This window comes from Boleophthalmus pectinirostris, unplaced genomic scaffold, assembly GCF_026225935.1.
Source record: "Boleophthalmus pectinirostris isolate CB_2022bp ecotype Guang Dong unplaced genomic scaffold, ASM2622593v1 HiC_scaffold_2, whole genome shotgun sequence".
In the NCBI taxonomy this organism is placed as follows: Eukaryota; Metazoa; Chordata; class Actinopteri; order Gobiiformes; family Gobiidae; genus Boleophthalmus; species Boleophthalmus pectinirostris.
The window spans coordinates 22,695,176-22,765,012 of NW_026571152.1; the positions used below are offsets into that span (position 1 = coordinate 22,695,176).

The 69,837-nt window shown below is 39.1% G+C and overlaps 9 protein-coding genes across 16 annotated transcripts in view; 5 read left to right on the top strand and 4 right to left on the bottom strand.

Moving 5' to 3' along the window:
* Positions 1-782: 782 nt before the first annotated feature.
* tmpob (thymopoietin b) lies at positions 783-4,621 on the bottom strand. The gene is made up of 6 exons (XM_020934900.2): positions 4,013-4,621; positions 3,757-3,874; positions 3,316-3,471; positions 2,864-2,973; positions 2,679-2,785; positions 783-2,493 (listed from the first exon to the last, which is right to left on the bottom strand). The coding sequence occupies exons 1-6, from the start codon at positions 4,244-4,246 to the stop codon at positions 2,115-2,117; spliced, it is 1,104 nt and encodes a 367-aa protein (XP_020790559.2). The 5' UTR covers positions 4,247-4,621; the 3' UTR covers positions 783-2,114.
* Positions 4,622-16,607: 11,986 nt separating this feature from the next.
* On the top strand, positions 16,608-21,897 carry LOC110169447 (parathyroid hormone-related protein-like). Its single transcript, XM_020934988.1, has 3 exons — positions 16,608-16,771; positions 21,110-21,214; positions 21,513-21,897. The coding sequence occupies exons 1-3, from the start codon at positions 16,608-16,610 to the stop codon at positions 21,895-21,897; spliced, it is 654 nt and encodes a 217-aa protein (XP_020790647.1).
* Positions 21,898-23,805: 1,908 nt separating this feature from the next.
* Positions 23,806-24,726, top strand: LOC110169448 (galanin receptor 2a). The gene has a single exon (XM_020934989.1). The coding sequence runs from the start codon at positions 23,806-23,808 to the stop codon at positions 24,724-24,726; it is 921 nt and encodes a 306-aa protein (XP_020790648.1).
* Positions 24,727-34,495: 9,769 nt separating this feature from the next.
* LOC110169639 (shaker-related potassium channel tsha2-like) lies at positions 34,496-36,126 on the top strand. Its single transcript, XM_020935201.2, has one exon. The coding sequence runs from the start codon at positions 34,496-34,498 to the stop codon at positions 35,927-35,929; it is 1,434 nt and encodes a 477-aa protein (XP_020790860.1). The 3' UTR covers positions 35,930-36,126.
* A 2,969-nt stretch (positions 36,127-39,095) lies between these two features.
* Positions 39,096-40,571, top strand: LOC110169642 (potassium voltage-gated channel subfamily A member 1-like). The gene has a single exon (XM_020935203.1). It carries the CDS (start codon positions 39,096-39,098, stop codon positions 40,569-40,571), a length of 1,476 nt encoding a protein of 491 aa, XP_020790862.1.
* A 10,783-nt stretch (positions 40,572-51,354) lies between these two features.
* On the bottom strand, positions 51,355-58,122 carry cnot4a (CCR4-NOT transcription complex, subunit 4a). Its single transcript, XM_055155666.1, has 13 exons — positions 57,885-58,122; positions 56,528-56,748; positions 56,149-56,346; positions 55,929-56,015; positions 55,737-55,838; positions 55,482-55,607; positions 55,257-55,378; positions 54,969-55,178; positions 54,787-54,844; positions 54,452-54,707; positions 53,733-54,227; positions 53,370-53,603; positions 51,355-53,187 (listed from the first exon to the last, which is right to left on the bottom strand). Exons 2-13 carry the CDS (start codon positions 56,699-56,701, stop codon positions 52,865-52,867), a joined length of 2,385 nt encoding a protein of 794 aa, XP_055011641.1. The 5' UTR covers positions 56,702-56,748; positions 57,885-58,122; the 3' UTR covers positions 51,355-52,864.
* Positions 58,123-58,386: 264 nt separating this feature from the next.
* On the bottom strand, positions 58,387-62,931 carry zgc:136858 (uncharacterized protein LOC678543 homolog). 4 transcript variants are annotated; one of them, XM_055155555.1, is made up of 18 exons: positions 62,800-62,931; positions 62,134-62,226; positions 61,944-62,058; positions 61,444-61,618; positions 61,263-61,374; positions 61,059-61,165; positions 60,846-60,972; positions 60,661-60,781; positions 60,488-60,573; positions 60,138-60,394; positions 60,004-60,067; positions 59,843-59,937; positions 59,644-59,772; positions 59,454-59,568; positions 59,243-59,380; positions 58,952-59,118; positions 58,799-58,881; positions 58,387-58,695 (listed from the first exon to the last, which is right to left on the bottom strand). In XM_055155555.1, the coding sequence occupies exons 2-18, from the start codon at positions 62,204-62,206 to the stop codon at positions 58,506-58,508; spliced, it is 2,154 nt and encodes a 717-aa protein (XP_055011530.1). In that variant the 5' UTR covers positions 62,207-62,226; positions 62,800-62,931; the 3' UTR covers positions 58,387-58,505. The 4 variants fall into 4 exon arrangements, with proteins under 4 accessions (XP_055011530.1, XP_055011531.1, XP_055011532.1 ...); XM_055155556.1 differs by having other exon boundaries at positions 62,134-62,207; positions 62,800-62,927; XM_055155557.1 differs by lacking the exon at positions 62,800-62,931 and having other exon boundaries at positions 60,138-60,197; positions 60,267-60,394; positions 62,134-62,272.
* On the bottom strand, positions 62,799-66,300 carry LOC110169449 (interleukin-17 receptor A). 5 transcript variants are annotated; one of them, XM_055155560.1, is made up of 12 exons: positions 66,138-66,254; positions 66,054-66,075; positions 65,452-65,566; positions 65,260-65,386; positions 65,061-65,179; positions 64,857-64,977; positions 64,730-64,777; positions 64,493-64,659; positions 64,357-64,422; positions 64,215-64,281; positions 64,029-64,145; positions 63,110-63,959 (listed from the first exon to the last, which is right to left on the bottom strand). In XM_055155560.1, the coding sequence occupies exons 4-12, from the start codon at positions 65,327-65,329 to the stop codon at positions 63,124-63,126; spliced, it is 1,611 nt and encodes a 536-aa protein (XP_055011535.1). In that variant the 5' UTR covers positions 65,330-65,386; positions 65,452-65,566; positions 66,054-66,075; positions 66,138-66,254; the 3' UTR covers positions 63,110-63,123. The 5 variants fall into 5 exon arrangements, with proteins under 5 accessions (XP_055011536.1, XP_055011535.1, XP_055011533.1 ...); XM_055155558.1 differs by lacking the exon at positions 65,452-65,566 and having other exon boundaries at positions 65,260-65,400; positions 66,138-66,300; XM_055155561.1 differs by lacking the exons at positions 63,110-63,959; positions 64,029-64,145; positions 65,452-65,566 and adding an exon at positions 62,799-62,931 and having other exon boundaries at positions 65,260-65,400; positions 66,138-66,300.
* Positions 66,301-69,183: 2,883 nt separating this feature from the next.
* The window catches only part of LOC110169284 (troponin I, cardiac muscle-like), a gene marked incomplete at its 5' end in the record, with an annotated part of 1,975 nt that continues 1,321 nt past the window's right edge, over positions 69,184-69,837 (top strand). The window contains 3 exons of the mRNA XM_020934803.2: positions 69,184-69,225; positions 69,317-69,448; positions 69,516-69,605. Coding sequence (XP_020790462.2) covers positions 69,184-69,225; positions 69,317-69,448; positions 69,516-69,605 — 264 coding nt within the window. The remainder of the gene's footprint in view (positions 69,226-69,316; positions 69,449-69,515; positions 69,606-69,837) is intronic.

A 69,837-nucleotide genomic window follows, 5' to 3' on the forward strand; every position in this document is an offset into this window, starting at 1 on the left:
AGAAGTAGTAGTACAAATAAACACCACTGTTTATATAGTGATGTTTGAGCACAGGTATATAATAATAGAGAATCTTCCACCCAAATGACAGAGTACTGAATGAAAGCTCACTCACCTGTTTTGTGTGAGAGTCTAGTAAAAGTGTGGTTTTGTGGTCCAATCCAAGTGCAGATTTGAGCTTGGTGCTGGTCTGGGTCTGGTCTTGTCCCTGCTGCTTGTCCCTAGAACAGAGTCTGGTGGATTTAATTGAATAAGCCTCTCCATCCTCTACAACGCCTCCTTGTAACACTACTTAGTACAATTCTAACCTAAAAAATATGTGGCAGAGAAGATTTTAAAAAGAGAGAAAAAATAAAACTACTACTGCACAACTGTATCCATGTTTAGGTCTCATGTCCGTGAAATGCTTGGGGTGAATTATGTCAAGAGAAGCATTTGATTCTACATACAAATTTTGACACAAAGGATAATATCAATTGCATTTTATCAATAATTTCAAACTGTTCCGACTGTTTTCTTTCCATCTTTCTGAAACCACTATAAAAGAAAAAAAAAAATCACATTTTTGTCGAGCATCTCTAATAAAGCGGAAAGAGTAAAAAATCTGCTGCAGGGGAAAAGACTAGACAATGATATTGGTCCATTCCTTTCAAAACCAGTGACAATTTAAGTTAGAAAATACCTGAGGAAGCAGCAGAAATCACAAAAAACTAATTTTAAGAAAATGACATTTAATTCAGAATTTCATATACATGATGCAAGACAAAAATAATACAGGTCCATGTGGGGACAATTGAGTTTATTTCATGATACACAGCCTACATTATCATAAATAAACAGACCACAAATCCTTACCCACATAACCCATGTTGTCTGTCCATTTTGCTGAGAGCTGCCTGTTGTGAAATTTTGTTAAATCTGGCTTCTGCGTGTATTGCATATTGCCTTCACATGTTTTCCTAAGATGTGCTATAAAAACCTTTACATTTACTTTCAAAAAATATCAAAATGAATTAGTCCCACCCCCACCTTTCACATTCAGTGATTATTTTCTCTGTTTACTAAAAACATTTAACTTGGCAGATCTGCCATATATGGACAAATGCAGTCAGTTTAATGGGCTACGTGGGTGCACTGCATTGGCCAGTCCTGCACTAAGACATGGAGGACCGAAGGATCAGAAACATAATTATAAAAACACAAATATAATGATGAAAAAGCACAACCAAGCACAAAAACCCAAAGCATGTAAACTCAAATGGTTACTATGGCAGAACTGAAAGAAATCTGTGATCGGACACTGAAGCTTCCGAATAAGAAATTGTCAAATTCACCTCAGCAAATCACCTGGAAAGCATTTTGTTAAAAACTTGCTCAGTCCTGCTTTTAAAATTGATACAATAAAAGTACAGTATATTATCTATCTTAAATCATCATTTGAAAAAGTGATTAAATACAATAAGAGTGACCAGATTACAAATTATAAAAAAAAAGCCCATGATTCAAGCAGTGAGTGAAAATGAATGTATAACTTTCTTCATGTGGCAATGTGACCTGGCTCCACCTCTCCTTCCAGCACAGAGCACATCAAGAGATTTAACCTGAGCACCATAGAAATCGGTTACTACCAACAGAGCAAATGGTTAAATTTGCACAAAAACATTTACGGCGGAGTTAGTAGAAGCAAAGTATGTGCTTGAAATGGGAGGGCATCTTAAGTGCTTGCATTTATCCAGGCACTTCACCATCCAAAAACACGCAAGTATGAAAAACTACAGTATGACTTTCAAAAATACAATCATGCATGGATAAAGTGGCCTTCCCAAATCAGCTCACATTTCTACATACACGGTTAATGCTCACAAAGACAAACAATTTCACAGGTTAAAAAACGCCATAAAATGAGTCACTTCGGATGGGGTCACCCAGAAGCTACTGCTGAATCCCTCCAATTGTCAGGAGGAGAGACTGAATTGAGGAGAGGAGATAAGAGTTTTTAAATCTGTGTCTTTTGTCCAACCATGATGGTGAAATTAAGAAAGAAGTATGCCGAGTTTGTTGTTTGGGTTGTGATGCGCTGTTGCTAACAATGGACATGAGGGCGCTGCTGGTTTTCACTCTGCAGGCTGCTCCACTGCGGCTGGGGCCTCTCCTCCACCAATGCCCAGGTAAGTGGCAGTGCTTTCCATCGCCCCTTGGAGAGGGACCAGGACGCTGTCCACAAGACCTTTGAGGGCCTCAATGTGACTGGCATCCACCTTCTGGTAAGCATAGTAGAGACCAATGACGATGGCAATGAGCAAGAGGAGCTTGAGGAGTGTAGACAGGAAGCCTCGTGAAGCAGGTGGTGCGGCCGAAGAGCTGCCCGCTTTCAGACACTCTGTACGGCTCTCGGAGAGGATTGTGGTCTGAACACGGGACTCGTCCAGCCAATACTCACTGGGCTTCAGAGGCCGGCCTGCTGCACCACGAATCGGACGCCGGCAGGTTGCACTATAAAAATACAAAAAACACCTATCAACTTTTCATTGGACACATTTAAAAAACTACTGTTCTACACCGCATAAAGTGAAACATAAAAATCATCTCTAAACGATGATCTAAATGGTAAAAATCTCAAATGGGCTGTTGTTTGACAAACACACAATAATGAATAAGGTATAAACTACAATGTTTACCTCATTCCAGTTGGTGAACTTATTTCATTTGCAAGAATATCTTCAACCGCACTCTCTGCAGACTTTTTCTTCGGTGTTTCCTCTGTAACTGTAATTTCCTCCACTATCTGCCAGGACACAAAAAGTATGAGTTGAGAATTGACGTTTTTTTTTTTTTACCGTTTATTGTGACTTATGGGACTTACTTTAGCTTGTCGTCTGCTGCTGGTGCGGACAGTGGTGGGGGTCTTTCCTCTGCTGCGCACAGGTTTCTCCACAACAGGAACCGGTTCTGGCTCAGGGGCAGCAAGCACCTCTGAGTATAAACAAAAAGCAATTATTTAATTCATTAATTACAAACAACATGCAGCATGCCATTTTTGGTCAAAATACATTATATTATTCAGTGTTTGTTTTTTGCTTTGCAATAACTGAAATTCTTGTGTTTGGATCTGACATACAATATATTTTTGTGAAATGCTATACGTGCTAATACTTTTCATCAACACACATTGCATTTAGTGTGGTATGTCTGGACTTGGTTATTCTCCAATTATCTTGAAACCCCATTATTACATTAAGACTAACTGCCATGTGTCCACAAAGGCTCTAACTCCTGGGTGTAGTGCTGGTGTGGCAGTACATAGCATAAGCTCACCGTCCTCCTTGTCACTGTACTGGTCAGAGTTGGTGTTGCCATTCTGGTTACTATCAACCTTTGGGAGGGTTGTGACCTCTGCAGTGGCCTCGGGCTCAGGTGGCGGCTGGTCCAAAATCTTCTGCAACTTCTTCTCATACACTTTACGGGTGGAAGCTACAGTAAAGTAGATAAAGGATCAAGTTTACTGACTTTAAATATAAACAATGACATTAGTCTAGTAAACAGAGAATAAATAATATATCAACATAACAATTTACAATTTATCATATAATGTATTATCTACACATTCACTAGATATGCTGTCATGTATAATTGACCAAAGTTTGTAATCATTTTTGTTGCATTTTTTTCAGTACATAACATGTGTTCACATCGAAACATAACGTGACCATTGACTTCTAGGAGTGAAAGTCTGTCTTAATCCCTGCAGAAACTTACCCACAATGGGTCCGGATTCCACCCCGTGCTTGGCCAGCTGTTGTTTTAAATCTTCGTCTGTGAGTTCTGTCACTTCCACTTCTTCTGTACGAGGCTTGTCAGTCTTCTTTGTGGCTTTCTGAAGAACAACAATGTCACATAGTTGAGAAGTAAAGCTGATTAAGTCGTTAAGTGATTTAAAGCAATAGAGATTTTTGCGTAGTCACGAGATATGCATCACAAGTAAAACTAACTTAAGTGAATAAAATACACTTACTCTTCCTGAGCGACTTTTATTAGTGACCACGGGTGCAGGTAACTCTTCGTCGCTGGAGAAAGTGTCTGTAGGAGGACTTTTCTTATTGTTGAGGATGGTTAAGTTCTTCAGATACAGCTGAACATACACTTCTTTCTTGTGCTCGCCGCTCGGAAGTGGCACATTGTTCGCCGTAAGCTCGGTTTTGAGCTTTTCTTTAGTTAAAGTCGACGGATCTTCCAGAAACTCTGCCATGCTGAACTTCCTCTATTTGCACTGAGCTATTTTCTTTTTGCCGCCCAAAGCTAACGTGAATTGAATGGCTCACCCTGCAGCTACAAACAACAACACGACTAACGTGACCGAATAGCGCTGTTGTCAAACAAGGCTGGCGCCCACCACCGCCGTTTTAGCTAGCAACACAAAAAGCGATTTAGCAAAGTCAATTTAGATTGTTAGCCGAACAATTCTACAAGAGCAAGGGGGTTCTTAATTTTCTGGATCTTGTGCATGCGTCCGAAAACAGCGAAGCGATGAAAAAAATCGGAAATACTTAATTGTAATTTGACTGAATTAGCTTAGCATCCAACCGGTCCACTTGCCGACGTCTGTCCGCGGTCGAAGAAGGCCAAAAAACAACACGCCACGCTATTGGACAGAAGAGCGCAGCATCGAGGATTCTGATTGGCTGCTATGAATGGCCTCTCAGTAGCCACCGCCACAAAGAAACAGCAGGCTCATTCAAAACAACTGAACACCGAAACTGAAAACAACATTTCAACAAATAAACCTTTTTCCATTTCTAAGCATTACCATTTGCAGTAATGTTTATTTAGGTGTGAGCTAAATAGCACACATAAGATACAATTCTTAGTAAGATACAAAGAAAAAAAAAAACTCCGATATCCTTCCGTACTTTTTGCAAAATTTAACATCATTCGTGTGTACCATTGCCACCAAAAAAATATATATATATTTTCGTTGGACTGTATTACATAACTACACGAACCAAGTCTTGTGATTTTAAAATGGTGACAGAAGATGGCAGCAGCACCTATAGCAACAAAAGCTCTGATTACTTTCACCCATACATCTACGCTTTCACCTGCTTTCAGTGTATGGCTTTAATAGTATGCCTAATTACCAAATGCCGATATGCATTTGGTTGCATAATTTGAATAACCAATTAGGCCTACAGCTCTAACAAAAGTATTTTGGTACGTAGATATGTTTATGTATTCTGCTGCCTCATTGCCCACTAGAGTGTAAAAATTAATTCACTATTTTAATTTAAGTTTGTAAAGCAGCATGCTTAAAAGTATGTCTACTATTGAATAATTTATTTATTTATTTATAGGTCTTGTTGCAACACTTGTTTAGCTTATGCAGGAAGTAGGAACACTGGCCTTCATTCAATTGCATACTCTATACACCTGTCTGTTTTGGCTCGGGACTGCTGTCATTGGTCGGTACACTTATGCGGGACAGTGGTGTGTGGGACCGTGCCGGGCCAGCCCACCTGTCCTTCAGACCAGCCTCTGGGGGTTTCTGGGGTGCCGCTGCAAAATGAAGGCAATTGATCCCCACCTAAGCCCCAAACCACACTAAACACTGCACTTGAAGCTTAGTTCAACTTTTCCATAGTGGATTTGCCAATAGAGTGTAAGCATACAAAGTTTAGCCCTTGAGAAACACCTCTTAAGCTTTCTTTGTATGTAATTTATACAGAAAATAAGACATGGGCCAAGAAACATAGAGAGAGCCTCTTTAAGAATAACAGTCATGGCCTCTGAAAAATGATCAAAGTCCACCATTTAATCGTCAACATTCCTATTTTCAGAATGAGTCATTTAACAAGGACATGCTACACCTTATGTGGCCCAGGTGGTTGAACTGACAACAGGTTTTGACAGATGATTGTAAAATAGATCCTTCGAACAAATGAAACATCTGGCAGAAACATGGCTAAAAACTATTTACGGGAACATAACGCCTGTGTGAAAATGTCTTTACTGCTGTCATATTAAGGAGAAATGACAAGAAGGAATGACTCTGAATAATAAATCAATTAACAAACCTATAAGTTGGGAGTGTTTAGAGAAAAATGATTGTGAAGAAAAACCTATAGAGTAATGTTCTAAAAGTGGATTGGACAGTGTAAATTTAAAACATGCTCTACTTGGTTTAGAGTTTGTCTTGGATTTAAGGCCTTTTCTGAATCCCACTTGAGCCAACCACAGGAGTAAGTTAGGAAAAGTCAACCTTCACCACCCAAAGAACGTCTGATCCAATTGCACTGACACAACAAAATAAGCACTTGCAAAATTAATCAAAGTAATAAATAATCTGCATTGTAATCACAACCATGTCAGATCTTTTATTAAAGAGGACATATTATGCTATTTGTAGTGTACTTTAACTTAACTATAACATACATGGATCTTTATTTTACACTTTGTTCATTGTAAACTGCAATATTGATCAAAAACAGCTTCATAATTGGGTCTATTGACTTGCTGTTCAAAACAGCAGAACTGACAGGCCACTTATTTCACTGTGGCAAGTTAAATTCAGTTAAACATTTTTATTGTTGAAAATTTTTTATTTTCAACCCTACATGTATGACCCTGAGTCTGAATTACAAAGAAGTAGGCAGAGATAGTGCATAGGTGAAAACAGTTGTGCAGGACAATACAGGATAACTTAAAAATGCATGAATCACTCAAAATACAAATTTGAGTAAGGTAAGGATGAGGCAACATGTTGAGCTCATAAAAGCTGATTTTAAATATGACTTTCTAAGCCAAAATGTTGAATTTATGATAGAGAAAAATTACATGTTTTGCAGAACTAAACACAAAAATCTCCCAGTGCTCAAGGGTATTCGTGTCCATTAGTAAATTAATTAAACCAATGGCCAGAACGCTTTTCAGTCCAAAGTGGAGGGAAGGATGCGGGCAGTAAGAAGTGGTGTTTTAACTCATTTTGTGTGTCCTGGCTCATGCACAACCATTTAGTAGTACTCACACAGTATATTTTCATCTGTTGACAATCCAAACTGCACTAAAAGGACACAGAGCTGGTTGTAGACATTTCTGTCAAGAGGAGAAATGAGACTCCCTCCTTGGCCCGTTGTTGATGCCCATTTGGCCAGTACACTGTTTGTATCATGGTCCTCCTCCATGTTATTTGTATTACTACTATGATTTGGGCTTTTCCCGTTTTATTTGGCTGTTGAATACAAAGCCACACTTAACTGTGCCCTTGTTGAACTTGGGGCAAAGATTACTGTGTGTTAACGTCTAGGCAGTAAAATGAAGTATTTCTATTGAGGCTCCACTGAGGCACACATGCGGATGCCATATTGGATTCATTGTAGGAAAACGTTATGCTGGCCATTCGTCTCTGAAGCATGCAAGGCAATGACATAACGGGATCAACATAAATTTTATCTGTTGGAACCACTTAGTCTTAATGTACTCTTTGGAGAGGCTATTGGCGACTGCTGCACTCATGCACTTTATAGTAAAAGGCATTTCCAGTGAATAGTGGCGGATGGGGAATTTAGCATATTCTAATGTTAAGCACTTTTATTACTTGTGTGAAGGATTCAAAATTATATAACTGAGGTCAACAGGTTGGAGCAGCACAATTAAAACCAAATGTAACATTCTACCCTACCACTAAAGAAAATATTTGAGATCAGATCTAAACCAGGTCTAAAATGGGACTATTATAGATCCAAATAGTGCTACACTAGTTTTAAACAAGAACTGACACAGAGGACAAAAGTGCTCTAAATTTTGTTACAGTAATAGGGAGAATGACAAAAAAAAGTATATATATATATATATATATATATATATATATATATATATATATATATATATATATATATATATATATATATATATATATATATGTATACACACATATACTTTTTCGTATGTATGTATGTATGTATATTTAGAGCAACCTGTCCACAATTTGAGCCAAACACAATCACACACATTGCCAAAATAAAGCATGGATTCAAAGCTCCCACATGCAAAAACATAGCTTCCTCATCATAAGACCTTCAGGAATTTGTCACTCAATCCTCCACCACTGACACAATAAAGTCGTGTCAATGAATTTGTAAACTTTCAGAAGTCCTTGGATTTGGTCAGGGTCCATCAGCACTTAGCCCGCACACCGCCTCACTGGACAGCGGGTGGCTCATTGTGAATTGCCAGGACAACCTTACACAGGTGACTGCCAGACTCTTGAGTTAACAGGAAAGAAATATTTCCGTGCTTAACTTGGCCAGCAAACTCAACAGACCTTGCTCTGCTTAGTGCCGTAACAGTGTGGCAAGAGCCAGTACTCCCTCAAAGCGTCCTGTGATGTGTTGGTGACACTGCAGTGCACCGCGACTGTTTCCTGTCTCTGCCGGATGCCTGAGTCCTGAGCTCACTGGGCCTTTCACTCAAGCGAGTCGCAGTTTGGGAGGGTCAGCAGTAAACGAACCTAATGAATGAGAAGTAGAGAATCAACAGAGGTTCTCATACCAGCAAAGAGCCAGAACAAGAGGCACGCCAACAGTGTATAGTGGATTTAATTGAAAATTGAAGTAGAGCTCTGCCAAAAACAATAGAGCACCAAAAAGAAAAAAGAGTGGATTTAATCAAAGCTGACAATAACATAGCCTACTTCTTTGGGAAACAAAGTGTGTGGAGCAAAGATGAACTGAAAAGATATGTTGGACATACCATGTAATGTCACCCTTGATATACAGTGTTATGTGGTATCTGCGTACAGGGCTACCGTTGATGAATGTTTCAAAAGCTGTTTTGGAGATGTTCTTCATCTGGGTAGTTCAGATATTTCAGGGAATAGGTCTTCTCAGAAAACTCTGATTATATACTACTTTCTTCATGCTCAACTCCACTGCTTTTGGCCTGCCTTTGTTTTGTCAGTGAACCATGTGGAAAGAGCACTTGTCATTGTGTTAACTAACTTTCCAAGAGGGAGTCTTGATGCTAACACTCTTGTAGCTACGCCTCATATTTCGGCGTGAAAAAACACTAGGGGCCTATCGGTGCTCTGAAGCCTCCCAGAGAGGTCCATCCGTGCCAGCGGTGACGGATGCCAGTGCCAAAGTCTGGAGGCTTTGGCTCTTTTCTCGCTCCCTGGATTCCAATACCAATGTATCCAGCGGAGATACAATAATTTGACACCTCTAAAGCAGCTAGATGCTCGAGCATGACAACTGCCGTTTGGTTATACTGAATGCAATAAAAATAAATTAAAGTCAGCAACATCTAAATTGTATTTTTTATCCATACATTTCTGATCCTCTCTACCCCCTCTGGTTTCCTTTATCCCTCTCTTTCCTGTGAGGGTTTTAAAGTACACTTTGTGGTAACTTTGCAAAGTTACCAATTTTTTTTTCTGTGCTCGTTCACACTGAATAAAGGCTTGTTTCTCTGTGGCTGCTTGTTAAGACTTCAAGGACAGCTCCCTCCATCTGGCATTAAGTATTCCCGGTGCCAGTGTCGAGTTAACTGACACTCCTGCACTTAAACTAAATGGCAGTGAACAGTCATCTCCCATGAGGTACTCACCTTGGAAAAATCACCCAGCTCCCTCATCTCCAATCATCATAGAGGTGCATACTCACCACCCACTGAATGAAAGACCCGGTCATGAAAAGAGGGATTGTTTCACTGTTCGGGCATACACGGGGCAAATGAAAACATGTAATACGAAGGCTATGTCCTGTGCTGGATTTACACAAGTTCAATGAGTCGTTGAGAAGTAGGAAGAAAAGAATGGCGCACAAATAGAAAAATACATCGTCAGCAGGTTTCATCAATGAACCATCTCAATTAAGACAGAACCAGGCCCCAGTTCCATAATTAAAAAGATATGGTTCAGCTACATCACAAACCTACTCTTAACATCACTGAAATGACTTTTGCTCCCTATTCTCTAAATCTTTGTTTGGATGACTGAGGGTATTCACAGAGAGGCCACCACAGTTTGTTAGTTTTATGTCAAGTTAGCTCGCTCTGGGTGAGTTAGTTGTTCAGTAGTTGTTTTTAAATAGCAAATATTTAACATAGTTAGGCATAACTTATAAATGAAACCACATTTTATGAAAATATAGACAAAATTGTATATATTGTTTCTCCTTTAAACATTATTGGGGCTAATTAAATGGCTGCAAACAGCTGTGTGTAATACTTTGTTTAGCTAGAGACCCACATGAATTAACACTGAGGCAAAACTTGTTTTTATACAAGCTTGGAGGCTTTACAAAATTCCACACCAGTGCAGCACTGTAGGACCTCTGTACTCCAGGTAATTACCAAGTCTCCCATTAGATTTCCCAGGACCATATTTCTAATTTTACCAGATCTCTTGGCTGTCCTTCAGAGACTGTTTCCATTTTAAGCTGTTGAAACCTACACGTCCAGTGCAGGTGAGTTGAGGGCAGTGACAAGCACCTTTGAAATCCCAGGAGAGCAGCATCACAAACAAACTCTTATTTAATACACAATACACACCTTTACAGCTCTACAAGACTGAAGAAGTTTTTCAGTACAAAACTAAATTTAGGTCAACCCGGTGGGAGGCGGCAGGTTGTACAGAGCAGCAAAGATGAACCCCAGGTTGACTGAAGGTGGTCTGCGTTTCTCTTATGCACTGGCTCTTATGTAAACACAACAGTCCTGCGGTTAGCAACAAGATGGCAAGGCACGAAAGACTTCACTGTGAGGCTAGGTTGTCTTCTCTGGCCCTCTCCATCTTCAAATCTTCCTGGTTACAGAGGCCTGAGAATACAAGTGTGAGAAGCAAGGTTCTAAGGGGTACCAGATAGTACCTACTGTAAAAAAAAAAAAGTCTGCAATTCTACTTATAATAATAAAAAAGTATACTGATGTTTTTTTTTTTTTAACAACCTGTCACTGGTAATTGTGCCAGGAATGTTGGTATGAATCTGGAATTGTTTGAAATCTGTATATTCAATCAACAGAGGAATCGTTTCAACAATATGGCATTAATCATCAGGATCATATCCAATAAAGTGCCAGATTAATCAACACAAAGAGACCACTGACAGACTCTATCCACAGGAAAGAAATAAGGGGTACCAGCTTTCCCTTTATCCATTGAGCTCTGTTCCTCCTATAAACACAGATCACAATATGGGGAGCCTCAGTGGCTACCTGTGTAGACCACAGGGGTGGCGAATAGCACGACTGTGGCTTTCTGAGCGTCTTAGCGCTCTGAGCAGGAGGATTTACGGTAACTCTCCAACAACCGTTCACAGCTTGGACTCTTGGCAAGGCTTCCATATTGTCCCTGGCTGAGCATCAAAACCACTGTACCTGGGGCCCAGAGTACCTACAGAAAACCCTAGGATATTTAAATGATAAATCAACGACATTTAGTGGCTGAACAGAAAATATTGGCATTGCTGTGGATATCAATTTTAATTTTAATTCACAGTGAGAGCACATACTGGGTGGCTTGATTGACCGTGGATCGACTTCCAGTTTAATTGCTGTTCTCCTCTGTAGTGTAAGGATAGGGTAAGCTCTCCTGCAAATTCAGCACAGGTGCAATACTATAGCACGACACGCAGTGCACAGGGGGAACAATAGCCAGTAGGGCTGATATAGAATATCAACTATTATTTGAAGAACATTGAGTAAGTTATCTTTAAGTTTGGTGTAACTTACTTTGATTATGCCTACATCAGCAAGCTGCTTCCAGCACCTCTGGTTTTGATTGAGAAGAAAACTGTTCTTTCAGATTTCTGTGATAAAAACGTATGGCCAGTATGTCTCACAAAGGCATTATATAATATGACATAATCAAAATGGATTGATTCACCTTTTTGTTTTTTTGTTTTTTATTTGGCAATGCCATTCTATTTGATAAAAAAAAATCTGTTTGTCATTATATCTCCAACATCTAGGTCTAAACATTCTAAGTCTTTCATAATCACTGGTATCACATTGGCACAGGGCATATAAGGTACTTTCATTACTTTGTTGATTGGACTGGATTTCAGGTCTCTGAGAGGATGCTTTGAGCCAAATTCACCAAGTGCCACCCAGGCACATAGCTAATATTAGGGGAAGACTGATTACAGCGCTACTATTAGAGTCTGGATTTTTGCGACCAAAGTAGGAACGCCCTCAACACCTCTCTTTGGTCTCCATGCCCTGGCTCTTTCGATGGCACACAACATGATATTAAGAGGAGCCAGAGCAAACATGCCAAGGCGGACCACAGGGCTACTCACAGCCCATGCACATTCTTCTGAGGCTGAAACCTGATGCGATCCTATTTTTCAGCAGCTTGTCAGACCCTTCAGAGATGTAAACTCAGAGGAAAAACTGTTGTCACCTTCGTATGGCGCTTGCCTTCTTTGACTGACAAATGACAACCTCAGTGCGTGGGTTGGGGATGTGTGCTGGCAGCTACCTCAGGCATGGAAGTGGTAGACTTACATCAACAGCAGACAATATATGAAATCAATTCATAGGTAAAGCACTGGACATGGAACTGTGGTAAAGCTGTAAGTGCAGTAACCACATGCTTTAAAGCATAAGTGCAACACGTAAAACTATAACTGAAATGACAGGCTAATGACTCTCTCTCTCTCTCTCTCTCTCTCACTCATATATATATATATATATATATATATATATATATATATATATATATATATATATATATATATATATATATATATATATATATATATATATATATTATTTATTTATTTATTTTTTTTACTTTTTACAAAATCCAAAATTAAACTAATACCACATATAAATACTTGGACAGACCTTTTGGAGTTCAGTACTATGTAACTGTGGTTGTCACCACACTATAATGACAGCTCCACCCTCGATGTACCCACTGTGAGGGGACAGGGAAGAGGAAGTCTTTCAGTCACCCAGGACATACTTCATTCAGTAGGAATGGGACTACACTTTGATTGACAGGGCTCAGTGTGAATGAAGGCACTTTGTAAATCAATGTGTGAAGAACGATGTCAAGTAAGAATTTTGTTCAGGAGTATCATCTGATGTCTGAAGCTCAACTGGGATGGGCCAATGGGCCTGGTTAGTATGAGGATAGTAGACCACTGAGAATAAGAGGTTTGTGGTGGGACACTAGTCTAGTGCATACTATTGTTGTGTCCTTAGGCAAGACACCACCCACCAGACTTATGTGGTGTGTACGGGAATAATTTGTAGTGGACGGAGGGACCAATGACGCACATTGACAACCTTACTTCAGCCAGTCTACCCCAGGGCAGATGTGACTACAATAGTAGCTTACCACCCCTTGGCGTGGAGTGAATGAATAATGCAATGCAGTGACTATAAGAAACTATGGATTTTAGGTGTGGGGGAGAGACCAGTTAGTCTGTAATAGACAACTATTTTTCATGCTTGTCTGTACTTAGTCTGTAGACCACATAAAACATTCCTCGATCAATCATTTTTTTGACGAACATTTGAAACTATTTAATGCTCTAGGAAACATAACCACTTTATCATTAAAATATACTTCTATAAATTTTCATTTCTGAGGCCACTTTCCCAAGGTTTAGGGACAAAATGAATTAGCAAACAACATCTCAGAAGTTAGAATCCAATTCCACTTTATAAAATGAATTACCCCTAACCACAAAGAAAACAAAAGATGGCAAGTTTATTTTCCTGTGGTGAGACCATTTCAACAGAGCCATTATTAACTTACACCGTCTTCAAAGTCACCTCAATCAAGGCCTTCAAGCCCCACTGAGAGAGGGCATATTACAGCACTGTGTAATGCACTTTCACATTACAATTAGTGAAACTTTTTGTGTATTTTGCTTAAGGCAGGAAGGAACATCGCTTCAGGGTTTCGTGCAGTAAACCTGGCGAGCACATTGAATTCCAAGCTTTTTTATATGCATTTAATTTATCTTTATATTCAAATGTTGATTTAATGATTAAATCTCATCTGATTTGTTCATTGCAGTCATAATTTCCTTGAAAACAAGAAAGAAACAAAAAACAGATTTCAGTAAAGAGGCAGTTTGTGTTTGTTTGTATGTGCCTCCAAAGGGCTGTAAGTGGCCAGTGTGTGGTCAGACACGCAGCACTGCTCTTGGCTCCTGACCACTGCTGGCATTCATTGCATCTGTACAGAAACAGCTGGAGGCAAAGCCAACATCGTCCCGCTCAGCAGCGACAGATTCCATGACTTTCCATAGCCCCATGTCGCCATGCCAACAGGACCTGGCAACACGTGCATGTCCCGATCTGCATTCTGCACACCTGGCCCACCAAGAGTCCAGACTCTCCTCCCCTGTCACTGTGTGATGAACAGGTCATTTACAACTCAAGTGTTTGTGTGTTTTTAAGAGTTATGGGCCCAGCTAAAGAAAACACAGCCCACTGGACCTCCTGTGTGTTGCTCTAATCAAACCGAGCTGAGAACCTTCACACTGCACAGTTACACATGAATTAGTCCACATGGAAACCTAGCAAAGGACATGACAACATAAAGTGAAAATAACTAACTTTATGTTGCTCAATTAATAAAGAGCTTGTCTTATAGTACATTTGAGGTTTGAGATGTATCAATTTGTGGTAGTGTAGACACTGAACATCTATGCATCTGAAAATCTTTTTTACCTTCTATGTATTTTAAATGTAACTATATAATAAAGTTGAAAACCTGATATTTTAAGTGCTAAAATTCAGATTTCACTTTGTGTATCTTGGAAAATCTTTTCAAAAAGAAGCCAAATTTGCAATGGAGAATGCACTGTGAGCTTTTTGGTACTTTGGAGGAATTATTACAACTTTGTCGGCGCCACCCATGATATCTAAGTCTAGCGGTACAGCAAACACAGCCTCACACATGAAGGGTGGAGCAAGGCTTCTGGAAGCAGAGAAAACATGATTTGTGTATGGATGTCCAGCATGTGAACAGCTTGATGGATGGAGGACTAGAGAACACAGGCAAATACTTATTAGTGTATAAAGAAGTTGCAGACTGCCAGCTAAGAGGGATGCGTGGGCATGTCCTCTCTGGTAAGTGATCAGGTGTTTGACTGTCTGGTAGGAAGGAAGTCCTTATTAATGTTGAAGAGAAGGCCATGGCTCAGCAACCTCAGGCATGCTCGCCCACACACACTAATGTACTGCTACGTCCAAGTAGCACAGACCTGTGCCCATGGAGCTTCATTACTGTATGAGGACACAAGTCCAGTTAAGACATATTATCAACATCTTTGAACCACTATTTATTCTGGTCTTTAAAAATACATTACAATACATGATAGGTTTAGTTTAGTTCAGTATAACTGGATAAAAGATCTGTAGTGAAGATGTTTCACCACTCATTAACATGGGACACAGCCTTATATTGGTCTGAAGGGAGGAGTTAGTTAGTTTCAATGTAGTTAGTGCCTCCTAACACTAAACCAGAACTGAAGAAGCCAGTTGTCCATTTGACAGAATAGAATTTTCTTCTACTATGGAATTTACCTGGATGATTGATGGATTACACATATCTTAGTTCAGTTTAGTTTAATTAAATTAATCTTGGGGAAAGAAGGAATCTGATTGGTCTGATATTGATATTCATAATTTACGGACAAAACAGCAAAACAAAAACAGCACGATAATGTAGAGTAGTTCAAAATGAAACTTTTAAGATTAAAATTATGAGACTGGCAGCAGTACTTACTGAGAAAGGGGAAACAATTATTCAATAGAAGTGAATTTGGAACATGTCAGCTACAGGGTTAATGCTGTACAATATACAGTCTAATCTATACAATCTTTGTTTTTAACCCATCATTTCTCTAAATACTAGTATGCAGTTAAACATATAACTTTGTGAAACAATCACACCTAAGCAGCCACTTTTCTCCCATTATAAACACTGGGTTTACACCAGTATTTGCACCCTGTAATCCTGGTTTACATTTAAGCTTTGCACTCCTTGGAGAAACTTTAATATAAACATATTAGGCTTGCCTCAGTGTTTCCAAAGCAGCTAACACAAGACATCTAAGAGAACAGGATCTGACCCTGAAATAGTGACACACACAAGTCTAATAAAACAAACACAGCTAATTTCCTCTTGCTCATATGGGACAAAGAAAGCACAAGTTTATACTTGTGTGCCAAGGTTGTCAGTTACCTTGCACAGCAAGACACATTCCTGCAATTTGTGACTTCACATACTCCTTCCTTACTTTGCTTTAGAAGAGGACTCTTTTAGAGATATATTGTTTGTTATGGGCAAATCTTCGACAGAAACAAGATGGCACTCCCAGTTCATTTACCATATGCCCAACATGTAAATTGCTCACACATAGTAGTAAAGTAATGCATTTGTCCACCTGTATCACAGGTTGTATGTTAAATAATTAAAAATAAGTAGCATTCTATCTTGCTTGTAGAAGTAAGATTTGATGACAAAAAATGATGAGTTACAGTTGATTACTAAGAGACTATTCTGGCTCAGAACAGCCATAATCTTATGAAAACGTTCCCCTTTCGAAAAGCTGCAAATTGAGAGGTGCAAAGTGAGGCTGAGGAATATGTATGCCAGTCCCTGTGCCCTGGTGAGTGCGAGGCGGGTGGCCCTTTTTAAGCAGGAAAACGCTGTCCAGAGGCAGTCTTCAATGTTCATATTCAACTGCCAAGAGCTGCTAGCTCTTAGCATGTCCCAGGGTCGGCTGAGAGGACAAGAGCACTCAACAAGGTCTATGCATTGAGTCGAGTCCATTTAAAATAACTAATGGATAAATAAATACAGGACCCAGGTTCACTGTACAGTAATTGGTCAGGAAACCAGCAGAGACAAGCTCATTTACAGTAAATGGATCAGCTTTGAGTTGGTGAAGTGCATTTGGCTCAGAGAGACCATCAGAGTGATCTGGAAATTTAGCATGTTTAAATACTCTTTAACACATTGCACAAGAAAATAATAATTATAGTAGCAATTTCTAGCAGCAGTGGTAAACTACTAAGATACTGACTGTTTTACATTTTCAGCATCTATTCAGAAACACAAGCTATCTCACACAAACATACAGCCACTCACACAAAGGTGGGCAGAGTAGCCAAGTCCTCAAGTAGAGTATAATGTATGTACTTTGGGAACAAAAAATACTGCCACAACCTGGTATTTTAAGAGGCTGAAAAAAAATGGAAATGAAAAATAATAATAAAATCACAACAAAAGGAGCAATGAAAGAAACACACTTCAAATGGGATGAGTAACCAAAACTTTTACCCAAGAAAGTGTACTGTAAAATATATTACTCATATAGGAGTAAAAGTATGGTGTCTGAAAACTTACAGTATGTCTGAATTATATATATTTTTTATATTATATTTATTTATATTTAAATGTTATTAAATAAATATAACTAAGAAAATGGAACTACCCACCTCTGTACACACACACACACACACACACAGTGGTTTGTCTGGCCAACCCTGTTGACCCAGTGGCTAAGCTGTGGCTGCACGCTGGACGCAAAGCACTCATTAACGATTTGAGCCTGCTCTTCACTTATGTAAACAAACAGGCTGAGCCCGTCATTACCGTAACGCCATGTGTGTGTGGTCTTCTCAATTAGACCTCTATTGATTCTTCAATTTTCACAGAAACTAGAGCAAAAAAAAGAAGAAGAAACCCTTCAATTTGCCTGTTGAAAAGACGTGCAGCACAGACACACACTTCCAAATGGTTCACATTTTTCTTATGCTATGACCCTCTTGGTAGTGGCAGCAGCCTAAAGTGTGTTCCCAGCCAAAGCCACCACAAACCTCAAAACATAAAACAGCACAGTTAGTTTTACACCGCATGTAAAATGCCACCATAACCAACTCCTCGCCATTAGCTCCTTCTGCCTCAGACACAGAACTCTCTTTGCAAGGAGGAGCAAAGCGGAGTGAAAATGTAAGCTGTGCTGTGTGATCTTTGGCAGTCACACACAAGTTTATGGTAATGTTTTGGGTGATAGGTCAGGGACAAAAATGTGTGTGGAGACTTTCTGGAGTAGACAAAAGAGACATACAGCTTGCATAACAAACAAATTGGCATAGTAAAAGTTATATTTAATCTGGTTTGTTCATCCTTAATAGTGTGTTATTTGTTTATTTCTTCCTATAAAATCAATAGGAAATTAAAAAAAAACAAAAAAAAACAATAGTTTATTGGAAAGAGAATACACTGATGTTTATTTTGTATTTGTAAAGATAAAATATATTAAAGATGCTCTTGTGGTGGACATTCTGTAAAGTCTGGACAAGGATTGTAAGACAAATAACCACCACAGAATACTATATCTAAATCTGCTTAGATGAGAACAGAGCTTTGCCGGGTGGGAATCATTTCATCTTAGCAATGCATTTTACAGCAAAATGTCCAATGACAGATATTTCCTGTCTAAAAAATAATAATTTAATGTACCTATGCTCAGGACCAAGTCTGGACAACATGCTTTTGTCCAAGTGGGACCTCCCAGACTTACTGTCTCCAAGAGCCTGACATTTATGATTAACATTAAAAAAATAGTTGTAAATAAAAAATGAGACCCAAAGCTTTACCTGCAATATTATCATATATCAAACCAGATTCAGTAACAGACAAATGTTTGAATGTTTTTATAACCCTGAGAAGGGTGAGGTAATGCTGAGAATGTATGTCCCTTAAAATGAGCAGGCAGCAGCCTTCTCTGATTCTCAGTACTATCCCTCATACTGTACCAAACCACTGCTGCTACTATACCATAATTCTCAATCAATAAAAAAAAAAAAGACTTCTTACTATGAATCACTAAAGCAAATCCAATAGACAAGATTCATATGACATTAATATTATACAATTATAGAGAATAAAGAATGATTTTGAAGGCAAAAAAAGCATATAAGTGCCTGAAGGCAGATGTCTTATGGAGTAAATATAAATGTACAAAGATTTAATCTATTCTACCCTCCATTTGCACTGGGCTTAGCAAAGAAGCACAAATAATCATCTGGTTAAAAGTATTTTTTGTTTTATGTAAAACTTCTGAAAATGATGGTGCGTGTGCTGAAATTATCCAGGGCATTCCTGAGGCAACAGTTTTGATTGTTAGGTGTGAAGGAATAGCCCACAATACAAATTTAAAACATGTCTATATTGAGCTATGTGAAATGGTCTGTAACTTTAAAAACCATTAAGGTCATTGGTTAAGCCTGCAAAAGAAATTTTGAGGTTTGCCATCATAACAGTGTAGACCAGAGACCAAGAGATCAAAGCCCTGAGTTTAGACCTAGGCTACAAAGATTTCAATTACATTGTAAGATTATATTACAGCATATATATTACAAATAAATGTGATGTGTGATGTGCATTGCTAATTGTGTATTTTGTATTTTCACAGTAATCTCTACAGGGACACAGATTTTACATTTAAGGATAATATTTTCAATCTAACAGAGGCATAGTGGTAAGATATGTGAAACAGATCGGTACAAACGAAATCATCTTCAGTGTTTGTTATCATGAGTCAAAAGCAGCATTTCTGGCTCCTGCCCTCTATGGCTTGGTCTGCCAGGAAGGAGATTTTTTTCAGGTGAGGTACTTGCAAAATGGATTCAATTTAGCTGTTTCTTCCATAGCCAAATGTTCAAGTCATGGATGTTAAGGGCAGACTCAATGAAAATGAAAAAAGCTAGCTGTATTTTAGAGCCAAAGCATATTTATACCACCCCCTCCTGCAGAATATGTTGGGTCTTGACTCAAGTAAATAGTAAGCCCTGTATTGAGTTATTGGCTTCTAACTGTTAAAAAAGTGACTAAATCCAAAAATCATCAACGAATGTTGCATATTTATGGCATCTAATTAAAGATACAACTTTATGTAATAAGCTTGTGTTGCAATAACTTTTTTTTTTTTTTTTAGTAATAAACTATTTTAAGGGTGCATTGTCAATGGCCATTGTCAATGGTATGTTGTCTTTTCAGATTTGTTTTACATATGTGCTTTGCTGTCAATCTATTTTTCTATAAACCACTGGTTTTGAATATAAATGTTTATTGGTGAGAGCAAAGCTCTGTTTCCTATGAGTATGCAAGGCCACAAAACCCACTGTAACCATTCGGTGGTGAGCTGGTTTGCTGAGGCAAAGTGAAGAGAATTGAATGACCTGCAGTGAGCGACTGTGGCTTGACTTTCTCTGAGGTTATGGTCACTCTCCCCTGGGAAAGTGGTTAGGCTCCTGTTTACTTTGGAGTAACCCTGCCCCTCCCCTTGAATCCTCCCTGTGTGGTAACTCATGGCTGCTTCCATTACTGCTTCCATTCAGACCTCTATCAAATTATTACTATGAAAATCAATCTTTAAAACTATCAGTCACCCAATAATAATTGAGGTTTTGGATTTTGCTGTAAAGGACCACCTTCTTGTCACAGCAGGTGTGATTGAAGGGGGATGAAGGCTTGAGGGCTGGGATATTGGGAGGTGTTAGAACTAGGTCTAATGGGCAGGAGCATCTACGGAGCAGTTAAACTTTCTGTGGGTTCCACAGCCAGACAGAAAGAGCGAGCTCACAGTGTTGAACCTCACTCTCTGCTCTTCTCGAAGTCTGGCACACACAAAGTGCTTGCGCTACACCTGATGAGACGACTGCAGGAGCTGCTTTGTAGCTGAGGGGCTGCTAATGCTCTTTCTATCTATATCTTACTTTTAAATGGGGCATTGGATGGACATAAATAGGGCAACACTCACTGTTGGGAGGCAAATGAATGGAGCTTCTTCACAGGAGAATTCCCTGGGTTTTCATCACATCAGTGGATCTCAATTTGTTTTAAAAATGGAATAACGTTGGACAGAATAACTTTTTGAAAGATCTACAATTTGACAAACATGTAAGTTCATGTTCTTGCTTGGATGATAATATTACTTATTAATAGAATTTAGAAATACCAAATGTATACAGGCCTTTATAATGTGGAGCAAAAAACATTACAAGCATGTTTTATGCTCCATATGTAAAGAATTATAACATGAATAATAACAATAATTGTGTGTTCTGTTATCTTTAGGTTGTGCACTGTAAGCAATCTACATCAGTGGAGTTTGGCTCTCTTTTTGCTTTTAGCTCCACTGACTCTTTATGGAAGGCCATTTGATACATATCGGAACAGAATGTGAGTATATATGTAATGTTCTTAAACATCATCAAATATTATAACTTTTAGGTTTTTACATTGTTATTTTTATCGCAGTTCCTCTGATTCTTTTGAAGTTTAGCTAGTTCAAACTTTGAACATTCTTAGAAATGTGTTTATATTGCTTACATACACATTACATGTAGATGTTTTTGTCCTGTTAATAATATGTAATTTTATAAGATTGACTTTTAATCAATAGGCACAGATCAAAGCATGGGCTGAGTTTTATGTAATATGACTTATTTAATCTGATTTGTCTGTCTGTTTGGTTTAGACGAAGGTCAGTAAGTCATGTTCAGCTAATGCATGACAAAGGGCGCTCCTTGCAGGAGCTGAAGCGTCGCTTGTGGTTACAGGACCTGTTAGGGAAGGTGCATACAGCTGGTGAAAGTGATCCACACATGAGCAGGACATCAAGCCAAACTTACAGTGGGAGTTCTGTCCCTCAAAAGCCCCAGGGGGCTACCAAAGACCTTTCAGAGAGGTATGGGCTAGATAACCCTGTACTGCCTCAAGAGACCAACAAGGCTGTGGCATATAAGGACCAAACACTAAAGCTGGCAATCAAGAAGAAGAAAAAGGTGCGCCTTGGACGACGCAGAGAGAGTGACAAGAAACGCCGAAAAACGCGGTCAGTTAGAACAGAGGGTCTTGGATAAATCTGAATAGAGTTCTGCATTGACAATGAAACAAGTTCAGCTGGACTGAGGTTGAAGACATTCAATCTATGATACAAGTGACTGCAGAAGGATTAAAAGCAAACTGTATGTGTAACTTTATAAATAAATATCTTTGGCCAATATTTAATTCAAAATACACTTTTTGAATTTATAGTGATTAATCCAAATGTGTAAAGCTGGTGCTTAAATACATGATGCACACCTGTATGTTTCTTTATTTTTGGACAAATTATTTGCCACCATCATCTGTTCAACATAGTAATTTAAATCATTCTAATGTGTATATTTATTTTCTGAATGTATGTGGTGCTGCTGACTGAATCAAATGTGCACTTTACTTTGAACTGTTTTTGTGGCTAAGTTTACAAGTTTCTGTTGTTCTTTTGCCATTGTAAATCCTTTTTGGACTGTTAATTCTGCCTCCATCTACTAAACCCAATGTTGGGGTTGTCAGTAAATAATGTTTAATGCACTGAGGGTACAGTAAATAATCAAAACAGTAAAATGTATAATTGTACATATGTGTGTTATGCGTTATGTGTCAAGTTTTTAAAGATAAAATTGGACAGTGGTGTATAAGTAATGGGGCATGGGTGGGGGGTGGCTGTGAGTAACATCATCCACCAATCAGAGTAGTATGTCTCATATTACCAGTAAAATTTAATAGTGACTGAGGATTGTATGCCGGGTGCTCAATGTTTTTAGATCAGGCACACAAATCGTAAGTAAACTTTTAGATATACATAAATGCTGTAAAACGTTAAATGAATAATGTAAAAGAAAAGAATGAAGTGAGAATTTCTGCCATTTTAACAACACTGACATTGACGGAGGGGGAAACAAATGCATCAGCGTCAGCTATATCCTGTGCTAAGAGCAGCAGTGCAGCAAGCACCATTAGCTGACACAGAGTCATAAACACTGTGCACGGCCTGATAAAGCTGTCGTCAGGAGCCTGCAGCCCACACCGAAGAAATCAATCAAACAATGAACGCAGGATTGATATCTCCAGGGAGAAGAACAGGAGTCAAGTCTTTTTTTAATTTTATCTTCTATTGTATTGTATTTTTTCCACATATTTTGACTAAACATATTAATTATCCCATACTTTAGAGATCAAAATCAAGTTTTATGCGTCTAGTTTTATAAGCAGCCCAGGTGTATGTGAGTGTGTTTTTGTTAGCTTGAGGGATAATAAAGCACTTTTTATCATATATAGAGCATATATCATTTATAGATATATTTATCTGTATATGTATATGTATATGTATATGTATATGTATCACATATTCCCCTTTAAATTTCTGTTCATTCAACAGCTGGTCTGATCTCTTAAAGCCAAGTCAACCATAATCAATGTGACACAAGCAATGTTTGCCTTCCTTTTGTCACATTCACCCTTTGAAATGAATCCTGGGAGGATGTCGTCTTGCTAATGTCTAGTAACAGAATGGGAAACACGGAAAACGTACATTCAAAATATGAAGGCATTTCTTCATGAGAAGTGACAGTGTGGTACTAAGAACAACAATGGTAAGTTTATAGTCTTATTCTACCTCAGAGCTAGTATATTTTAAAGAGCTATTGATGAGTTAGCCGAAGAGATCAAAATCCTACATCCACTTACACAGCATAAATACATGTAATACATAAAAAGTCATTTAAATTTTAAATAATAATTCAGTGACAACAGTTCAGATCTGATTTAGATGCAATACTAATGATTTTAGCCACGGCGTAAACTAAGAATGCTTTCCTGATAGTTTGATCATTTAGTGAGTTCAATGAGTATTTGAAGAAAGCATTAAAATATCACACACACAGTTTTAACAAATGTTGTAAAGTAATACAGTTTATTTCACTTCTGTAAGGTGTAAAGACGGGAATATGGCATTCCCCAACACTTATGGGCTCATCTTTGCTTGCACCTGTGGCATTATCCTGGGCATTGGACTCTGCGCCAACCTGTTGGTATTCTCTCTGTTTGCCCAACACAACTCGTTACGTAAAAACCGACTGGATATCCTGCTCCTGAGCATGGCCCTGGCAGATTTCCTCACCCTTCTACTCATCCCTTTCACCCTGCACTCAGCTGTCAGTTACTCGTGGCCTCTGGGTGATGTCTCCTGTAAAGTGTACCAGTTCCTTATGGCATTCAGCCTGGCAGCTAGCACTTATTCACTGTGTGCTGTGTCAATGACGCGTGCCATGATAATCACAAACCCCTACCAGCCACCCACAATGGACCTGGTCATCTTTATGTTTGTTCTGGTTTGGGCTTTAAGCTTCTTCATTAGCCTGCCACTGCGGATGTTTGCCACCAAAGAGAGCTTGAGTCCGAGTCTGGCCAACTTCACCTTCTGCCTTCCAACTATTCATGAGCATCACTACCAAGTGGTGCTCAGCCAGTTTGTACTTTACTACTTTATTCCAATGCTGGTCATTGCCTTCAACTATGTGCGCTTGGCTGTTTTTCTTCACAAGAGCCCTGTAATGTCAGTGTCAAGTGCCAGGAACACCCGGCGTGCCTCTCTCATGGTGTTCCTGGCTGCTGCTACCTTCTCTGTGTGCTGGCTGCCTGGCTATGTTCTGGAGCTGTGTGTTTACCTGGGACAGTATCGACACGGACAGGCCTGGGAGATCTTCTATTTCATCTGTACAGTGCTGCAGTATCTGCACCCCTGCATCAACCCGGTTCTCTATGTGCTTCTCTCTAAGCGCTATCGCCACCGGAGGGCGACGTGTCTCTTCAACTGCAACCGAAACAGAGTACAGCCACAAGTCATCAGTGTCACTGACAGCCTTTAGACTCAAAACTATTAGATGCTTCTTTGTGGTTCTTAATTTGTTACACCAAGTTATTTTACAAATTTATTTCAATTTTTTATGACAGAAGGCTGTTTAGGATTTAAGTCACTTCTTTGTCAAGTATTTTTTTTATTAGGTTAAAACAATAAATGCACACAGAATTTCAGAATTTGGTAAATGAAAGATCAAAGTCTCAGACATGACCACATATTGCAAGTGCCACTAGAGCCACACACGAAAAAGAAATGTTTTTTTTTATTTCTTGTGTTGTCTGTATTATTGGTGATTTTATATTTTATATGACTTGCAACTTACACTTACTGCAATTTTAGTGTTTCTGATTGTGATTAGCTCAATTTAGGCTTAACATTGTATTTTTTCTATACATGTCTAGTCTAGTATATGAGTGTATGTATGAATGTGAGAGTTACATTATCATTTTATGTTAACTTAAATAATGGTGTTTTTGTACGTTATATATTTCACAAGGGCAGCAAACCAGAGCTCTAAAAAGAGAGCTATTAAAAGTGAGATAGATTATCTGCTTATATTACAAGACAGACGCAGTAATGAGAAACAGTTGTTTATATAGCAGTCTTTCATCCTCACTTTAATAACGTCATCATTGCTTAAAACTTTGGGCTTGATAACTGAGCACAAATAAGAGACAAATCATGTGTTGTAGATGTGTTATTGTAGTACTGTTGATGATTTATGTTGGTGTTTGGTTAAGTAGGGTAACATTCTTTCAGTTTTCATTTGGCTGGGATGAAACTTACATACATACAGAATAAATGTATGTGATCAAGTAACCACTATCAGTCTAAATATTTTTACACATTTGCAAAACAAAAAATGTTATTAAAGCTTATTATAAATGTCTCTATATTTTAAAACTCTATGTATTAAAACAAATATGATTTACTTTACCAGGTCTACATTAAATCTACAGTAGTACACATTTGTTATTTTACTAGGGGTTAAAAAGAAAGAACAAGGCTGTCTGAGCCCTAGTAGTAACTGGAGACAACCATGCCCTACCCAACTCCCTTCAGTCAACTCACCCCATGACTTTTGACCTTCTCTTTAGCATACACCCAAAGCAGCTGGCATGACTTGTACAAGGTGGTCATCTGCTGGATATGGTAAAGCAATAAAGAACACGTGCCTCTTCTAGCATGTCCACACACAGTGTACTTCATCTGACTATTCCCAGTAAAAAAAAAAAAAAAAAAAAAGCATAAAGAAGAATGACATGTATTTATACTGCTTCTTCTAAAATTAATCAAACACACTTCGTGGAAAATTGTATTGAATGATTGATTGAGTATGCTTATTGATTCTAAGAGAATCATACTGCTGAATTACATTTTGATCTTACACAGCTAACTTGTATAACTAACTCTTTAATGAGCTTATGATAATTACAGTGAAGGTGTCATTGCTTCAAAATACAGCATTAAACTGCATATTATCTGCAAACTCCATATTATCTGCATATTATTCGATACAGTTGCATGTTAAAAACAACACTTCAAAAGACATTCTATGATCAGGGTTGCTCCACAGATCTGGCTGGTGCCTGGTGGCATCACCTGCTTGTCTCCATGGAGATAAATAAGTCTGAAGTGGGCCTAAACACCTAAACTCCGCCTACAGCCACAGTCCAAATGAGCTGAAACTGGGCAGTGCCTGGACAACTAAACGGGGCTGTGAGAGGGGAGAAGGGGCAGGGTCTGGACCAACAAGGAATAGCTTGACTTGTGCTCCAAACTCTGCCCTTGCAGGTGTGTGTCTGATGGAGCACTTTTCAGAGCAGAGGCATGTGATGTCACAGGCCTCTTAAGGTGCAGTAGCAGAGTTAAACCATACTAGGCAGCACACACACTGTTTCTGATGCTTAGTGTACACGCGTTATAGAGCGGAGTCATTGCAAGGTGCATGTCACAACAATGTTGTGGTTCATGTGGGTTTATGCAATAACACAGAAAAGACTGTTTATCTATAAACTTCAGACCAGTGTGGTGTCCAGAAAAAAAGTAATTCCTTGCCGATTCTTTACGTAGACCAACACCTCCTTCAAGACTAGTGTGACAACGTTGATTTTAATGACTTGGTGACCAGGCCCCATTAGGTGTAAACCCAGCATTGTACAATGAAGCAATAAATATACTTAGTTTGCACTATGTTCATTTGCTTTAAAAAGTTAAGTGCAACAGTCCATCAGATGGTTGTCTGATGCAGTGTATGATCTGGTCAATTACCCTGCTGTGTTCAAAGTAAGAGGGACTCACAAGGCAAGAACATAGTCATTAACTTACTCTAAGTCAGGGGTCACCAAACTTTTTTGTCTGGGGGCCACAATATCGCTCCTGACTGTGATGGGGAGGCGGGGTCAGATAGACCGTATTACACAATTGTATGACCCTGATGACACAGATTATATTTGAAAACTGCCACACTTTCTTTATATATCAGACAAACTGCACGGTCCTTACACTGAACAAAAAAATCGTAGTCCACTCAGTACTCTCTGTCAACTTTTCGTACTTTAACTTTAATAATTTAAATATAAATATAAATACTTCATGGCCATGATAGCTTTTGAGGATTGCCTCATAGTGCCAGTTCAAGCAGTAGGGGGCAGAGGGGCTGGGGGACTGGTCAAAGGGGCATGGAGGGCTGGAGTCGGCCCGCGGGCCTTAGTTTGATCACCCCTGCTCTAAGTTGTATTTTGACTGATTCTTGAATGTTTGAGTAATTCAGCACTGTCCTGCATTTGAGGCTTGAGGGCTCAGAAAATTTCTGTTTTTATTTCACAATTATTTGCTTATATTAGCAAAAACCATCACTGCCTGTTATAAAGTCAAAATTCTTTAAAAAAGTCTATAAGTATAAATTGAGGATCCACACTGCTGTTAATTGACAAAAACTGATTAGTTTGACTGACTAGTTAACTTTTGTTTATCTCTAAAGTAATTACAGAATTAATGTTTCTTAACACTGCATGCAAATGAAAGTTCAAACATTATGAGACCCTTTGGGCCAACAAAGGCCTCAATGTGTAACCAGTACACCATGACACAATCAGCTGTTCCCATGATTATATGTATGGTCCCATATCTGAGAGAAAATTTTGCCAAAATGGTTCACTGGCTTCAGAATGACTCTAGTCTACATCCTCATTTTTCAATCAAACAATCAATCAAACTTTATTTATAAAGCGCTTTTCATACAAAAATGTAACACAAAGTGCTTTACAGTGATTAAAAACAATCCCACATTTCCATCCACCCACCCACCCACCAACCCAACCCCCACAGCTGCCCGACCCCACACAACCAAACAACCCAGACATACACACACGCACACATTAACATGGCAAAATACATAAAATTACCTATAGTAAAGGTTGAATACAGGCAAACCAGTTAAGAAAGCACCATCAGAAAGCCGTCTACATCAGGAGCAGAGAGACGTCCACCGCCACCAGGAACCGCCACAGGGCACAGGGGAGAGATGAAGCCTAAGCACCAACTCTCCACCACGAGTCCACGGGACAGACCCGGCAGCTACAGCCGACCTCTGCTCCTGATGCAGAGGGCTTCTACAGAGGAAACACTAGAAATCCTAAAAAATATGCCTAAAATAAATAAATATAATAAAATGTGTACAATAGAAACAAGTAAAAGTATAAGATTTTAATCAAAAGCTAAGCTACAAAGGTGGGTCTTGAGCCTACTCTTAAAAACATGAATGTTCTCTGCAGCCCTGAGCTCCTCCGGCAGGCAGTTCCATAAACGGGGGCCACAGTACTGGAAAGACCCCTCCCGTGAGTGTGTGTCCTGACTCTGGGAATGACCAGGAGCCTGCTGCCGGAGGAGCGCAGGGTCCGCGAGGGTTTGTAGGGTAAAAGCAGTTCTGAAAGATAAGAAGGCCCAAGACCATTAAGACATTTAAAAACCAGTAAAAGAACTTTAAAATCAATCCTGAAACTCACAGGGAGCCAATGCAGTGATTTTAAAACCAGTGTAATGTGGTCCTGCCCTGCACATGTCCTAGTCAGGACATGTGCTGCTGAATTGTGTAATAATTGCAAACCTGAAATAATCTTTTTGGGAAGACCAGAGAGCAGTGCATTACAGTAGTTTATTCGACAGGTGATAAAAGCACGCATCAGAGTCTCTGTGTTGGCCTTAGAGAGAACGGGGTAGACTCTGGCTATGTTTTTTAGGTGATAAAAAACAATTTTTGTGATGTTGTTAATGTGTGGTATAAAAGTCAGCTCAGAGTTAAAAATGATGCCCAGGTTTTTCACTTGAGGGTGGGTTAAAAGACTGTGCTTGTAGTTTGGATAAAAGTTTCTCTCTCTTTTTTGTGGGGTGTAGGGTTATTCTTAAGGTTTGGGCCTAGTTTTGAGATTCTGTTTAAGGGTTTAAGTTTTTTTTTTTTTTATGGCTATGGAATATATAAAAAAAAAATAATGTGAGAAAACAGGGTTGTGAGAACATATGGCTGTGGGAACATTGATACTTTGCAGTGCCATCATGCTGGGGGTGTTCTACATGTATCTCAACACAATGTTAGTTATTTCTTTTAAACCTGCACATACAAGTCACATAACAATGCACACATTAGCACATATTAGAATGAAAACTCAAACAAAAAATACATAAATAAATAATAATAAAATAATATAAAAAATACAAAATGGACATTTTCAAGAGCCTGTGATCAATACGAGTGTTCATGGTCCTCAACAAAAAAGTAAGAGTGACTGAAAAACTGCTGGCTAATGCTAGCTATCTTGTGACAGTAATGTTATTTGAGATGGACTTGTTATTTAAGAGGACAAACCAACTCATTCAAGTGTTCTGTCTGGTAAGATTGTTTACATAAAAAACAAATTAAAGTCTAATAGAGCTTTTGACAGAGCAGTGCCTCAGTTAGCATCTTACCTCCAGACAATGTTGATGACATCAGCTGCAAAATATCAATAGGAGCTCTCATGATGCCAATGTGGAAAATGTGGAAATGTGACTTCCATGTATTAACAGTAGTCACTGGGTTAGTTAGCTGGGTTAAGCGTTTTGCTGAGTAGCTAACTATGAACAAAATTTACTTCAGCATTGCAGTAGCTAATCTGATTAAAACATGAACATAGACGGTGCTCAATTGAGCAACAGAAGCAAGGAGTTACTACTAATATTAGCTGACGTAGCTTTAAGCTTTAGCACGTTTGCATTAACGCTAATGTGTAAATATGGACACGAGGAGACAAATGATTTTGAAGGGAGTGAGTCAGCAGAAAAAAAAAAAAAAGATTTTACTAAGACCTGTAGTCAAAAATTTTGGCTTTTCCTCCCTCAGCTTAACAGTATTTCTAGTTAGCACTTAGCAGCATGCCTTTGTGTGAATGTTTAGTTTAACAATGTTAGGTCAAGTTTAAGGATCAAACAGGTCTGCTGATGGAGCACCCACTCATATGTGTAAGGTTAGGATAGGTTGTCCAGATTTTGTAAATTCCTCAGAGACTGTATTCCTGACACAGTCTATGAGCTAAGCTGTGCACATAGCTGACAGAAAATAGTTGTGGCTACACACTGTAAGATCAGAGGGCTCCTGCCATGACCTAATCATTCCATGTGCCATATAGGCAAGTGTTGAAGGAGTGTTGCCTGTTTATTTATAGGAGTCTCTCTAAGGTTCTACAGCAGCGGCCTGCTCTTTCAGCTGGATTCAATTACAGCTCTGGTGAAAGGTAAAAATAGGCCATAGCACCTACCTATACAGACATAAACAAGCAAACATGAGTGGCTCAGAAATGTGTGATATTGAACCATTTTGAAAGCTGTCAGCTAGAGCTATAAAAATGTGTTTTATTATTGTTAATGAATTACTTAATAGAGTAACATTAGTAAGAAGTTACTCTTTTGCCTCTTCATCATAAAAGCACTTTTAACTTTATGTTCCCACAGTTTATGGAGTTTACTATAATAGTTTATGTTCAGAGTCTTGTTACATAGTTCAATTTAGGACCTTGAAGTTACTTATGGTTAGGCTTTTGGTTAAGATAATAGCTGTGATGAAGGTGCAGCTTATTATATGTACAGAAATGTGAAGTGCCATGCCCAAGGACACGATAACTCTATGAATTAACAGCAGGATTCAAGCTACCAAGATTTCAGTCATAGGACAAGCAGACTAAAGACCTGGGATGCAATTGTCAAATAAACAAAGACAAATTATGGGATTTATTCTGATAGTGAACACCCTCACAAACAATCTCTTAAATAACAATAGTCTTGAATTATCTTCTATGTTAAAATACAACTGGACGTTATTCTGGTCATTTTGCCAAAGAGTGTGGGAAAACACATAGTAGAAGTACTATGTGTATTTGTAGAAATACTAGAGCTATTTACAATACATATTTGAGTAGTAGGTTAAAAAGAGCATCTTGTTTAATTAGCTTTTGAAATAATAATCTTGTTTACTTTCTTGACCTTTTTATTAGTTCCATCCATCCTGATTTAAGGACGACACTGTCTGCTAAAAGGGGAATGTCTTCATCAAGGAGTGAAATGATAATCCATGGGTCGAGATGAGCAGAGGTAATTCCAAGGAACCCTTCCCGTCGGATCTGAGGTATCCTGTGTCAACTTTTTCTGCATGCCACGTTACCTATCAGCAAAACATGGACATCAACTTCAGATGACAGCATGCTAAAATTAGTGGCTATCAAAGGCTTGAAGTGGCAAGGACCTTGGCTGTGGTCTCCTCTTTCCAGAGTGGAAGCCCTGTTTCTGTTACCTCAGGAGGCATGGGCTGGGTTTGCTGATGAGTGGACACTGGGTGCAGTGCCTCAGACGACACTTTCCCACTGTTAATTAGAAGCAGGTGCTATGCATATTGCCATGTATAAGCATAGCATTGCAATATCAAATTTCTAATATAAAGCTTCGCGAAAAAACTGTAATGTACTTGTACTTGTGATTGTACTACTGGTTAAGATGTATTTTGTTGTTTTTTTCTGTGTAACCAAGAGCTTCTACCATGTTATATGTTTTTTTTCTCATCACAAACATGCTTGAAGAGGTTTTTGATATCATCCATGCATGTTTGAATAATCTATCAATCTCTCTCGGGTCCAATTCGAATCCTCCTAACGATTAGCTGTGAGGTTTTGCCCAATGCTCAGCTCACCAGTCCGTCATGCTACCACATACAAAAGCACGATACAAAACGATACAACTTTGCAAGCCTGATGTGATGTTCATTAATGGAATGTATGCCAATTGTAATGTAATAGCACTCTGGGGGAGTGACTTAGGTCCAAAAACAAAGGGAGGGAGGACTCAGAACGTGAAACTTCTCCATGTTAACCATGTTAACCACCATATTTTTTCGGTTAATATAGCATTTTAAATAAAAGGTAACTCGGTGAGCTAAATATGTTATGTGTTAACAATGAATAATCCATAGAAGTGTAATACTCCTTCATTAAGTGAAATGTATGTCTTTTTCTATTGATACCATATAGTGTAAAAAGAAGTGGACTAAGGGTGTGTGATATCACCCATTTGGCTTCAGTCAAATGATGCTCATTGAGGCTGGCAGTTATAGGGGTACATTTTGAGCCCAGTTCCATATTTGGCATTCTGACTGTGAGTATTGTAGCAACCTAAGAGCCAATCCGGATCAAGGCTGTTGAAGGTAACTTCCCTGCCCGCACCACTGGTTTGGTAAAGGGCTCAAATCTGTTTCTAAAGCTAGCTGGAACAACTTCGGCGTAAGAGGGCAAGTAATTTTTGTCTTAAAAACATAAAAGACAGAACTAGATCATTTTAAATGATTTGCAGTGGTCCAAAGTTATTCCTCACTTACCTTATGAATTCATGCAAACATAGTAACCACTGACAGAAGTTGATTATCTCATGTGTGTAAAAAGCTATAGAGGTGCTTATATTTAAACAGGAGAATGAGAAGTAATCCATCAAAAGACAATGGGGGTCTATTTAACATCTTGAACAAGACCACAGTACACATTTTATGCAGAACTATATTTTATCCTAAACTGTCTCTTTAGAAATTAAAGATCAAAAGGTGAAAACATAAATATTTGAAAAACATCCAGAAAGTTCTTCTTGGAGTTAATCCACCTTATCAGGTTGCAGTGGGGTCTCCTCGATTCACAAGTTGAGCCATTAATAACTCGAGTGGTCCCTTGCTGTCATGCGCACACTTCTGTCATTACATGTAGTCAGTTGTATAAATAAATATGCATGTACAGAACAGAGAAAAACACAGGCACACAGCATCTCTGTGTACAACTCAGGACACTGTAGATATTTTTAGAATGTGAACATTTTATGTCTTTTCTGGCCTGTCCAACATATAAGACTCGGGTGTCAATTCCACAGCTTGTTTGTTATTGCTGTTTCCATAGATACGGTCAAGGGGCACCATGCCTTAACCCAATGAGTCCATAGCCAGTTTGTACTGAGAGCTGTATGCTAACACATTAGCAGCAATGTCCTGACACTGACATTTGACTCTGATATATAAGCCTTTGTTCAACAAAGACAAGTCCAAACTCTCGAATCCTCTGCTTGTTAACCTGGCTAAAAAAATGTATTAAATCTCTTGGAAATTAAATTCTTTGAAAAAGGTTGTCATGGTATGTGATGCCTGTGAACGACTGCCTTCGTCTATGTTATAATGCAAAGCATCCAGGTTGGTTTTAGTAACACTGATTATCGCCTCAGTGCTATTATTATATGTTCACTGGGGAAACTGATACACCATTATGACTGAAATGAAAGTGGAAAAAACATGCCTAATAATAGTTTATGGTCCTGGTGCATATATAACTAGGTCTCAGTGCCACATCTTTACCATACAGAATATCTACTCATATATTCAGACATTTCAATGCCAAGTGAAATGTCTCATTGGCAGTGAAATGGCTCATCTTTATTTCATCTTTATTTTGAACAGAAAATTTATCTTGGCTGCAATTTTTGGAGTAGGCCAACTCATTTGCCTCCCCTTATGTTTACTATTGGGGAGTGACATCTGATTGATAAATTTTATAGTATTTATTTGATATTGTTGTAAATATTCTGCATAAATGACTTACTATGCATTTACAGCCTTTACATGACCTATTTGTCGGCTTAATCCATGTTTCTAAAATGGTTGACTGTGACCCAAAGTAGCCATGGGCTGGGTCCTGGAGGTTCCCTTTGACAAGAATAGCCCTGTGATTTCATGAATGAGGGACCTGCTGGGTGACAGGCTTGCACTTCTCTCTAGCCTTTGGATAGAAAACCTGACCTTTTTCTTCCTTTGAAATTTGCTGTGAAGCTATAGTTTTGTACTTTCCAAGCTGAATTCAACTGTTAACCGAGAAATCAGTGCAGAGCTGCGGTTAACGTGAGAGGGACAGCAACAGCAACAAGTGTCATCTGGTCTGCCAACCCGGGGAGGGCTTCGGAGTTTAAAATGGTGTGAATATGATAGCCACCACAAGTCATTTGTGTTGCTCATGCAAGTGGAGCCTGTGTGCTTTGCTGAAAGTTAACACAGCACTAATTTGACAAAAGGACTATTTAAAACAACAACAACCGTTCTATATTTGCAGCCTTGGATCTTTGGAACATAACTGGATTTTACTTATACAGCCTACATGAGAGGAAAAATTTGGAGGACACCTGCCCAAAGGGCACTGAGGAAGTGAGCAACAGTTGCCCTTTAGTTGGAAAAAATGACTGTTGTGTCTCAGGAGAATCACGACGACACTGTGGTCGTCACTCCTGTGTTGCAAGATGCAGTGGGTTTGGAGGCAGCAGACCAAGAGTGCAGTGAGAGAGTGGTCATTAACATCTCAGGCCTGCGTTTTGAGACACAACTGAAGACACTCTCTCGGTTCCCCGCAACACTTCTGGGAAACCCAAGTAAAAGGATTCGTTTCTTTGATCCACTTAGAAACGAGTATTTTTTTGATCGGAACAGACCGAGCTTTGATGCCATACTCTATTATTATCAATCAGGAGGTAGATTACGGCGGCCTGTCAGTGTTCCAGTGGACATTTTCTTAGAAGAAATAAAGTTCTATGAACTTGAGCAAGAGGCAATAGAGATGTTTTGTGACGATGAGGGCCTGGCTAAAGAAGAAGAGCGGCCATTGCCTACCAATGAGTTCCAGAAGCAATTATGGCTTTTGTTTGAATATCCGGAGAGTTCAGGACCCGCACGGATAATAGCTATTGTGTCTGTTATGGTTATTCTTATTTCTATTGTTATATTTTGCCTGGAGACTTTACCTGAGTTCAGAGAAGTCCCAGTGTTGCCAGAGAACGCCAATGGCAGTGCGCAGGGCAAAGTGCTAAATCCCTTCACAGACCCATTTTTCATGGTTGAGACACTTTGTATAGTGTGGTTCTCATTTGAATTCACTATGAGATTTCTCTCATGTCCCAGTAAAGCAGCTTTTTTCAAAAACATCATGAACTTGATTGATGTAGTTGCTATAGCACCCTACTTTATTACACTGGGACTTGATTTGGCGGAGCACCAAGGCAGTAGTCAGCAAGCAGCATCCTTGGCCATCCTAAGGGTTATCCGTTTGGTGCGTGTCTTCAGGATTTTTAAACTCTCAAGACACTCCAAAGGTCTCCAGATCCTTGGGCAAACTCTTCATGCAAGTTTGCGTGAGCTGGGCCTGTTGATTTTCTTTCTGCTTATAGGAGTGGTCTTATTCTCCAGTTCGGTTTACTTTGCAGAGGTGGAGGACCCGAAGTCAGGATTTTCCAGTATACCTGATGCATTTTGGTGGGCTGTTGTGACTATGACAACAGTGGGCTATGGGGACATGTGCCCATCCACTATTGGGGGTAAATTTGTGGGCTCTTTATGCGCCATAGCGGGAGTCCTAACAATAGCTCTGCCTGTCCCGGTAATAGTGTCTAACTTCAATTATTTTTATCATCGAGAAAACGAAGAGGAAGAAAACGTCCAGTATGTGCATGTGACATGTGGGCAACAAGAGCAGCCATCGTTTGTCGATAGTGACTCTAATAAAAGCACACTGTCGCTTTCGAAGTCAGAGTCCTACCACAGTGAAGGAGACCTAGAGACATTGACGTATGCAGATTCCACCCCACCAGAGACCTACACAGGGAAATTGACTGTTGTTTGAGTAACACTTTAATGTGATGTAGGTCTACGTGAAGGCAGTGGAGCGCAGTTTTTACAGCAAATATTACCTCAACACTACCACTTGCTATCCTTATTTATTAAAACGGGCTTATTGTGGAGCCCCATTTAATAAGGAACGTTTCAATCAAATACCTCGTAGACTTGGGTGCAAAAGGTTTGGGTTCTTGATACGCTAGTTTAATCCCTTAAATACTACTGACAGAAACCTACTATCGACTTAAGCAGAACTTCGGGTAGCTCTTTTATAACAAGTTTATGGAAGAAAAATGTGCGTGCAAAATGCCGGTGACTCGCTCACAGTACACGCGACTCGAAGTCAGACAGTATATATATATATATATATATATATATATTACCATGTATTATGTCATTTCAAATTACTTAATGAAAGTAGCCCATACGCTCGTCTAGACAGCAACTGTACAGTAAAAGACACTGTGGATTATGTTAGGCCTCTAAACATGGATGAGTTTCGAGCGCCTCTCTGTGGCAGAAAATGTCAATGTGCGCTACAGTTCTGCTAAGGGCAATAAGCAAACTCAGATTTTACAGCTGCCAGCCCCAGGAATGTTTTAAACTTAAGCCTTGGGATCACACCATTACTCCAGAGTAGTGGTTAAGTGTGAGAGCAGCACAAGCTGTCCCATTTTACCTCCCAAGTTACAACGTTTACCCAGAGAACTGCTATCTGCAGAGTTCGCCCGACGATCCCGTGTAAACATTGATCACGTGAGACTGATCTCTTTAGGAAGAATGACGTTTTCAACGCGTTTAAATTCAGTCTAAATGTGTTCTTAATTTCACGTGTCACCTTTATAGTTTAATAAATCGTCTCTAACAAACAGTCTCAGAGGGGAAATAATTCATCTGCTTCTTCTAAACTTTCAAAAGTAAAACCTTTTGAAACTTTTCTTTGAAACGAAAAGAGATTCTTGTTTATCCGATAATGTTGTACAGTATGTATGCGTATTAAAGTATGAAATGTGTAGCCATTTTGTAAATTATAAATTATTATTTTGCTGCTGTAAATTCGTCAAATGTAATTGTTCCTAATAACATTTATTGCAGTTAAGAGTAGGCTAATAGGCCTACTGTATCCTATGTCATAGTATTGTGAAGCAAATGTAAATTATTTTTTCTAAATGATATGTCCTTATTTTTATATAAATATATAAACACAACAGTGGAAAAAGTCAATACAAATAATTCACACACACACACACACACACCTACACACACACACACACACACACACACACACACACACACACACACACACACACACACACACACACATACATACATATACATATATATGTTTGTGGCAAATGTTTATTTAGCACAACAGTTTGGTTTGAGGCTTAATTGCCTCTTACAAGTCTCCGGGTGGTTTCGAGCTTCTCCTTCGCTGTCCCTGGTGCTGAAACTAAATATTAGTTTTTTTCGGATGTAGCAATGGCTTATTAAAAGTTAAACCCTGGGACCCAGATATATTATATCTATACAGAAGATCTCACATCTTCGTAACGTATTAGGGAGGTGTGTATTCTAGATAAAAGGGTTAATGCTAAAACAGTAATCGATTGAAGTACTTCGTAATCACTGCATGAATATTTGCTACTTATAAGCAGAAAGGAAAATAAGAAAAATTGTTACGTTTACGGGGACGTTTTCAATTCTGTCAACTGGACAAAATTTTCGTTTGCTATGGATCATTCCTGTACGATTGAGGGTTTACACAGACGGAAAGGTTTTGTAAAATAATCAGCATGGGATTTATTTTCTGCATTTTGCCGCGATTGCGCCAGTGCTGGCACTCTGTGGAGATGTTTGTGTGGTGTGTGGAGAACTTGTGGCGGCGTGCTTTAGTACGGAGCCTGTCTGCATTGCGTCGAAAGCCTCCAACTCCTCCTCCTTCGACCCCCTCCTCTCTTCGCATCTCCTCCCCAACTCTCGCTCCATTCACTTCCTTGCACTCGTATGTTCAGTGCACATGAAAACATGTCTGACACTGCTGAGAAAACAGTTGGACATCCCGTTGGCTGCGCTCTACAGTCTCCCAAACCCCATATTTCTTGAGCTTTTCGCTGAAAGCCATGCGCTTTTCTCTATTGTGGCAGCAGATTTCTGCTGATGCAGTGATGTCTGGAAATGTCAAGGGCTTGCTCATTGCCCCTTAATGTATCTCCCCCCCTGAGTTGCAGAACCGGAGTTGCTCCTGCGGCTGTCAGTGAGTGTTCGGACGCTGCGGTTCTCCCTCTGTTTTGTGCCGGGCTTTGCCTTGGAGAGTCCCTTGACTCTCTTACTCTCCAGTCTGTCACGGACGCCGGGCAGAAACAGCATGACTGCCTCAGCCGCGTATTTTCTACGGAGTGCGATGTGAAGCTGACACATGACAGCAGCCGGAGCCCTGCGGTTGGATGGTTTTACTCGAGTATAGAAAACGCTTTCAACAGCCTCTAACATCAGCTACTGGTAAGAATTGCAGAACATTCACTTTTATCTTTATGTTGCATATAACATAACTGTTGTCTGCATTATGCTTATCTGCAAGAATCTTTATGGATAAACGTAGTTGTAAAAAAATGTATGCGTCACTTTAGAGTAGATTGTGGTACAGAACTGAGCAGTGTAGAATACATCACACATTCAGGTACTTTTAGGCACACATTTTCCTCAATAGATGAAGTCTTCACAGCTGATAAACAATATCTAAGTAAGTGTGAAATAACTTAAAAGGGCAATACACTTAACTACACTAAGATAAAACAATTAAGATGTATAAGGCTTTTTCTAAACACTTAATTGTAGCAGAGAGAAGACAGTTATTAAATAAATAAAGTACAGATAGTGCTGAGGCAGCAGAAATCTTGCCTGTTTGATCCCATTATTTCTCACTCTCTCCTCCCTCCCTCCCTCCCTCCCTCTCTCTGTTACGGGCGAGCAGCGGCAGCAGATGCACTTGGGAGCAGCAATGGTCAAGTCAGCGAGAACTGCAGTGGAGCCGCACTGAGGCAGAGTAGCCAGCCCCTCTCATCAGGGGACTCTCCAACTATCTAAGTGCTATGGGAAGCTGAGGAGTGGAAAATCCACTTGCTCACTGAAAGACCTACCAGCTTCCCTGCTCAGCAACTCATCTCCCCAAAATGACCGTGATAGCAGGTGACAACATGGATGAGACCTCGGCTGTCCCCGGTCATCCTCAGGACACTTACCCCCCAGACCACAATGACCATGAATGTTGTGAAAGGGTGGTCATCAACATAGCTGGTCTTCGCTTTGAAACCCAGTTGAAAACTCTTTCTCAATTCCCAGAGACATTACTTGGAAACCCCAAAAAGCGGATGCGATATTTTGACCCACTAAGAAATGAGTACTTCTTTGACAGGAACCGCCCAAGTTTTGACGCCATCCTCTATTACTATCAGTCTGGAGGTCGCCTTAGAAGACCAGTGAATGTCCCATTAGATATGTTCTCAGAAGAAATAAAATTCTATGAACTAGGTGTAGAAGCAATGGAGAAATTTCGTGAAGATGAAGGTTTTATCAAAGAAGAAGAGAGGCCTTTACCAGAGAAGGAATTTCAGCGTCAGGTTTGGCTCCTGTTTGAGCATCCTGAAAGCTCAAGCACCGCCAGAGGCATTGCCATTGTGTCAGTCATGGTCATCCTCATTTCAATAGTTATTTTTTGTTTGGAAACATTACCACAGCTCAAAGAGGATCCAAGGGGACGGATGGAGACTGTGGGGAACACTACAGTTTATTACAAGCCAAATATTCTCACAGATCCCTTCTTTGTCATTGAGACACTCTGTATTATCTGGTTCTCCTTTGAGTTGATAGTGCGCTTCCTGGCATGTCCAAGCAAGCCTGCCTTCTTCAAGAACATGATGAATACGATTGACATAGTGGCCATCATTCCCTACTTTATTACACTGGGCACTGAGTTGGCTGAAGACCCAAACAATGAGAGCGTGGGGGAGCAGGCCACATCTCTGGCCATTCTCCGAGTCATCCGTTTGGTCAGAGTGTTTAGGATCTTTAAGCTGTCCCGACACTCCAAAGGTCTACAGATTTTGGGCCAGACTCTCAAGGCCAGTATGAGAGAGCTGGGGTTGTTGATCTTTTTTCTGTTCATTGGAGTCATCTTATTCTCCAGTGCTGTGTACTTTGCTGAGGCAGAGGAGGATGGGTCCATGTTCAGCAGTATACCAGATGCCTTTTGGTGGGCTGTCGTGTCTATGACAACTGTGGGCTATGGGGACATGGTCCCTGTCACCATAGGAGGCAAGATTGTAGGTTCCTTGTGCGCCATTGCTGGAGTGTTGACAATTGCACTACCAGTCCCTGTCATTGTGTCTAACTTTAACTACTTCTACCACAGAGAGACAGAGGGAGAAGAGCAGGCCCAACTACTCAAAGTTAGCAACCCCAACATCCCTTCTGAATCTAACTCAAGTCGCCGCAGTTCATCTACTGTGAGCAAATCAGAATACATGGAGATTGATGGAGACATTAATAATAGCATTGACAACTTTAGAGAGGCAAATCTAAGAACTGGTAATTGCACTATAGCCAACCAAAACTGTGTGAATAAAAGCAAGCTGCTTACAGATGTTTAGGAAAGGCATTAAAAAATATGAGAGCCAAATATTAACCTGCCCTCTGCTCTGTGGCTCTAGGCATACACTATGCTAAACTATGTAGAATGGAAGCAGAAAATCTGCAGTTGTTTAGATAACAGGTAGATAGAATAATTAATTCTAGATATTCTCCTTATATAAATAATCAAATAGAGGAAGCATATCCATCAACAGCGCCATAGAGGACTCTGCAACAACTTGTACTCTTCCATCAGACAAGAGATGAAATCTTATGCATGGAATTACATTTGTACAACATTGTAGGAGATAAATCTGCAGAGACACACAACCATCTGCAGCCATGATGTATGCATCAGGACATTGAGATGACCCTTTCCTCACCTTTCCTCACCTTTCCTGACCTTCCAAGATCAACTACACAGCAAGCACCTTATAGGAGGAAGACTAGTCTCTGTGGATGTAATAGACTGAGTTCTACTTGCTTTTTGGGACATCTGCAATGCTGCTGTTTTCAAGCAGATACCACAATTATGATATCACCAAGTGATTCAACGCCATGCCCTTTTGATGCACCACAGCACAATGAGAAAAGTGAGCTTCCACGAGCATGACCAGACTTTCCATTTTGATAATGCCATGCATGAAACATATTTCACACAATGGAAAGGATATTCTTTTGGATACCTGCGTCCACTTCTCATCACTTTTCATACAATATTGAGTGCACTGGAGTTTTTATTGAAGTTTGGCTTTACATGTAAAATTGAATGATAAATCTCAAGGAACCAGTACATAGATGAGATCATAGCATGACAAAATAATCTGCATTATGGTCTATCCACTAAGGTACTTTTGTATCCTGGTATATTTAATGCATGACATGAGTATACAGCTTGTTGCAGTTCAGGCACTTCAATGCCCCTTTGCCAGGGAAAGGAAATTAAACTACCATTTCTGAATTGTGATTAATATATTTCAGCAGATTCTGAGGATGCAGATTGTAGTTTAAAAGTAGTCAAGATACAATGTATTAAATGCATATAATCACAATAGGCAACAAATACCAATATTATGTCAATAGTGCAATGCATGAACTTTATTTAAACAGAAACATTACATACATTAAGTCATAAATTATTGTTGTTTTAATTATTAATTATGTGGAGGAGGGTATTTTATGAACTTCATAACAGATTTTTACATAAGTTGCTAGTGCCTTTATCCCTTTCACTAACAGGCCCAGTGTAAGTGCCTATTATGTATATTGGTAGACACTGGTTGAGCAAAAATGATTTACTGTCTGTTTTAGCGGATTAAATAGATGTTCTAGAGACAGCTGAGAAAGTTTGACAGTAGGCGACTGTGGTTGGACAAGCATTGATCCATGACTATCATGCACTTAATTAATCCATGATGCAGAAGCGTCTTGTACTTGCATGTTTATGAATTAGCTACACAAATGGAAATTCTATTTTATTTTATTGAATCTTTTTACAATCTTTGTTGCTGACATTGGTTTTGTTTCTTCAGGGTTTCTACCTCAGTGAGGTTATTGCAAACTTGCTGCAGAGCTGCAAGCTTCAATGCATGCGCCTTCCTCTCCTATAATGCAAAATTTAACCAAAAGTGTAAACTGCAGTTGTGCAGTATTGAATGTGATCTTCCCAAAATATTTTTAGCTTATAAGGTCTCATAAGAAATACCAGTCTCATCTCTAGTTTCACAAAAAGCTACGCACAATCAGAGTGTTCATTAGTAGTGCAACTAATTTGTTTTTAGGAGGGGATTTTAGTTAGTTTGTTTGAACACAACCTCTGTGTCTAATATGTCAGAGATCTGTCCTATGGGCATTATTGGGATAATGGGGGTGTGGCTATTGAATTTATTTTATTTTTTGCCGCATTTATGCGGCCCTTTACATAAAGCTTTATGAGCTAGCAGACTTTAAGCATAAAAACGTGATGAGTACTTGAATAATTTGAGCTGCTGTACAGCTCCAGGTACTTGACTGTACTGTACACTCCACATCCTGCAGTGCTTCCTGAATGTCATAGTCTGTGATGCTCCTAAAGCCCTTTGTGGTTCTAGCACAGACTGTGATCATAGATGTTATGTTGTCTGGTGTTGTGGAGCTCGGTCTTACATCCTTGAGTTTGTCTCTATGTGTTTTGAATTGTGTGGCTGGGTCATTAGTTTGAGGTGCTCGTTGGAGCTGATCTTTGTACTGTATTCTGCCTCAGGCAAGGTTACAGTTTAGGAACCTTGTTTCAAAGTCAGTATCTCTCTACAAGAGCAAAAAAGAACAGCAGATGGCCATCTGCGTCACCAACACTACATCATTATATCACTATAGTTATAGTATAGTACATATAAGAATAACTTCATATTATCTATCTAAAAATGCAGCTTTGAGAAAGCTTTGGTTATAGCCAGGCTTCTTGTGGATGAATGCTTAACCCTATGGATGTGTCCTGTAAGACACAGCTTAGTGTGAGGTGAGCTTGCTCCTAATGTTGTCAACGCATCTTTGGATGGTGCTATGCATAAACATTCAACATGGACTCTTATCAGCAATATTACAAAATGTGCACACATTTTTAGCTGCTTATAATTGGAAATCTTTCTCTGATTAACGTGATCAAGTACTAGACACTGGATACTAAGAGTGAATTTTGTAGTAGCCTAACAGTTACCAGTGAATTCAAGCATATGCAGTAGTGGAAGAGAACCATTTTGAAGGGAAGGTAATAGAAGAATTAACTTTTGTGAGACTACTGAACCACCAGCGGGAGAGGGTGCCTAAATGTGTGTTTAGGGTTTCATTGCTTTTTCAAACAAGCACGGGAATGAATATTAAATGAACAAAGACTCAATTCCATTTAGCTTCAATAAGATAGGTTCAAGTTACAAAAATATATTGTATTTTAACTTGTATACATATGTTAATATGTATACTTTAAACACATCTGAAATATAATAAACCAAATCAATAGTACTTTTGTTGCTTTTGTTTTTGTGTGTGTGTGAAACTCTAATAATGCAACTTTAGGAAGGCCATGCCATATAATAGGACTTATCAAAGACAATGCTTCTCGGGCAGCCCAGTATATTCCTTAGTATTCATTGAAAGCATAATGTACAATAATGTGAAAAATAACATGTTTACATCTTGCCAACTTCTAAAGATGAATCTACTCTTCAAACTGCAAAACCTGCATGGTCAAGAGAAGACTGCATGAGCTTTAGCCTATCAAACGGTTGATCAACTATTACTATATGCCAGAAGAAACCCTTGCTTTCATGTGCACAGCCCTGTTCAGAGCTGGACCAGTGCCGACCTCCAGGTGTTAAGATGGCATTGACGACAAGTTGTGTTGAGCTCTTGAATGTGACAAGGACATCAAGGGCTAGTTCCTCAAACGATATATACTACTGGCTCGAAGCTTTCAGAACTGACTCTGTTTGACTGTAGGAATGTTGTATGTTGGAAAATGTCTAAACTGGAGCTCTTGAGTTTTTTGCCTGCGGAGAAGGCATGGATCACAGCTGAATATTGGGGATAGTGTGTGCCTCACTCACCACAAGCCTCGTTCGGACTACAAAACATAAAACAACATCTGATTTTATTTATTTTTTGTTTACAAGATGTTTTAAGCTGCTTTAGTCAACAAACTGTCAAATGAACCTTTTGCCATCAATGTCATCTTATATTGTATTTTTGTTTTTTGTCCGATAATGACATGGCATGGTCTGCAATCTATGCAAGGGTAACTATATATTTTGTTCTATCACATAAGTTTTGATTTTACATTAACTTCAATAAATTTTTAAGGATCTGCTGGTGTGCGCTCATTTTCGATTCACAGGATAGGTGCTTGTGTGTGTGTGTTCTTGTGTGCTTGTGTGTTTGTGTGTTTGTATGTGTGAGCAGGTTTTAATCACATTCTGGAGACTAACATCTGTATACATGACAAACGCACACCATGGGAACCTTCCTCCCTTATGTGGACAACAATCAGGTCACCATGATGTAAATGCTTTTTTATTATAAGGTTTAAAGATCATGTGAGTTGAAATAGATTTAGATTTAGGAGTTAGGTTAAATTTACATGGTGAAAGGTCCTATATTACACAAAATTGACTCTTGTGAGCTTTAAGTTTAAGTTGTGTTTTGTTTCATTCACACATGTTTGAGTAACCCTTTATTATTAGTCTGTCTACATCTCCAAAGCTCAAAATGTTCTATTCCACGTTGTGATTTCATGAAGCGATAGTTTTGAAGTTAACAGCTACTTTTTACCTTTAATTTAGTAGAGATTTGACAATTCCATGGCTGAAATGATCAAAATGATTCTAGTAAAGGTATATGGATCTTAAAAATACAGTGGAACACTCTCTGTATTACCACATGACATCACAAGGTGGAACAGTGTTTTCTCTTCAAGAGAAGAACTCCTAAATATGCAAAATTTGAGCATTTAATCATGTGAGAAAGAAACAGAACTCCTAGACATCTAGAACTCTAGGTATGTTTGTGATGAGGAAACAACTTTATACCAGAAATCAGAAAATAATGTAATAAATAGTATAATTGGTCTCAAAGAAATGCATGTAAGTAAATGTAATGACCAAAAGAAGCATGGAAATCCAACGTGTGTGTGTCTGTGTGTGTGTATGGGATGGGGGGGGACCGGACGGGACGGATGGACGGGTATAAATCAAAGAGCCTTGTTGCAGAAGTATCTGTAGTGCGCCGACAGCGGAAAAGTGCTGCAGTGTACCGTGTTAACCCAACTCACGGCCTCAATTCTAATGTGTCCTCTACCTCATGCTATCCCTTCACCCAGCCCATTAGCAGTGATTCACAGGGCTAAAGTAATGGTCCTGGGCTAAACTAGATGTTCCAGGAGAGGAGGGCTTATACCACTGTCATGCATGTTACACATGTCTCCAGGCCTGTTGTAGGATCTCTTAAAGGTGCATTGCGCAACTTTTCTGATGGACAGTCCACTACTTACTTGTCTCCATGGAGATGTTATTGCTTTGTTTGGATTGTTTTATGGAATGGCACTAAACATAAACATCTAGCATTTATTTATTGAGCGTATTTCTAGTGCTCAAAAATAGAATAATTATTTCTGTGAATAGGGTCCTGTGATCTGAGTGGCTCCCTTCAGATGGATACTTTGAATCTATACTGTGGAACATTCTAGACAAAGCAATAACATTTCCATGGAGACAAGCAGGTGGTGGACCATGCACTAGAAATGTACGTTTAAACTGAGCTCCTCCTACAGTGCTATATTATGCATTACAACTAGAGCATGGAAATAAAAGCTATTATTTTTATGTAGACAACATATCTGTAAGCTGTAATTCAATTTCTTATAACAATATTGTCACCAGTTGTATTTATTCATTAATCTTTTGCATTTGTGGTCATTACGAAAAGGTAATGGCACCCAGCGAAAAAACTTTAAGCCTTAGATACAACTTGCTCAGTGTACTGTTAGTGGCAGGTAACCCATATTTAATTAACATACAAGTTAAATTACATTACACTAGCACAGCACTCTGTAAGATGGTCACCTTATTAAAGAATTCCTGCAACCCTGACTTTCAATACAGGTAGTATATCTTTGAGTTTGATAAACATTATACCAGCATTGCCATAGGAATTAAATCTTTATTAAGAACACAGATTAACAATTCAAATCAAAATATTATATCTTCTGAATGGGTAAAAGTCCCAATAAGTATCACATGTAAACAGGAAGTGGAAATCCATGAATATGTGATGTTGTGTATGATCTACATGGAAAACTGCTTAAAATGCTGTAATGCAGTAAGAAACTTCAAAGGTATTCAGGTCCAGTATTGGTATTTCATTTATTAGTATGTACAGTTTTGTAGCTTAATGTAATGATCACTTCCCTTTGTTTTCTATAAGCAATGCAACGCAACTGATGTAAGTAAGTGTATCTATATTGCAAATAGTTATATAACTAACAATGATGGTCTTTCACGACTGCATTATACAGATTAATTATGGTGGAATCTAAAGTCCATCTGTCCTCTTTCCAACTCTGAGATATCCATGACCTTAGCAGAAGTGAACCTTATCTGGCTTGTCCTCTGCATTGCCCTCAGGAAATGCAGTACTTGTGGCTCTGCAGGCAGCAGTAAGGGTGGGGTGTGCTGGCGCCGGGCCATCTGCACGCTCTCTCTCTCTCTCTCTGCGTCTCTCTCCCAAGGGCTGCACAGTGGACAGTAAAATCTCACACAAGGTGGTGGTTTGGTTAATTGCCCTATCAGCCAAAAGACATCACACCTTTGATTACTAGTTTTATTTTAGTCCTTTAAAGGTGTACAACTATCTTACTCTATAGGGGGGAGTATAGTCAGGCAAATACAAGTGGCATCTTTAAAATGTTAAGATTATCATTTTGGCACATAAAGCTGCAGTACATATAACATACATATTTGTGATAACCTGTTATCACAAATGTGATAACCTTTTATCACAAATACACTGATTTTAAATTGACTCTGTTTAAAATTGATCACAACCTGCTGATTGTCTTCTGAGTCCCAGTTACCTTTCAAACTTATCACTAAAGTGAGATGATCCACATCTACTTGTGGGTGAGACTCTTCTGTGTTCCATTTGACTTTATGCCGGTGACAGGTGTCAGTCTACTGTCACCAAGACAGGTGTAACTGAGAGTGTGGTTTAGGCTTCTGTCGTGGTAATCCCAGATCAGCATGTTGGACTAGCTGAAGTGCTGTCGGTCAGTGATGCATTGGTCCTTTATCGAACTGAACGCCTTGGTGTTGGCTGTAGCTGCCATCTGAACATGTCCCATGATTAATGGTGTTTCCACAGCTGTTGTAGAGTCATTGTGCCCTGTTCGAGGTGTGACTGACTGCAGTCATACTTGTATTTAAATATGTATTGGCCTGCATATATCGCACACAAACAACAGCTGATTCTCCTGAGTCAGACTCTGTTCACTTGATATTCCATGATCAATGACACGAGGACGGACTTATTCTATATCCTCTGAAAATACTGTTCCTGTCAACCTCATCGAAAACCTCTCCACAGCTCAGGGCCGATCAGCTGGCCCTGCACAGTATCAGGTGGAGCCTCAGATCAAATCACAAGTGTCCCGCTGCAGCTGGTTGATCCAAGGTGTACCTGTGAAAGACCTCATATCGGCTCCACACAATAGGAAAAATAGCTTTGCCAGCAGTATTGGATCCTCATTCTGGAGCCAAAGCCCTGGGGCCTCACAACACCCCACCCCCAGGTCCAAACCCACCCCCACGGCCTTCTCTGGCCCACTTCCTCTGCATTACCTCCATCAGGCCAGCTGCTGACACACTTGTTTAATAATTAAGGACATGTCCATAATTTCCTCGTCCTTGTGGAAGTCCACAAATGGTCTCTGTGAAACTCAGGCCAAATAAATGTACTTCTGCTTTAGCTGCTGACAGCTCTCTTCAAAGCCAAGAAAATACAGTACAATAGAGGCTGTCCTCGAAACAGTCCAACACCAGGAATAATGATCTAACAACAGAAGATTACTTTATTACTTATTACTTACATTAACATGATAACATTAAATTTTTTTAAAATAAATATTTTTCTAATGTTTTTGGTTATGCTGACAAGATACACAATATGTTTGTATATTACTATGGGTCGTTATCATTAATAAATAAAGTAACATATTGTATTGTATATATTACTATGTTTTCAGTGGAATAAATGTATCAAAAACGCCATGTTTAAAAGGTCAGTTCTTGAGGTTTATAGTTAACGTATAAGAGTGAATAGTGAACAAATCATGTTATCTCTCAGCTTTTCTGTGTGTGCTTTGGGAAGGTGTGATATAAACGCATTGTAAAAACTATAAATTATTATAATTATAAATATATATATAGGTGAATTATTTTTTTTTGTTTTGTTTTTGTTTTTTGGAGAAGCTGGTTTCTGGTCTTGTACTTTAAATAAAACTGAGCAAGTAATCTTATGCAATTAATTTAACCACTGAGATTATTGTAGTTGGCTCAAATAGTATTTACTATTCAAATAATGCTATAGTTCATTTGTGATTCAATAAACATATTATTTCAGTCTTTCTGGTGTGTCTGCCCTTGTGAATTGGTCTCATTTTACATGCTTCAGTGCAGTGTGCAGCGTCAGCGGCCTTGTCCGAGGAGAAGGTCCAAACTTAACATCAACAAAAGCATCGCGGTGACCTTCCCGCTTCAGTTACATCATGACTGAAGGGGCCTGGCAAATACAAAACCACAAAACGGATATAATCTTCACGTCATGCGCAGAGGTACTCACCAACTCAGCAACATTGTCCAGACTGCATGTTTCCACCAAGGTCATTACAGCTGGTAGCTTCAGGGTGAGCCAGGGTTCATGAGAAAACATAAAAAAAATACATCTGAGTCAGGAATTTGGGTCTATTACCAGCCTGGATAGCATAAAGATCATCTGAAGAAAAACCTCAGCCTATTCAAATTTAGCGTTATCTTATGGAGATGGAAATTTGCTTTGGTAATCCATAAAGAGAAATACTGAAAGATAATGAGAAAATAATGCACTATATTGGCATCAAAGAGTTGCTGTAAATAGCAAACATTCAGTGTTATGTTATCCATATATCATATTCTGAATTATGTTAATTCATGTCATTTTTCTGGGCCTGTCTATAGGACACATTGACTGCTTCTTGGTGAAATGTACTGTAAAAGCTTCTGTAGATAGAATTGTATACACTGCAAAAATACCAGTTGTACTGTAAATCCATCCATTGTTTTTTCCAAATGAGAACAGTGTGTCCTATACCAGTGATCAGACAACCTGAATTATATCTGATTTACCAAATGTCTGATCTAGACTTTAAAGTTAAGTACTATAAGTCAAGTGAATGTTTTTTTGTTGTTGTTGTTGTTTTTGTTTTTACAGTGCTGCAGTGTTATAAGGAGGACTGGAGTCTCCACTGGTGTAAGAGTGTCAGAGGCTGACAAATGGAGATAGTGCTTTCTGCTGAGAGCAGTCCCCACAGGTTTCCCATGTATGCAAGCAGCAGGCATCAAAAAGCTTCTGAAATAATGACATATTATCATATTATCATAATAAGACACACAAGGATCTATAACACATTATGTATAATGGGACGTTTAACTGGCATACATCTGGATCACAGTCCCAGAAAGAGTAATTCACATTGACTTAATAGATAAATATTGTCATATTTGATGAAGCACCTCTTTGTGCAGTGTGCAGCTCTCAGCAGCAACAGCAGCACTGCAGCGGCTGTGCCCTCTCCAGAAGCCCTCAGAGCTGCAGTCTGTGAAGGAAAGCAACATTTCAGCAGTTTACAACAATGAACCCCTGCAGTGGACAGCTCTGTTCACATTATGACACAACTACAATGCATAAATGCTCGTTTGCATGGTGATCAAGTCACTGGTTTGCATATGGGTAAGGCTCACCAGCTTCTTAAAAAATAAACCTGAGTCATGTCAACTCTTTAGTTTTTCTATCTGGAGTCTGAAACAGATATCTGTAAATATTGTAGCTGGCCACTCATAGGAGCTTTCTGTTGTGTTAGCAATTTTCATCCACAGTATATGCACAGGAAAGCAGAAAAAAACTCAATTTGCTTCATCAGTAGAGTGTCTGCTCAGTTGGTTGTCTGATTAAAATTAGCCTATACAGTTTCAACAAATCAATACACTGTCATTTACTTATGGGAACATTGTGACACAGCATACAATAATGATTTGGAGTGTACTTTAAGCCAGCATGCAGGTTCAGCAATGGAGACAAATTGTCTTTACTCTTCCGCTGTGTCAAAGGGTGCTCGACATATTAACAGCCGGAATCACAAACATTTGCATTTCTTTGGTCATGATTCACATTGAACTTAACTTTGAAACAAAAGTTGAATCTATGGTAGACAATAACACAACACTCTCACAGCGTAAGCACATTTCAAATGACCTTTACAATACTGTACAGTACATAGAAATATAGTACTGATGTATGACATATACTAGTGTCATATATATTGTCTGAGTTGACTGATGAACCTTGATCAGATTTCTCCTGTATTAGCTGTTGCTGACTCATTGCCAGAGTCCCACATTCTGGTGATTTCTGCATCATCTGTACACTCACCTGCTGCTTATGCACCCTCAAAGCCTTTCATTTACTGAACTAAACTATCTCTACACCATCTCTTCATTTGGTTAGTATCCCTCTGAAGAGATGTGCACAAGTGAAGAACATTGATTTGTCGCTGCTGTCCAAACAAGTCTTCATCAGGACAGAAAAAAACTTGGTGCAAGCGTCTGCTGCTGCTGCAATGAGTGGGGAATGCAGAGCTGAACACTATGTCCCAGCTGCACAACTGCAAGCTCAAGAAAAATGATAAAGCAATTACTGTACATCATGAACACAGGTCCTGTCAATATGGTAAAAAACGGGAACATGAGTCAGTTGAATATATATATATAGTGCAGTATGGTAGATTTATAAATAACCTTGTGTTTAAGTGAAGTTTGACTGCAGAGCTTTGTCAGTGACTGTAAAGTTATCTGCCCCCTAGTGAAGTCCACAAGAACTACAACAGTGCTTTCGGGGAGAAATATCTTAAGTGCATGATTAGTACTAAATTAGTAAATTATGTGATCAAAAAGATAAAAAAAAAAAATAGAGTATGGTGAAAATGGTTCAACTGTCATGTGTAGAAAAAACACAATAGACTAAATATTACGTCAGAGTTTTCAGTTTTATTTAAGGTTCATTTTTCCAGACCTGCAGAGGACAGTTCACTTCCTTTAAGCGCCTCAATGTATTTTTTTCTCGTCACATCATTGTTAAAACCCACAGTATGACTCTGTGTTGATTTCTCCTGGATGAATTTGTTCATTTATGTGAATACTGTTAAACAGGGAACAGCAAAGGGGGGGCAGGGGAGAGCGAGAGGGACAGAGCAAACACAGATTTGAATTTAAGACTTCAAAAAAAAAAAAAAAAAAAAAAGGCGGTGGTTGTGAAGTTCAATCTTAAATTCTAAAGGCTGAGAGGTCCATGGATCACTGCTGCGGTGCTTGATATCTTGTTTAGCACCATCCTGTGTAGACACTCACATACAGCTGCTGAAGTCACATACAGGTTTGCATATTTTTCAGCAGTCACTGACACTAGACTCCCACCTCCAATCACTCAAGCTCCTCTCTCATCTGTCCAAGTTAAGGCCTCATTTGACCCTCCTGGTGGAACACAGGGACCCGTTAAGCCTGCGCTACCCTCAGTATTAGACATGCAATAAGCTCTCATCATGGTTCTGTTTGTTGGGTGGCTGTCTGTGACAGGGCTAACTACTGCAGCTACCACACAGTGGCACTGTGAGTACGAGTCTAACCCTAGTGCTCAGGTTGCGCCACCATCTCCCAAAGCCCTGGCTCCCTGCTGTAGGCAGTGCTCTATCCTCTGATACAGAGGTTCAGCAAATTCTCCCTTTCAGCGAGAAGGGGCCACGGGGCCTTCTACAGAAGGGAATATGGGCCAAGTGTCGGCCCTACCCTACAGGGAGCCCATGCACAGCCTGCACCCACCACTACCCTGTGACATATGCATTCACTAACCAACTCTGTTCTTTTTACACTTCTTTGAAAACTATTCTTAAAAAGCCAATGCTGACCTCCCCTATTGTCTGTTTGAATGGATTTGCTATAAGGGCTAACCGTTTCACAGTCCCCCGTGAGACCAGGGAGGGTGAGGGACTTTGGGGCAAAGCTTCTAGAGCAGATTCACAGCTTGCATCATTCCTTACAAACTAATCATGACAATTTCAACTTTCAAACACAAATGTTGCTCATGCTTTAGCATTAGTAACTTTTAAAACAGACCTCTCTTAAGCTAATTTGTTTCACTGCTATTTGTGGAGTTAGACTTGTGTTACCTGCACATTCTGGACGTACTCTTGTGCTCTCCATTAACTGTAAGCTACACAATGGATCCCAAACATATTGCCCAGAACTAGGTCTAAGGAGTGGTGATGGTAGAAGACAAAGGGAACTTTGTGCCACAAACAAAAACATACAGGCCTTTGGAGTTGACAAAAAGGAAGGAGAAAAAGAAGAAAGCATGTCTGTTACTTTGTTAATAATTTTATACTCTGCAGATTGGTGTGTATTGCGTTGGGACAGGGAAGAGGTACAGGATGAGTGGGTATAAAGTGGTAGTGGGGAACAAATGGGTGTCTGCTGAAGTCTGTTCAGTGGCGGTCCACAGCGGCACTCTGTAGCAGCTCTGTGGCAGGCTGTCCCGGGGGTCTGAAAGCCGTCTGGAAGCCTGGGGGTGGGGAGTGGAATTGGCTGGGGTTGGCTGTGGGAGGGGGCAGGTAGGGAGCCCAGCCGCCGGCGGCTCTGTGCGGGATGGGAAGATGAGCGTCAAGGAGGCCACTGTGAAGGGGCGCGGGAGTGGGCACTGCTGAGCTGGCTGGGCCGTCCATTTCTGTGAGAGCCTGCAGTGACTTGAGCCAGTGAGGAGGGTTATCGTCCTGAAGACAGTCTAAACTGCTGCCTGAGGCCGGGATACCTTTGAAGAGAAGGGGAGATACAATGAGAACGACACTAGCTACAGCTTAATAGAGGCAACTAAAATTATTCTTAAAAGGACAACAAGAAATAAATCAATACAAAGTGATGCAACCACAACCATTTTAACCAAATCATGTAAAAACTAAAGAGTAATGCAAGAGGTGTGAAGTGGGATTCTACCTGTGATGATTGCAGGATCCATCCAGCTGGCTGTACCGTCCCAGCTGAGGCTGTGGGAGATACCTGCCGGCCCTGTCGGCCCGCCAACGTGATTAACACTATTGGAGGAGGAGGACGATGAAGAGGACGATGAGTTTGGGAGACCACCGAAGTTGATATTGATGTTTGGTAAAAGCGCTCTCAGACCATCCTGCCATTCTTTCACATTTAAGCCGTCTATAGAGCCACTGTTTTCTGTGGGAGGCAAAACACTGTTCAGTCAGCAATCTGTTACATGACATAAAACTATTAATACACAGAGCATACAAAGAGTGTACAGTTTACACAGGGCCTAAAGGGCCTCAGTGACCCAGGTGTTTGTACCTGAAATGGGGATCCCTCCCAGGCCTGTGTTGTGCTGAGGGGGCAGATTCAGGTCCAGGAAATGACTGTGTGAGGCAGCGCTGGCTGAGTGGTTCAAGTGTGTGAGGTTATTCCGTGTGGGGACGCTCATCCACGGGTGTCTGGGGGAGGGCTGCTGTTGACTGGCTTGGTTTGGCTGACTTCCGGGAAAACTGAAAGAGTTGTATATGGCTCTGTGGTGGAGTTGGGGGTGGCGTGGAAGGCCGCTGGGGAAATGGTGGGAGCTGTTAGGGTTTAGAGGGAGCAGACCTGGGCTGTGGTTAGTCCCCTGAGAAAGGGGTCCTGGGGACGAAGGGCTCTGATCCTGAACAGACAGCTCCTTCTCAATCAGATCTGCCAAGGCCTTACGGGTGACGTCAAAAGGATCGAAGCCTAGGTCATCGTCCTGTTGTTTACTGGACGAGCCAAAGCCGAAGGCTGCCTGCCAGTCTGTGGAGGAAGACACTGGTATTGTGTCTAAAACAAACAAACAAACAAAACAATTAAAAATGTTTTTTTATCATTATCATACAAACTTCACAAACTGATCTCCCCAATTTTGATTTTATTGATTCTTTTTCTCAGCATACTCTACAGAAATTAATAAAGAATGCAAGTGTTGGTTTAGTTTAATTTCTGCAGTTAAGACGTTCTTTCAGAAGGAATTAAAGCAGTAAGAGACACTTTTCAGTGGCAGGTACCTGAGGTGAAGAGGCTTTGTGGTTCAGGGGTCATGGGCCAGTCTGAGTTGCCACGGGGGGAGCTGGGGAATGGAGCAAGGCCAGCAGGGAGAGGGTTTGGATGTCTGAAGTTGCTGTTGTCTGAAAACAGGGATTGGGACTCAGCAGCTGCCCCCTCAAAGGGAGAGCGGGCTGTGAGGTCTGAGACACTGATGGGCACCACCAAACTGGGCTTTGTTAAACCAGGAGGAGGGGAGGGGGAGTCACTGGTGGGCATCTAGAAAGACAAGAATATTGTTATTCCTGGTTCTTTTTTTTTTTTTTTTTAAAAGAAAACTATTATAATATTATATTACCTGTGGTAAAGTCTCTCCATTAACCAAACTGATGGACTCCGGAGGTTTGTCACTGGGGCTAAGCAATAAAAATATAATTAGAAGCAGAAGTTAAACTAACTTTTCATGCCACTGTCTCTTGCTCAAACATCAGTTTTATTTATATTATGTTTTATGTACAAACTGTTCATAACAACAATTACCTGTTACTGTCACAGTTTGAAGAAAAGGGGGACAAAGCGGTTCGTTGGACTGAAGCGAGTTCTGAGTCTAACCCATCTGAAGTGAGACCTTCTTGGTCTAGATAGTCTAGAAGTGGAGGGGACTTGCGATCTTCTGAAAGTCCATTAACCAGTTTATTATGCCCCGACGACAGTGTTGGCCACCCATCTTTCCCATTGCTATTATTGGTTCTGGTGAGTATAGAAGGTTCAATTGAGTTTCTTGGGGTCACATGGATAAGAATAACTGAAAAGAATATGAAAACAAACCTTTGTGTGGAGTTGGTTTTACTCTTTGACTTCTCTGTTGCACATGTTGGGGGTTGTTGAAAACTAGGATTAATTTTACAAAGGTCTAGAAGTTTCTGCTCATATTCTTGATGTTTTCCAGCCTAAGAAAAGCATGTTGTAAGTTATTAATTGACTAAACTATTAAAAAGGTGTGTTTGTTTTATTAATTTATTTTTTGGTCATTTCCTTTTTTTAGATTTGTACCTGCATTTCTTCTTTTGTAAAACTAGCTGCTTCATCCCCCAGCTCATGTAGATACATACAATCAGGTTTGGGACACTGCATACTTTTGAGAAAGTAACTGCAGTATTTTGTTGTCCCCAAGGAAGCCTGGTTAAAAAGCAGAGAAATAATAAAGTTACTACAACAAAATAGTAAAAATGCTTAAAAAGATAATAATGAAGTACAAATATAATAGTTTTTCTGTGTTCTTAAAACATACACATTTTATTGTCTCACCTTGAGTGTTCTGCCATCAACCACTACATTGTTTACACACTGTATTGCTCTCAGAGCATCCTCCGGGCGGATGTAGGTGACATAAGCGCTTGCACTGGGCCCCTATTTAATAAGAAACATGGATAAACATTGACAGTGCTTTGTTGGTATTGTAAAAGCATATATGTACGTATATAAACTATTGTGCCTCACCTGTGAACCTGCATACGATGTGCTGTTGTTGATGACCACTTTGTGAATTTTGCCAAATTTGCCAAAATATTCAGGTCTTTTTAGAACCTGTGGAGAAACACACATAACACTCTTAAAACTACAAGTACTTTATGGCAAAACAAAATACCAACAGTTTTAACACTACAGTGTCAGCAACAGCATAAACCAGTGAGCTTGTTAGTGCGAACGCTGTACTCACCTCTGGGTCGGCGAGTCGCTGTGAAAGACCAACCACAAACACCAGGTTTCTTTGCACCACACGGACACTGGCCAGATGCTTGCGGTTCTCTGTCACCTTCTGTTTCTTTTCGTTCTGTTTTTGCTTCTTTTCATTCTTTATCCTCTGAATCTCCTCCTGTGACAGGGGCTTGTAGACAGCGGGGTCCTCAGGGTACGGCTGCAGCACAAGCAAAGAAAGCCAAATATTTTACATAAATAATTTACGTAACAAGCGCATTTTAAAACATTTTTTAAAACTTAGAACCATATAAGTCCTCAAAGAATTATCAAAAGGATCGGCACAAAACAGCATAAGACATCACTTGATTTGAAGTTGAGTAACTTCACATGTTTCTGACCTTTCTGCAGGCAGGACAAAGGCCATTCTCATCTGTGCGGATGCGGTGCCAACAAAAGCGGCAGATCTGGTAGCCGCAAGTGCAGGGGAAGAAGTTGACGTCATCTATCTCCAGTGGCTCCATGCACAGTGGGCACTCCATGGGGTCGTCCTTCATTTCAGGGCTGTGGGACATCCTATGGCGCCGCAGGTGAGTGGTGAAGATGGTCACAGAACACGAGGCTAAAAATGGGAGGTTTGCTAATTACTAAATCCTTTAAATAACAAATACACATTCTAATTCATATATATTTAAAAAATTGTACATAGCACATAACAATAGACAGAATTAAGCAAGTGCCGTACAATGATGATGTAGTTAAAATCATAGTGGAGATTAAACCATATGCTAAGAAGACATTTATCATATTAGAAAAAATAAATAGAAAGAATGGACGACTCTAAAGCAAACAGCCCAGTCATAACACAAGCAATCATGAATAGCGTATTGTCTTATTACGTCAAATAAATCAGTTAAACTTTATTAAAACACTGCACTTGCATTTCTTGTCTGGTGCGGCTATTTTGAAAAATAAAGGAAAGAGGTTTAACGTTGACAACACCATTTCACAAGGGGGAATTCAGAGACAAGCCCAGATTGATAAAGGCCGATAATGAAAGCCAACAATAAACACTAAAAGGGAAATGCCGACAGTATAAATACTAGATACAAGTAAGACGTAAAAGGCATCACATTTGTTCACAAACGTGTTAATGTTTAGGCACACAAGTCAGCAGATTTAGAAGTCGTGATGTCTAGTTAGTAGCCACTAGCCAGTAACTTCAGTCGCCGTCATCGGATTGTACAATATGACAGATGTTATTTGACCAACGCTGGGTTAGCCATCAGTAGCAAAGGGTTGGTGACAGAAAGCCGGTCTGCGGCGTATTCAAATGCAGAAGCAACTCAGCTAATAAAAACCCAATAAAGCCAACACAACAATACTTCCTAGTCCATATTTGACATTATTAACAAGATGTCACACAATGGTACTTTCGTCTGTCTAATATCTGACAGCTTGCTTTGTGCTAAAGGTTAGCATATGTCGAGGCTAACATGCTACATTTTCATCACATCGTACGAGGCTTTTGGAGCCAAGCTTTTGACGCGGCCTACACAGGCTAACACCGAACCTTCACTAAGTTACCGACAATGTCCTAACCACACGGCAATTCAACAGGCACCGATTTAAATATCTATAAAATATTTTAGGTGTGAGGCATAAAGCCACAATTGACACATCTACAGTTTGTTTATTGAGTAAGGCTTGAATAGAGCTAGCCCTGTTAGCTACTTGGCTAACATTAGTGTTACTTACCCTGTCCGTATTTAGCTTAGATTCCACTTCAAGGGAGTCACACCAAATTGGGCGGGGACTGTAAGCCAATGTGTCTAAAATGTGAAATTCTGTGTAAACGGTCACTTAAGATAACCGCAGATGTGTTGTTCTGTTTCAGTTCAAAGGCTATAAAGGTGTTTTGCCCCTTTCTTGTCTTGGTATTGTAGAGACAATTTACGCTCAAACCACCATCTTAGCTAGCATTAAAATAGGGAGGAGGGAGTTGGGCAAGTATTCACTTCCACTGAGTCTGCGCGCCCGAGCAGATGTATTGTGGGTAGTGAAGTCCATGAGTTTCAGCCAGAGACTTCCTGTTATTTTGAACCTTTTTAGGACTTTTCAACATAAAAAAAAAAAAAAAAAAGTTAATTGTTATGACAACAGTCATAATCTTTCATTATTCTGAAACCCATGGATAGCCTTTTTATTTTAGATAACACCCATTGATTGTCAGACTACATTGTAATAATATAATTAATAATTATAATTCAAACATTTTATTGAGAAGTAAACACTGTTTTGCACTGCACATGAATATGTTATTGGTTACTGTTATAAAATAAGCAACATACAGTATAAAGACTGTACGATAAAAACATATTAGTTCATTTTTTTAAAAGTTGGCCTGGTCCAGTTCAGGTGTTTATTGGGATCTATAGCATCTATGGTCAACGAAGGGCAAATTGGGTGTGCTGATACCAGTGACAGTCGTGCAGCCAAAAGTCCCATTCGGACACAACTGTCTGTATCTCTGCCTTGAAGCATCCCTGCAATCAGTGCTCCTGCAAGGCTGTACAAGAAGTTTAGAGTTTGAGTGACAAGAGTGAATGTTCAAATTGTGATTTTATTAAATTATGTTGAAAAAAAAAAAAAAAAGAAAAATCAATTTATACCTATCTCCTGCTCCTGAGACATTCACAGTCTCTTCAGCTGTCACTTTGAGAGCAGGATAGAACAGTGCACCTAGATGTCTTTTCTGTGAAGACAAGGACAATTTTACAATGCAAAAACAACAACTGTTGTTTACACATATAAAATAAACATACAGTTTTCAATTTTCTTGGCTGTAGATGAATTGACCCAGCATCATATTCACCACAAACTATAACCCCATAAGCTCCCAGGGTCACTACCAGACAGTAAAGATGCTCCAGAAGGGGGCGTGAGAGAGCCATTGCAACATCCAACACTTCATCAAGTGTGTCTGGCAGTGCTGTTATGTCACAAAACACATGACAAAAACACATTCTCAGTTTTAGTGCAGTTAGGGTAAGACAAAACATTTAGAAGCATGAAATGCAAATATAAAAACAGGGCACACTATAACAAGTTTTTACCTTGAGGTACTGGGAAGCCCAATGTTTTATTCATGGTGTACAGCTCTGACAAATTTGGAGAGGTGTAGGACAGTGATTTCCAAGCCTCAGAGAGAAAGGGTTTGTTTGCCTTATCTGAGTCTGTTGGCTCATACCACACTGAAACACAATTACAGTAAAAATAGTTTAAATAGAAAAATAGAATAAGTAGAATAATTTTCATTGCACTTACCCTTAATATTATGTTTTTCAGCTAAAGAACAAACATAGTTTATAGTAGTGACTGGCAGGTTTCCATCAAGACACACAAGAGTGGAACAAGAGAGCTGATCTTCAAACCGTGATACCTAAAATATAAAAAATATCATGAAATGTGCTAATCCATAAATATAATGTTTGTGTAAAAGTGAAACGGTGCATACATATTGTTCAGTGATTTGTTGGTGAATGTCCATGTCGCCCAGTCCAAGACTCAGCTCACCACTTGCTGTGATTACAGCACAGTATGTGGCTGTGCTCCTCTCCTTTAGCTGTGCCACACCACTGGTGTCCTGGCAAAAAGACAGCAAATATATATTTTTATACTTCTAATAATATTAGGATCAATTAAATACCATTTACCATATGTTTGCAGTAATTGAAAACAGCTTCACTGTGGAAATCAGTTCCAGTAGCTGAGATGAAGAGGGGATTGTGGCCTAACCGACTTAATGCATCTTAAAAAAAAAAAAAAAAAAAAAGTATGTTATGTACACTATAGGTTTAGGAAAACAGATACACACCAGCAATGTTTCGCCCAACACCACCAAATGACTGGCAGACACTTCCTGGGTTAGTTTGTCCAGACTGTGGGAGACACAATTTATGGTTGTGTCAAAGCATCATATACCATTTTGTAGTTTCCTTGTGTACTTACAAGCAATGTGTTTGTTTTTCCTTTAGCAATAAAATCTACATTTATTCCCCCGATTACAACCTGTAAAATGACAAATACTTTTTTGTTGCAAATATTTATTTTTAAGTTATTTATTGAGAAACTACTTACAATATCTGATCTGTTGTTCAAGCTTCCATCTTGCCTAGTTGTGTTTCTTGTCTTTTGATTTTGTATTTTTGACAGTGCACATGCTATCTGACTGCCAACTTTAGCATTGTTATGAATAAGAGCAATGTCTAATAACATGGCAGGTTAAGGATGGTGAAATAAAGCTATACATTTATTCAGTAAGTTATTATTATTTTAAATACCAACACTGTGTAGGATACTGGCCTGAAGGGACTTTCCTTTTGTTAGTTCATTGACTTTCTGTAGAATAAATGGCGTCACGTCTCTTCCTGTGATGCATTTATCACTGATCAAATCAAACAGATAACATTTGCTAGAGTTGGCCATGTTTCTCTTGTAACAGTCATCAGCAAATTTACACTCATTTGCCTACCTTGCCTCCTTCACAGCTGCTTGTATTGCTTCTTCTATCTCTTGTCCTGCTGCTGCCTGCTCTGCCGGGATGGGCACAGCAAATAGGACCCCACTTTGAAGACCCAGAAACAGGGTACTGGCTAATGCAACATGCCTGTTACATATATTTCTGCAACACCTTGATGCTATAAAAACTTGGTGTACCTATAAGCTCTGCAGCCTCCTCTGGATTTGAGACTTGGTGTGGAGACTCAAAACCACTTTGGGGAGAAAAGAAAGCTGGAAAACCTTTTGATGATCCATAAGTGGCAACACAGACTCCTTGAGTCTCCTACTCAATACAGTAAATATGAGAAATAAACAGTATAAAGTAAAGTACAAACCATGTGAGTTCAGAATTTGAAACATATTACTTACAAGAAATTCAAGGGTTCGGCCAATGTCCAAGATGGACTTGACACCAGCAGAGACCACAGCAATGGGGGTCCTGCCCAATTCTGTCAAATCTGCACTAATGTCTAGACCTAAAGGAAAGTCATATTTAATAAAAACAGACTTAATACAATTTACAGTCTATCAGCAGTGCACTTCTACACTCTTGTGAGTGACAAATTGACTCACTGTTTTCTCCATCTCTGTGGACTCCTCCTATGCCCCCAGTCACAAAGACTGGGATGCCAGCTCGATGCGCTGCTATCATTGTGGCAGACACGGTTGTCCCTCCAGATAACCCCTAAAACACAAGAAAAACATTAATATTAATCCATGTTAAAATGAATGTGACTTGTGCACTGATTCTCACTTGGCTGATGACATAAGACAGATCTCTTCGTGACACTTTCAGAGACATCTTGCACTGTGATAGAAAGTCTAGCTCCTCTGAAGATAGACCAACGTGAATTTTACCCTCTATGACCCCAACAGTGGCAGGGGTCGCTCCTTCAGCTCGTATAATGGCCTCAACTTCTTTGGTTGTGCTGCACAAAACACTTTGTTTATTTAAAGACAGAGTATGTAAGACAAAAATAAAATAAAAGCTTGTTTTTTTCATTTTGGCTGAATCCTTACTCTGAATGGGCTTGCATCTATACAGACCTGGCCCATAGTTGGCCTGGAGAAGGGCTTCCTGTTGTTTCCATGGAAATGTTGGTCCTTTGACTATAATCTTTCTTAGTATGGTTTAAAACTTATCTATGTATGCATCTATATCTATTTCCATAGAATCATGCAGGTGATAGACCACCTCCAGAAAGTTAGACATTGTATTTTTAAACATATTCCAAAAAATATATGTTTGTTTACCTCAGGTTGTGAGGATAGGGCATGCCATGGGTTATAATTGTGCTCTCCAGTGCCACCACTGGTCTGTTTCCTGCTAATGCCTGTGACACAGACGGATGAACTTGGAAGATACTGTCTAAAAAGTAAGGAATGTTTATATAGTATAGCTGAATAATCTCAGCACACCATGAATCACAAGATCAGGTTTTACCATGTTTCCAAAGCCTGCTGGGATAAGTTGAAACCCCTCTTCTCAGGATTGGGATGCAGACTCTCGTGACCATCCTCACACATAAGCACAAGACTGGAATTATGTTAGCTGTTCCTTATCTGTTAATCAGTTATCTTTTGACTATTTGAAATTGAGAACAACTACACACACAAAGCTCTATAGGTCCCCCAAGAAAATATAATAGACAATATTCATTAAAATCATGTTTATAACAACAAATAATATAAATCAATTTTATAACTATTATAAAAGGAACATTACGCCATTAAGCCAACTGCTCAAAAATATAGGTCATGATTTGTTACTGTAATTCCTATTCTGCGTATAGTGAAATAATAATAATAATAATGATAATAATAATATGAAATAAAAATCAATATGCTATTTGGTTAAATTCAAACAGTAAGCCTACAGATGCATTCCCCCACACTCTCTTGAGGCCACTCTCTGAAACTAACAATGAAATTCCTCAGCTCTGGGCCAGATTGTACATGTTCCTCCCATTGGCCTATTCAGATCCTCAAACTGCAGTGTTGCTCAAGAGCACAGAAACATAATCTATATACATAAACATATATCTAATACAAGCATACATATCTAAAAACACAGAAGCTAAATGACTCTGAAAAAGGTAGATGTGCTTACCTTCCCCACAAACACAGAAATGCTAAAACTTTGCCCAGAAAGTTGAACTTTGACCCACAGAATGTTTACACAGCCATGAAACATCAAGCCCAGATGTGGTGCTGCCTCAAAAATGTGTAGCTTCAGACATCACTAAAAGCATTGCAAAAACAGCATTGACAAACTAAAAGAAGGCAAAATACTACAAAAGTCAAATTAATATTTAATAAGAAGCTAATTAATATTTAAATTGAACAATTATCAAGAATCACCAAAAGAAAACCAGCAAAATAGTGCTTATACCAAAGAGCAGGAAAATATAAACAAAAATCTCACAGGTCTAAATCACATCTTTAAACTAAGATGCTCTCGCTGTTCACTTATAAGAATTGTTGGCGCTTCTGATGTTAAATCATTCACAATTTGTCTTGCCTTATTTTGACATACAGAGCCAAGATCACTGTCAATGTCCATCTCTGCATTTTCAATCAACTCTTCTTCAAACCAGTGTGGATGCTCCATTTGGTATGCTTGGAAATCCTCTATGGCTTTTCGTAGAGCTCCCCCAGTAGGACAAAGGTGATAGTCAACCTCTGACAGCCCCTCTATCCTATTCACTCGTCCCATCTCGTGTTTTTCACTACCTAGAATCCTAAAAAACAACTCTTCAAACTGTTTCATCAGTTTGTACCGGACTGTCATGTTAAATGGAGATGGTACATCATCTTCTGTGGATACACTATCAAAGTAAGCCACAATGTATTTCTCAAATGATGGAGATTTGACAAATTCAGGCACCATAAGGCAAAAAGCAGGGATAAGCATATCTCCAACAGTTGAGTGAACATCCTCTCTTAGATGGACCTGTTTACCAGTGCACATAGCGCTCCATTTTGCTTGTACACCTCTTGAGCAAAGAATTAGGATCTTATCTGAGGATTTTTCTATTTGCTGTTTATGCCACTGAAGCCACTGCAGGCCCCCAACCATGCCAAGTCTAGTGGAGTCCAACATGTCCAGTACTACCTCAGTGCCACATTTAGCCATAAGAAAACTACAAAGCTTCAGGACTATGTTTTTGTACAAGGGGTGGTCCAGGGAGTAGATGATCAGTAATCTTTTTCGCTTTGCCATTTGGGTACATGGGTTGTTGTCAGCAGACTGTGGCACGTACTCTGGTTCTAAAAAATAATTATAAATTAAAATAAAATCTCAGTGATATAAAAATTTTGACTTTACTTTGAAGTAACCTTGTCTGATTGAATGAAAACATGTATCACAGGTTCTCAACAGAAAATAAGCCAAACAAGCAGCACTGATGACACATCCAATAACCATTTTCACAATCGTTGTACGTGGTTTATAATCTAAGAAAAAGTGATGTTAGCATAACCACTTCATTTGACCTATTTTGATGCAAAAGTTTTATTACTTACCGCAGCAATTAAAAGATTTCTCAGCAGACGAGCAGTTATTGTTGCATTGTTTGAAAAATGGTTGAATCTTTTAATTGAAAAACATTGTCATTTTAAATATGCATCCATATATGTTATATAAGACAATCGATACAATACATACCTTAATCACAATTTTACAGAGTGGTGCACGCAAAGCAAATGTCACATTGAGCAATGTTCGGTTTTCCTAGTAAGGCAACACATTTAGTTACAATGTTTAAACAATTATTGTTACTTTACTGTAGGTAGACCAATACCTTTGAGACTGTCTCTGAGGAAAAGAAAACACCAGGGCTTTGTAGAGACACATCATACTTCTCCGAGTACTCAGATGTATAAAAACTAACCACAATGAACATTTGTTTTTGAATCTTGTCCAAAGGTGGATCAGTACTCATCATAACTCGGGGCTCCCATAGACTTCCTGTAAAATGAATAATATGTAACAAGCATGTATTGTATTTTTAGCTGTTATTCAATATGCAAATGTTTACCATTTTCACGACACCTCTGGGAGTGTTTTATTATCTTGTCATTACATCCTAGATAAAAACAAATTTTAACTGTCATAATTGTAAAATTGTTCCTTATTTGCATTTAGTGCATATAATATAAAATTACCTGGAATGGTAATTTTCTTCACAAGTCTATAATTTCCAACAGTGGGTTCAGGTATGTTATAAACTGACACCTCATATGTATTCTCAGGCTGCACCACCAAAGTATCAAACGTAAATGTCCACTGAGAAAAAAAAAGAAAAAAAATTACAAACCGTAAACATTCACAAATAACAAAATGAATATGGCTTTAAAAAATGCTGTTACTCTGTTATAGTCTGGATTCACTGCCTTGGGTAAACTGTACAAATACTCGAAACACATGGTCTCATTACTTCTTTCATCACGGATATGTATTCGTGATCCACTAAGAACCCATATATCAGCTATGGAGAGAAAGTCTTATTATACCACAGTGCATATTAAAATGATTAGAAATAATAAAATGTATAGAAGAGTCATGTACCAGACGGTTTTATCCTCCATGACACATTTAAAATTGGTATAAACTGGTCTTTGTCCAGGAAGAAATTCATCGACTTAATATCCCACTCTGGCCCAGTCGGTGCATTCTGTTTATCTGCTGTCAATGGCTTTGAACAGTCTCCTTTAGATAAAAAGTTGATTTTAAAGGTGCATTACGTAACATTTTACTCACCTTCTTGTTTCTATGGATATGTTATTGATATTGCTTCAAATGCTCCACAATATTACTTTAAACAAATCCACCTTATGTTTATTCAATTACAGGTGGATTTATTGCTCAAAAACACCTAGAAAAACAGACATTCTGACCAGGACTGGTTTGGTCGCCATAATGATAGAAAGGTTTAACGCCTCACTGCAAAACATTTCTGACAAAACATAACATCTCAGTGGAGAAAAGCATGTAACCCTCAGCTGGAAACATTTCATAATGCATCTTTAATATGATTGAAATGATACAGTACAACAAGTAGAAAATATTCATTTTAGATAAGATAGTAATTGCTGTATGCTAATAAAAGTAATAATATAGCAAGTTCAAAAGGTTCAATATAAGGTTCAACATTTATGGAATTTCATTTTGAACATTGCTGGTGAAAATACCATGTAATAACAAAAATAATCTGGTAATTGGGATAACAACATATAAGACCTTCAGTTGTAATCTAGGGAACAATATTTTACCATTTGTCTATTTTTAACTTTTAATTCCAGTAATCTCTAAACAGTAAATATACAAATATAGTCACATCTGTAAGACTGTACTGTACTTACCTATTCTGCAATTGTCAAGACCCTGGAACAAAACAACATTAATATCACTGGTTTTATTGTACACCCATAACCCTCACAACTCACCGGCTGAGTGCAGTCAGTACGCTGGTTGAAAATCCTGAGAGAAGAAGAAAGTGTAAAACAAAACCAGAGGAAACAAACCCGAATCATTATGGCAAACTTTATGGGTCTAAAGTAACCGTGTAAGTTTTAACTGTCTTCTACTTGATACTGACTGTTTAATCAGACGTTGACATCTGAACACATTTCCTGTCAAGTCACACTTTAGTTTTATCTTGAGGAAATAAAAAAAAATAAAAAAAGCTTCAAAGACCAAAGACAGAAACAAAAGTAATAATATGATGAAAAATATATGTCATATGTTTATAATAAGGCTATTTTAAATTTTTGGAAAAAACTAGCCACACGATGAAAAATTGGCATTAAAACTGGCATTAGTCAGACATACTAGTTCATCACAAATAATTAGAATATCATGAAAAAGTTCAATATTTTTGGTCACTCATTTCAGAAAGTCAGAGGCATATATTATATAGACTCTTGGCAAACAGAGTGAAATATTTCAAGAGTTTATTTCTTGAATTTGTATGATTGAGGTTTACAGATAATAAAAAACAAAATTCTGTGTCTCTGAAAATCTGAATATTACATAAAAAGATCAATTAAAGAAAATTATATTTTAAGCATGAGTGTCAGGCTTCTTAAAAGTATGTTCACTTATATGCATTCATTACTTGGTTGGACTTCCTGTGGATTAAATTACTGCATCAATGTAGTGTGGCATGGAGGCGATCTCCTGTGGCATTGCTCAGGTTGTTTTGATAGAGGCCTTCAGATCATCTGCATTGTTGGCTCTGGTGTCTCTCATCTTCCTCTTGACAATTTCCCAGAGATTCTCTATGGGGTTCAGGTCATGTGAGTTTGCAGGCTAATCACGCACAGTAACACCATGGTCAGTGAATCATCTTTTGGTACCTTTGACTGTGTGGGCAGGTGCCAAGTGCAGCTGGAAAATGAAATCAGCATCTCCATAAAGCTTGTCAGCAAAAGAAAGCATGAAGTGCTCTAAAACAGATGTCTCAGTTGACTGTGGAGTTCAGCAAACACATTGAACCAACATCAGCAGATGACATAGCTGCCCAAATCATCACTGACTGTGGAAACTTCACAATGGACTTCAAGCAACGTGGATTCAGTGCCTCTCCATTCTATTCCTCCAGACTCTGGAACCTTGATTTCCTAAAGATATTTACTTTCATCTGAAAAGAGGACTTTGGACCACTGATTCAAAGTCCAGTTCTTTTCCTCCACAACTCAGATAAGAGGATTCTGACATCGTCTCATGTCCCCTGTAAGCTTTGTCTGTGCGTAGTGGCTCTTGATGATCTGACTCCAGCTTCGGTCAACTCTGTATGAAGCTCCCCCAAATTCTTGAGTTCAGCAAGACCACGGTGACCCCTTTGGCTGGTGCACCTTTTCCTACCATATTTTTTTCTTCCATATGCTTGGATACAGCACTCTGTGAACAACCAGCTTCTTAAGCAATGACCTTTGAGGCTTTCTCCTTGTGGACGGTGTCAGTGACTGTCTTCTGGACTTCTGTCAAGTCAGCAGCCGTCCTCATGATTGTATTGCCCTCTGACCCAGATAGAGCGGTCATTTAAAGTCTCAGGAAACCTTTGCAGATGTTTTCAGTTCATTAAGGTGTGACACCCCAATATTCCTCTTTTTCACAATATTCTAATTTTCTGAGACACAGACTTGTCATCTGTAACCCATAACCATAAACATTCAAGAAATAAACAACATAAGTAATAAACAACATAGTAATATATAGTTCTGACTTTCTGAAATGAGTGACAAAAAATATTGAACTTTTTCATGATATTCTAATTATTTGTGGTGAACTAGTATATATGTGGTTGACATATGAGCAGAACAGGTGACAATACATGTATATGGATATTTTAATCGCTATAGTAAATGTAAATAAATGGAATCAGAGTAGGCCTATAAATATAACTGAATCACAAACTTTGATAACAGGTGATGAGGCTGGCCCTAACCATTTTAAAAGCAGCACACACAGAGACAGCTGACAGACAGGAGACTGACGTAGTGAGTCTCTTTGAGCAAAGGTTGTATTGAATGTGAGGTAGCCACAGACAGGTGGATTTGAGTGTTTTAAGGGAGTAGTTTGGACAAGGCATAAGATACATTTGAGTAAAATACGTTTGACTGAAAAGACTTTTTAGTGACACTGCTGGTTTGGTTCTTCTAAAAGGTAAGCTTCCCAAGGTTATAGTGAAGAGTTATTGTTCACAGATGTTGTTGCTGTGCGCAGTGAGTTCAAATAATTTGTCAGGATATTTTCAAATGAGATTCTCCAATTGACAGCTATAATATTTCAAGGTTTGTGATGATAAGTTAAATCTCTGAGCAAGGTGGTGTAACCTAAATCTAAGCTATCAAAGCTATCTAAACAATTGTGATAATTTGACCTGCACAGCAGCTTAAAAATAAGTGTCAGTGACTGTAGACTGTAGACTAGATACTACTCAATTTTAACTTAATAATTAGATATAAAACAAATAAATACCTAATCTATTGTACATTTGGAAAACTTTTCAGACAGTATTGTCTGAATATAGTGTCACTGACAAACGTTGGTACACCTGGCTTGACATCAACAAGTCGGCACCAGTGGTCGGGACACAGCCAAATATAGCTCCAGTCAGGCTTTACAAACAATAGCCAACATTACTTCAGATCAGCAGGGCTATTGAAATCTGAAATCCATCCGAGTGCTCCAGAGGCCTATTAATGGATAAATGTATTAACGCTTTCAAAAGACAAAATACACTTTTCATTAATTTATCATTCTGTTAACTATTATACACAGGTCCAAAGAACTACCATGGCTGACAGGTGAGTATAATAAAGATTAAATAAAATCACATATAATAAATGAATTCTGATTACTTTTTAATATTTTTGTCATTTTCTTTGGATTACCTCTTCAAGATCGGTATGTCAAAAAGAATTTGATATTTTTGGAAAAAAGTGTGTACATTGGCTTGTATAGTAAAAAAATATACTTTTTGTTTAGAAAAAGCCGAAGTATTCAGCTACTCGCAGACTGCTTTTGAAGGTAAGTATTTAGAGAGGGATGAATGCGATGCTAATTAATAGTAAGAATCTCAGCTACCAATATTTATAAAATAATTTCATGTATCTTGCAGTCCAGATTGCTGAAGAAGGCTGCGGCACTGCTGGTGGCTGAGAAAGAGGAGCAGAAAAGAGCCATAGAGGAGGCAGTGAATGAAAGTGTGGCTCCACTGCAGCTTTCAGGTCTGTCTGTCCAAGAACTGCAGGTAGGAGCCCTGATCCACCTGGGACCACAGAAAGTCTACAGTATATTTATCACTGCTCTGGTGACAGGACCTGTGTAGAGATCTACACCATAAAATTGATGTTGTAGATGAAGCGCGGTATGACATGGAGGTCAAAGTGTCCAAGGCTGAAAAGGAGGTAATGTCAAAGCACAAATAAAAATAACAACATTCTTGTACATTTAGAGCTCCAGACGGTCTATTATTTAAAATAGTAATTTCTATGGAAAGTCCTGATTGGAAAATTAGTTTAAAGGTGCACCGTGTAACTTTTCTGGTGAAGGGTCTGTGGCCTGCTTGTTTATATGGATATGTCCTTGCTCTGCCTGGTATGTGCCACAGTTTGACATTAAACAGCTCTACCTTACATT

Coding starts and splice junctions, on each gene's coding strand:
- LOC110169448 (XM_020934989.1), top strand. CDS start 23,806: ATGGCATTCCCCAACACTTATGGGCTCATCTTTGCTTGCACCTGTGGC.
- LOC110169447 (XM_020934988.1), top strand. CDS start 16,608: ATGTATGCCAGTCCCTGTGCCCTGGTGAGTGCGAGGCGGGTGGCCCTT. Junction 16,772..21,109: donor GGACAAGAGCACTCAACAAG/GTCTATGCATTG, acceptor TGTTATCTTTAG/GTTGTGCACTGTAAGCAATC. Junction 21,215..21,512: donor GATACATATCGGAACAGAAT/GTGAGTATATAT, acceptor TGTTTGGTTTAG/ACGAAGGTCAGTAAGTCATG.
- cnot4a (XM_055155666.1), bottom strand. CDS start 56,701: ATGTCCCACAGCCCTGAAATGAAGGACGACCCCATGGAGTGCCCACTG. Junction 56,347..56,527: donor TTTGTCCTGCCTGCAGAAAG/GTCAGAAACATG, acceptor CTTGTGCTGCAG/CCGTACCCTGAGGACCCCGC. Junction 55,608..55,736: donor TTGATGGCAGAACACTCAAG/GTGAGACAATAA, acceptor CTTTTTAACCAG/GCTTCCTTGGGGACAACAAA.
- LOC110169449 (XM_055155558.1), bottom strand. CDS start 66,224: ATGATTCGGGTTTGTTTCCTCTGGTTTTGTTTTACACTTTCTTCTTCT. Junction 64,778..64,856: donor GAAGAAAATTACCATTCCAG/GTAATTTTATAT, acceptor GTTTTTATCTAG/GATGTAATGACAAGATAATA. Junction 63,960..64,028: donor TTTTCATTCAATCAGACAAG/GTTACTTCAAAG, acceptor ATTATTTTTTAG/AACCAGAGTACGTGCCACAG.
- tmpob (XM_020934900.2), bottom strand. CDS start 4,246: ATGGCAGAGTTTCTGGAAGATCCGTCGACTTTAACTAAAGAAAAGCTC. Junction 3,472..3,756: donor GGAATCCGGACCCATTGTGG/GTAAGTTTCTGC, acceptor ACTTTACTGTAG/CTTCCACCCGTAAAGTGTAT. Junction 2,494..2,678: donor AGTTCACCAACTGGAATGAG/GTAAACATTGTA, acceptor GTATTTTTATAG/TGCAACCTGCCGGCGTCCGA.
- LOC110169642 (XM_020935203.1), top strand. CDS start 39,096: ATGACCGTGATAGCAGGTGACAACATGGATGAGACCTCGGCTGTCCCC.
- LOC110169639 (XM_020935201.2), top strand. CDS start 34,496: ATGACTGTTGTGTCTCAGGAGAATCACGACGACACTGTGGTCGTCACT.
- zgc:136858 (XM_055155555.1), bottom strand. CDS start 62,206: ATGGTCACGAGAGTCTGCATCCCAATCCTGAGAAGAGGGGTTTCAACT. Junction 60,068..60,137: donor GAAAAACAAACACATTGCTT/GTAAGTACACAA, acceptor TGTCTCCCACAG/TCTGGACAAACTAACCCAGG. Junction 59,938..60,003: donor TGTTGGGCGAAACATTGCTG/GTGTGTATCTGT, acceptor TTTTTTTTTAAG/ATGCATTAAGTCGGTTAGGC.